General features: G+C 42.0%; 1 long non-coding RNA gene across 1 annotated transcript; it reads left to right on the top strand.

Moving 5' to 3' along the window:
- Positions 1 to 13,934: 13,934 nt before the first annotated feature.
- Positions 13,935 to 20,918, top strand: LOC139079865 (uncharacterized). The gene is made up of 3 exons (XR_011533856.1): positions 13,935 to 13,991; positions 15,301 to 15,376; positions 19,984 to 20,918. It is a non-coding gene; the product is annotated as an uncharacterized lncRNA (long non-coding RNA).
- Positions 20,919 to 72,089: the final 51,171 nt, after the last annotated feature.

The following is a 72,089-nucleotide window of genomic DNA, read 5'->3' on the forward strand; positions in this document are numbered from 1 at the left end:
TATCTTTAGCTTGTCAGGAGCAAGGATGATGGAGGAAACAGCAGAGAAAGGGAAAGCTAAAAACTGATTAGGGAGAGAGATTCCAATGGTATTTCTCCAGAAATTCTTGTCTGATATGCAAAAAGGGGCAATGTGGGAGGAATTGACATTGAGTGAAAGAACATACAAAGGTGGCATCTCCTAAAAGTGACTGAAGATTTCTGCCTTCCCTTAGATTGAGGCCATGAGTGCAAGAGGCATAAATGAAATCAAGAAATTAAGACACTACTGAAGAGCTTCCAGAAGGTCTGAAGTTATTGGCCATGACTGAGGCTAGGGCAAAGTCAGAGCCATAGATACATGTCACATGCCACCAAAACCAATGAGAAAGCTGGACTCAACAGCTGCCCCACTTCAGCAATCAGGGGGCAGGTGGAAGAGAGCCAAAAGAGTGGGAATCTAGCGGTTCAGGAAATTTCAGCCACTATGTTTCCATTTATGGGTTGTCCATTGTGTGTTATTTGCAGCTTCTTTTCTGATAACCTTGTGGTAAAGAGAGCTAAAGAGAGAGAGGCTTGGGCCATGCCTTCTACATCATTCAGATAGTCCCAGGGGTGCAGAGAGGGGCAAGCTTGCCAGCAAACTAGTCACCACGCTGGATTGTTAGCGCTTACCGTGGGCGGGCACTTAACTAAGGGCACACGTTGTCACCAGAGCTCCGGGATGGAGATGTTATCGTTGCTGCTTTACAGATGAGGAAACTGAGTCTCAAAGAGACATTTGGACTTAGCAAAGCTGAGTATGGACCCTGTTCTCTACAACTTCAGATACTGCCTGTAACTACAGAAATCTACTCCTCTCCAATCATTTGGGAGAGTTAAGGAAGGTACACACTCAACTCATTATATGGAAGGTTCTAGCATGGTATAAGAATGAATAGCTATTGGTTTGTTTGCTTCTTTTGCTTTACCTTGTGCTGCTTTGTGGAGGAGCTGCCTTTGGATGGGATATTGGGTGAGAGGAATCATTTCTGGGCCAAGCAGAGCCCCACTTCTGCTGCTTCTGACTTCTCTCAGAGAAGCATGGCTGGGGGACATTGTGAGCAGCAGTATCACATCTGCATGGAGGAGTATAAGGAAATCAGAGCCGGTCCAGCTCATTTATGCACTCCCTCTAGGAGCCCAGAGGTCTGGGTGCTTCCCACGGATGAGAGTTTTTCAGTAAGGGTGAGACGTGGCAGCATGAGGCAGGACTGGAGGGTCTTGGGTTTCAGACTGAGGGCTCTGCTCCCATGGCCTTGTGCCCTGGATGCAGTTAGGGCCACTCATTGTACAATGTTGGGGAAGGGCTGAAAGAAGCAAAGACCTCAGGAAGAGCAGCGCCATTGCAGTGGCTTTAGGATGCCAATTTTCAAAATATATTGGTTCCTGCTGCCTGCTCCCAACATTTTGAAATTCAGCAGAATCAACAATATTGGCAAGCCTCTGCTGCTGACTCCCTAGGAGGATATTTTGTTATCTTATCTACCCAGATGACTCAGAGACACACACGTCAAAGACGGGGGAGACTGTGGATGAGAAGGAATCTGGGGTGTTTCCCACTCTGAGGCTATGATTCTATGACACGTGTGTTGATGCAGCCCACTGCTTGGATTTTCTTATGTGAGCCCCCACCCCAAAATGCACCTTTGTTGCCACAGCCCTGGGACTGTAGATGATGCTTCTACCCCTGACCAAGTCCCCCTCATCCTGGGATTGTCCCTGTGGTCCTCAGCCTCCTCCACTTCTCTGTGCAATGCTCTAGGCCTCTGGTCACTGAAAGACACAAGACTTTACAGAACACATCCCTGTGTGCCTCTGGCTGTCTTGACCACTCCTGTTCCATCCTTCCTTCAGTTACTGCAGTTTGTGGAATACGGATTGCTACAGAAAACCCATTCCTGCTTTCTCTGGAGTTGACGGGCTTTAAGAAGCAAATTCTGGCAGGGCTAAGAGCCTACAAGGGTAACTAATAGATGACTACAAGCAAGCCAGTTAACAGATCTTATTAGAAAATTGTCTTTTTAGGACATCAGTGGCCCCACGCAGCCAAAGCCCACATGAAAGTCCAGCCAATGCCTGCAGACAACTCATGGCACAGCACAGAGTGAGAGGGCCACACTGGCACACCAGCACTGTCCACTGGGAATGGGCTGCGTGACCTCTATGTGTCTCCCAGCAAAAGTGAGCCACACCCATACTGTGAGAGTTGCTGAGCCCCATGTGAACAGCCCCTTGCAGACACCCCGCCCTTGGCTAGCAGTTCATTAACACTCATGAGCCTCCTGAAGCAGAGGAGTGATGAAGCTCTGAAGTTAAAGCATCAAGCCCCTGGGCTTCTGCGGGAATGCACAGTGGTTCCAACTCACCATGTTGAACGTTGGAACTAGCTCAGGGCATAAACCAACCTGTGTCATGTAGAGGCCTGCACCATCACCCTGTGCAGGGGGTAAATGCAGGATGGTAAGTGGAAGGAGAGGCATGGAAATTTAAGTTTAAATCTGAGGGAAACAGGGTCCCCAAGTGGCCCTCGGTTCTTGTGTCATGTATCTTACGTTCCCAGTGAGGTACTTGGGATGGGCCACCATGTTGAGGCAATGGCAGCATGGCAGTGGGCTGAGGAGCAGAAGATCTGCCTTGCCAGTAGGATCCAGGGGATTCCAAGAAAGATCATTTTGTCTTGTCCATGCTTGGGAACCCAGCTATGGGCTTTGTCAGCAGTAGACGTCAGTGATTAGTGTTAGCAGGGCATCCTGTGACCAGGTAGGATAAGGTCATCTCTGAGAAGTCAAGAAGACCCAGAGAAGAGGAGAAGAACCTGTATCTGGGTGTGAGGCCCTCATCCCACTGCCGCCACGAGGACCCATAGGCTATCCACTGTGTCCAGACACCGACTTAGAGAGAAAACCTTGGCTGGCTAGAGAGGATTGAGGGAAGTGCTAGAAGAAAAACATTGAAAGAATTAGCCTTTGACAAAAGAGCTGGCATTAATCCAAAGTAAGTGTATTTTTTAAATGAAAAACAGTGAGGTCTGTCTCATCAGGCAGTTGTTGTGGTCATCTTGAATTATATTGTCCAATTTAGCAGCCAATAGCTGCATGTGACAATTTAAATTTAAATATCATGAACTAAATAAAATACAAGATTCACTTCCTTGGTCGCACCAATCATATTTCAAGTGCTTAATAGCCACATGTAGCTAACGGCCACCATATTGGGCAGAGCAGATATGGACCACTTCTGTCATCACAGAAAGTTCTATTGGACAACACTGATCACAAATGGAAGTCCCAGGATTCTAGGCCTCTTCTCTGACTTATTCCCAACTGTGTCCATAGGCACCTAGAGAGAGCCCAGCACATAAACGAATATGATAAAGATTTTCCCTAATGTAGAGCTCTCCAAAATTTGATCCCAATCAAACTCTCCAGTCTTTGCGTCTCATTACTCGTTCATTCATTAACTGTACATTTATTGAGGGCCTTTGTTGTGTCCTGTGTTCTTCTAGATGCTGAGGACAAAAAACAAGACATGATCCCCATCCTTATAGAGCTCACTTTCTACCAGGAAAGATAATAAACAGGCAAACAAACAGATGCACCCAATGATTACAGCTGGTGAGAAATACTGTGAAGGAAATAAGCATGGCAGAAAGGGCAGGAAGCAGCTGATTGATGTAGAGTAGCCAGAGAAGATCTTTCTGAAGAGGTGGCATTCCAGCTGTGATCAGAAGCTCCCTGAATCTGTATCCCAGGAATCGGCCCCAAGGGTGGTAAGAAGAACACCCAACGAGTAGTTGTCGGATGGATAACTGAGAGGGAGCCAGGTATTCAAAGGGTCGGGGCAGGCTATGCTTGGCAAATTGAGTCTGAAACCCTTAATGGGGGCATGAGCTTAGTCAGTGCGAAGAGCAGAAGGAAGACCACAGAGGCTGGAAAAGAATCAGCAGGTGGGATAGACAGGTAAGCTGGGATTTTAAGAAGTCTGTAGGCCTCCTTTATACGGGTATGTGACGTGATCTAATTTATGTTTAAATAAGACCACTCGGGTTGCTCCACGGAGACCAGATCGGGGTGGGGAATAGGCAGCAAGAACTGTAGGGAATTCAAGAAAGCAGCATCCAGTCAGAAGCTGTGGTGATGCTGGTTGGGCCACCCTGGGAGCTGGCGCAGGGAGAGATGTGGACACACCTGCTGAGGGGCAGGCAGATTGGACTTGATATTCCCAAGGCTGTTCAGACTGTCCCCCCTGCTCCATGTCCCACTCCCACTCCCACCCTCCCTCCTCACATCAGGATGCTCTTCCCTTCTTTTTTTTGCTGTTGAAATTCCACCTATCCTTCAAGACCTCAGATTTGTCCTTTCCCTTGGTGAATGTACCCTTTATTGCTTGGAAACGTTGCAGCATTGATTACCTGTATCACTGGCGTATGTGGTGTTCAGCATACTCCGCTGTTTTCTGCATGTGATCTGCACTGCTTTGAAAACCACTGGATGACCTGGGTGCCTCTTAAACACCTTCCTGACCCGATTTCAGGGTTAGCACCTCATCCAGTATCTTAGACATGAGTCCTCAATAGTATCTTTTGAAGGAACAAATGATCAACTACATCGGTATTTGCTGATGTATGTCTTTCTCTTCGTTTAACATCTTATTTTCATTTGCATAACCCCACTCCTTTGATATCATTTCCTAACCAACTCTATGGAGGGAATACAAAACTATTCTTTTAAACATGGTATCTGTCCCTGGTGGGCTGCATTTGGCAGCAACAGTGGTCTGAAACCTCTAAAGGCTTAGTAAGAGCTGTGGGAAAGCAAAATGTGTTCAATTAACTCCTGTTACTCAAAGTAAATGGAGGTGCTTAAGCCAACAGTCATATATTCTCAATTGCTCCTATGACTAGACTCTGAATTCCTTAAACACAGTTCATTCATTTCAGCCCAGGCAGTACAGCATGTGCCTGGCGCACAGTAGGTTCTCTGGGCATATCGGTTGAATAATCACACCAGCTGTGAGCTTTCTGATGGTCCCCCTTGGCAGGGACCAGCCCCATGGTTTAGCCTGCTCTGTAGTTACGGAGCCACCGAGAGAGAGCCTCACCATCCTGTGAAGGCAGCACTACATTTTTATTGCCTATCCTGCTCCAGTTTAGATGTTAAAAGTATGCAGTAAGCGGATGCAAATGCAACGTAATGATAGATACGATCCACCATTTTCCATCTTACGTGTCGCCTGCCACCATTTACAGGCATATCCTTTTCTCTTTGCCACCTTCATCCATCCTTGCTGCGTCCTGTACCCTTCATTCAATTTCTCCAGGGTCCTGACAAAGGGCCTCTTTCCCTTGCTCATTTTTTTTTTGAGGAAGATTAGCCCTGAGCCAACATCTGCCACCAATCCTTCTCTTTTTGCTGAGGAAGACTGGCCCTGAACTAACATCCATGCCTATCTTCCCCTACTTTATAAGTGGGACACCTGCCATAGCATGGCTTGATGAGCAGTGCATAGGTCCGCACCTAGGATCGGAACCGGCAAACCCTGGGCCACCAAAGCGGAGCGCTAACTTAACTGCTGTGCCACTGGCTGGCCCCCTTCCCTCGCTCATTCAATTAGGCAAGATAAGGAAGCCATGGGCTATTCCTTTCCCTTCTTTCTTTTCTTGCTTAAACGGTTTTTTTAGAATGGATTTTATTTGCAAATATTAGCATCATGTCTATTTTTGCGTTAGCTTGCAATGTCTAAATTAATGGTATCATCCAGTCCATTGCTTCTTAATTTCAGAAGCAAAATCGTGAGGGTTTCTATGTAAGGAAGCTGGAGAGGAGGCTGCATGCGTGGAATGCACTTGGCCCAGGTCTTCCATGAGTATTCTGTCTGAATTCGCTGCCATCCTGAAAGAAGTGCTTCCCTCCTCCTCTGGTCCTCCTGGTGATGGGAGAGGAAGGGATTCCTCCTATTTTCTGCAGCTGTTTACTTAGGCAGCCATCAATAATTCAGGACATCAGCTCCTTCCTGAAAGCCCAGGTGAGGGCAAAGGGCCTAGCCCAGGCCAGCAGCTCATTTGCTCCATCCTGCAAGACTCAGCTGATATCCCGCAGGCTCCTGGCTGGCCAGACCACAGCTGTGCTTGGAGAGGAGAACAAGGTAAGCTTTGACTTTGGAGTTGAGATCTGGTTTTGTTTTCTCCCTTAGCTACTTCCCCAGCTCTCCTTAGTCTATGAGAATGCCAGAGGCCACATCTGGGGCGGAGACCCTTCTATCTCTTCTGAGTAGCAGCATGCTACCCACAGAAGGCTGGGATCCCAGCCTCAGACTCCAGCTTCTCACACCAGACCAGGTAAGGGGACTGGAAATTCGTTCTTTGATTTTACAAACATTTATACGAGACGCAGAAGAAAATGTGGCCGTGACTTAGAAAGGCTGAGTTACAGCCTGAGATAGACTTTATATGTGGATCTGGAAGGAGGGGAGACCTGCCCTCAACTTTAGGATGTGTATACGTTTCACAGCTGCACCAATCTATGTAAACAAGTATCTAAACCCTCTTCTTCCCAAAATATTCAAGGTGCTTTGTCTGTGGTGTTTTTCTTTGTTCTACAGCTGAGTCTGGCTTCTCCATGCAGTCCTCAAACATCTTTCCCTTATAGACGTGGCCATGTTCAATTTCTCTGAGACATTATTTGGGATTTCTAACTCAAATTTTGAGAAATGACTCTGATTCTCAGAATAAGGACAGGAACATTCATTCCATCTCTACCAACCTTCCCACGCCCCGTCTCCCACTGGCCCCATTCCCTAACTGCAATCAGGGCATTTAACCACCGTACCTGACTGAGAAGGGTCATCTCTAGTTTTTAAAGATCTCCAGAGGAGACTCTGGAACTTTCTTTGAAACCGTACTCTGCTATGCAATGATCCTCACTGGCAGAATAACCTCCTTATACCCCAAAATACTCTTACCACTGCTGAGGATTCTTTCTCTCTTTCATCTCCCCAAACAATCAATGATTGACCATTTGTCACCATTCTCCTAATATTAACACTCTTATTAACTTGAAGATGTTTTACAGTTGTATTTACAGTTTTGGCCTATGACTTTTCTCCTGCAGTTAAGTTGCTTAACTAATCTTTTCCTGCCTCCAGACTTTGTCCAGTCCAATTTATACTGCGATCTACTGCCAGTTTAATCTTCCCATGGCATGGCTCTGATCAAGCCACCCCAACCCCCACTCCCTCCATCACCGAAAGCAAATGACAGCTTCCCATTGACTGGTAAATTGAGTATAAAATTGTCTTGAGGCCTCTTAAAGGGGCCAAACTTGGCACTCATACCTTCTAAATGAGCTCCAGGCATTCTGTAAGCATCCTCCTTGATCTCTGACATCTCCATCATTTCTCCTTTAAGGTGCTACCCATTCACTGAGTGCCATAAGGATGTATAAATCAATTATACAAGGTCCCTAGCCTGCTTGCTCATGGTCAGTCTAGTTAGGAACACAGACACAAACACAGACATTTCAATACATATAATATGGTAAACCTGACAATTTAGGGGCTGCTATGGGGACATAGCATGGGGACCCATAACCTTCTCTGTGGAGATGAAGCTTAAATTGTGACTCGATGGGCTGGAAGGAGTTAGTCGTATGAAGAAGTTGGTGGAAGGGTATTCCAGGTAGAGGGGACCACATAAGCAAAGGAAACTAAAAGCAGTTTATTCGAGCAAGCAGCAGATAGCAGGGAAGAACCAAAATTAGCCCTTATTGAGAGCTTACTGCATAGCACAACTTTGTACTGTGCTCTTCGCTTGCCCTATCTTGTTCTACTCGGCTAATACCCTGTAAGGTGGATGCTGTTATCATCAAAGCTGTTCTACAGATGAAGGCACTGAGGCACAACGAAATGGGGTAAGGTAGCTGCACGCACGTAGACAGTAAGTTGAATGTGGAGTCCAAGTTTGAACCTGGGACCAAACTCTACATGGCTGTTGCTCTCCAGTTGAGATTACAGTCATAGAAAAGGCCAAGATGTCATCAAAGCTCCGTAGTTAGCAGGTTCCAGGTCTGGCTTTGCATCAGTTTCTTGTGCAACCGCCCCCCGCCAAGATGGGCCACATACACTTTCTGGGTCTTAGCTCTTCCTTTGTAGCAGTGGTTCTCAACCAAAGATGATTGTGCCACCCAGGGGACATTTGATAATTTTGGGTGTGACAGCTGGGGGAAGGGTGCTACTGGTTTCCTGTGAGTAGAGGCCGGGGGTGCTGCCCAGCAACCTACAATGCCCAGGAGAGCTCTCACAACAAACAAGGAGAACTGTGCGCTGTAGAGCTGCCATCATGACATGCAGCCCACATCACACACTATTCTGAGGGTTCCAGGAGCTCACGGAGGTGAAGCAACTGAGGCAAAGAACATTGGCTCAAACTGCAGAGTCCCCAAGGGACTCGATCCTCTAGCGTGGATCTTCTCCATGTTTGCTTCAATTATAGGATCTACTTCCTCCGTGAACTCCAGTTTTACTTGAGAGTAAAATCCTGCGTGGCCTCTGGGCCTGCTGGCAGCAATTCATCAGCTCCCGTTCTGCGGGGCTGTTTTCTCCTGGAGGTTGGACCTCTTTCCCCTGACTGCTTTGCATCTCGCCTGTTCCTGGCATTGCCTCTGACAGCTGGACTTATTGAGAGACCAGGCCCCAGAGGAAAATGCGAAGCACGGCCCCACCATGCTCCCTGGCTTGACCCGGACCCAGAGCAAGACAGACACTTCTCCGCGTCGCATCGGCCTTCCTTTGCCCGGTTATCTGTATTTTCTTTGAAAAATCATTTCCTCTACTTTACTCAGTTTTCCTTTAAGCCCAGTTGCCTGCTCAGTTCTCTGTCCTTTCTGTTTATTTCGACTTCTCATTTTTCCCATTGATCAGACGCCCTGGAAATATAGCAGGAACACTGTGTTCCTTGTAATATTTGGTTACACTTAATATTTCTCAGCAAAACGTTAACTTGGAACACCAAGCAGTAAAAATCCAGGCCTGCTCTGCTTACACTGGACATCAGCTTCAGCACAGGCTCCGATTCATGTCGGATCTATTCCATCCTTAAAGGGGAATCACGCCCAGGCTGCCGCGGGAAGGTGCCTCAGCCGGCGAGCCGCCAAGCACCCCACAGAAAGCAGTTTCCTCAAATAAGTGAGCAGCTATAACACACTTGGTGCCTGGCTGAATAAAGACATTACACCCAGTAAAAGTGCCAGATGAACATACTGTCAAATCCCAACACTCCTTAAACAGAACAGTTTTTCCAACCCGGCCTTTGCCATCAGCGCTGCTAATGCTATTTTCTCTGATGCCACGTTCTGATTGTGTGCATCAAACTGAGAACTAATGACACCCTGTGGGCAGTAGTTCTCATCTGCCTCTTTGGTGAGTCAATGAAAGCTAAATACCCTTTCTCCAGAACTCCACTGCCCACAGGACAGCCTAGTGCGAGCGTCCAGGAGCTCGTGTGGGTGAAACTCATTCCCCACAGCAGAGACCATGGGCGTACCCGGCAGAGTTCCCAAGGGGATCCAGTCCTCTCGGGTGAATCTTCTCCCTGTTGGCTGCAATGATAGGATCCACTTCCTCTGTCAACTGCACGTTTTCTTTAGAATAAAATCCTACAGGGTTTAACCCTCAGTTGGGCACCATCCATGGATGGCCATGGTTTCAAACTTAAGAACCAGTATCCGCCTTCCTGGTTTAGGAAATACCCTTAGGGAGTACTGCGAGTAAAGCACTGTTTAACTACATTCACAGAAAACAACAACACTTAAAATTCTTACTCAAACCAATCAACATTTTGCATCCTGAAATTTCTCTTTGGGTGCAAAGATATATTTTCTTGTGTGGTTGAAAGAAGCTAGGAAAATGAATAAAATGAAGAAAGAAATTGAGAACCACAAGCAAATAAAGAAATTGAAAACCAAGTTTTTCTAGGAGTGCCGTCCTCGTCTCTCACATAATAGAGTGTGGTTAATAAGCGGCCCATCAAGCCACTGGGCAAATACAGACACAACTCTGAACTAAAGTCTCAAATACATGAGGACATGACCACAGTACCCTGGAAGTACGAGGAAGAACCCACCAGGTTCTATCCCCCACAGAGTGGGCAGATCCTAATCTTGGTCATGCCCACTTCCCCTGAGTCAGAGAATACTCAGTTGCAAGTATCTGCATCACTATCCCTATCCCAGCCGTTTAAGGAGGGAGGATGCTTGATCTGCTGGACCAGCCACCAGACCTTTGCATGAGAAGTGCTGCAGAGCTCCCCAAGTTGTTTCTAGTGAGAAGGAAGATGTGCCTGGTGGGGGCACAGGTAGGTGAGAAGAACCGTTGAGGGAGTGGAGAGAGTAGAGCGTGGGCAACCTGCAGACGGAGTGAGCAGTAAGGGAGGCAGAGGTTAACAAGGCGTGAGGGTGAGAGAGAAGAACGTACAGCGTGCATGTCTAGGAAGTCTTCCTAGATGATATGGCTAGAATTCCCTCTTTCCCAAAGAAGCACAGAGTACATCGCCGCATCGCTGCTCAGTTCTCCTACAGTTGGATGTGTGTTTTCTCTCATACTCAAATGATCCCACATTTCTCCTCCTCCACACTTGGGGGGATCTTTTGGATGCAGACCCTGGTTGAGATGGACTATAAGAGTACATTTTATTCAGATTCCATAGATTGTTCTCTTTCTCTGGGATATTTTCCATGCCTTCTCCCAAAAGACAGAGTTCTCATCAACAATTAGGAACCAGAAAATAAAGGACAGGAAGATAGATGAGAATGGGAACCTTTCCTTAGGAAAAGTTCGAAACGCTTAAGAAAACCTTTCAATAATTAAAAAGAATTGCTTTCAGACTAAGTTATTTAGGGAGTGTGAGAATTAATCAGAAAAGCTTCAGAATAACCCAAGCAAATTATGGTTGATTTGAGTCAGAAACGAATTTATGCTACTGCCCAAAAGGCTAGCAGGTCATTATGGGATTAAGGGTTAAGTAACAGCCACCTTGGAAAAGCCTTTCTCAGGAAAGGTGGAGAGTTTATTTTTAATTAAACTTTCCCTTTACTTAGACCTCCAGAGGCCCTGTGTCATCAGTGGTGATTAAGACTAGAAATGAGAAAGACACAAGGTGGCCAGATAGTCCCAGAGCCAAAAGCTTTTGAACTATAGTCTTATCTGCAACTAAAGGATTTTATATTCTGCACTGTTTGGAGAATGTAAGTAAAATCCAAAATTTTATCCAGTGGTCCTAATCTCCTTCCACCCATATTATTTAGTGAAACAGGCTTTTCTGAAGAGAAGCAGCACAATGCAAATATTTGAATCTCTCTTCATTTTCCTCTCCCTCCAAGCAAGGCACAGAAGTCATGGTTTAAAGCAGAAGAGGGTGAAAGGTGAGTAATGGGGAAAGCTGGGCAGGGAGACACCAATGTATACCAAGCGAGGATTTCTAGACCCGGTGCAAAGGAAGGGCACTCCTTTTCCCAGCTTATCAGCCTCTCCATTTCACCATTGCAAGAGAGAGTTTTTCCTTACAGATGAGCCCATAACAGAAGGGAGAACCCATTCCAGCCTTACGACCCCTCACCTAAAAGTCAGCATTTCTGATCATCTCGGAGAAGAGCTGAACCCTTTTTGTTTAAATCTCATCCCATCTTTCAGCCCCTCCGTTCCTTGATTTCAAAGCCCTTCTGAAACGACGTGAGGTTGAAAGGATAGACTTCAATTATTCCATTTTGTGAAGGTTAAAAAGGTTCTTGTAAATGACTGATGCAAATCCTGGAAACTCGGTTAAAACAACTGGATACCAGATGGCAAAGGAAAGTGGTTTACTGTAAAGTGTTGCAGAGTAGGAGCTCATTTACAAGAAGCAATTACACAAACAGCCCTGAGTCTCCAAGATCCCCAAGAAGGATGGCTGGGGTGGAAGCACAATATCACTGGGACATGTGTGATCTCCACCCTCACACAAATGATGGTAACAGCACAATCGGCCACCTTACCTGTTGCTCGTCACCTTTCACCTTCCTTCTGATATGAAGTCTAGGCTGACTTGCCAACAAGCAAAGAGCGACACACCCTATTAAAACACTTCCAATTTCTCCATCACTCAGCTGCCTGAGGGAGTTTCCTAATGAGAGAAATTTAACAATATAAGGAAAGTATGCAGTTGTCATCATCAGTGGTTAAGCCTGGGCAACTTGGTTAGGTCAAGGGAACAGGGAGAAAAGTCCTTTGCAAACTAGGATGACTCTTCATCTTCAATCTCTCTTTAAATTGAAAGCGAGCAAATACAGTTGACTATTTATGTTCCTGGATAGGTATATTCTTGCGTGCCTGTCAACACAGTAAGCAAATGCACAAAAGCAGGTGAGAAAGCTATAGGTGGGACTTGCACACTGTGTTGGAGTTTCTCGCTCTGCGCTCCCAGCCGGTCTGAGCTGACCTGTCTGCCCTCCTCTACACAGACCCTCATGTGTCCATTTCAGTTCCCCTGAGCCCAGGTCTGTGTGCCGTAACCTCCCCAAGATCCATTCTCTGTCTTATCCCACTTTGGTCAGACTGGGCAGGCCTTCCCACATGGCAATTAACTTGACTGTAATCCGTGCTGGGGAGAGACCAGGGCCACCCCCCCCCGCCCCCCCCAGCAGGCAGTCTTGTTGCAAGTGAGAGCATATGTTTTCGTGGAGGCCTTCTGTAAACCCATACTCACCTCAGGTATTTCTCTCCATCAGAGCCTTCCTTTGGAGTAAATACAGCCAGACAAGAAGGTAGGTAGCACCTTGCTAGGGCAGAGAGAGAAATACTTTTGTGCAGGTGGACATTTCTCGGACCCTGAAATCAGAGTACCTATCCTCATGGCCGTACAAGATGCATGCCTGTGAGCTTTCATTCTGGAGAAAGCAAGATTAGAAACCAGCCCTCTGTGCTGGTACTCACACCCTACAAGCCCCCACAGACTCTGGCACCATAGAGGGGCCTTCCAGAGCCCTCAAGACACACTGAACTGGATGCGGCATGTCAGAGTCAGATGCAATAAGCCTGAAAAAAGCATCTGATCCCCAAATGTCCATCAGTTGATGAATGGATAAACAAAGCATGGGTGTATAAGTTTGCTGGAGCTGCCATAACAAAATTCCAGTCGGGGGGACTTAAATGACAGAAATTTATTCTCTCACACTTCTGGAGGCTGGAAGTCCAAGCTCAAGGTGTCGGCGGGGTTGGTTTCTTCTGAGCCCTCTCTCCTTGGCTTGCAGATGGTTGCCTTCTCAGTGTGTCCTCACATGCTGCTCTTTCCTCTGTACATGTCTATGTCCAAATTTCTCTTCTTATAAGGGCCCCAGTCATATTGAATTAGGGCCCACCCTAAAGACCTCATTTTAACTTAATGACCCCTTTAAAGATTTTATGGCCAAATACAATCCCATTCTGATGTTCTGAGGGTTAAGACTCCAACATGTGAATTTTTGGTCATAACAATATCCATGCACTGGAATATTATTTGGCAATAAAAAGGAATGAAATACTGACATATGCTACAACGTGGATGAACTTTGAAAACATTATGCCAAGCGAAAGAAGTCAGTCATAAAGGACCACATCCTGTATGATTCCATTTATATGAAATGTCCAGAATAGGCAAATCTCTAGAGACAGAAAATAGGTTGATGGTTGCTAGGGACTGGGGGGAGGGGAGAACGAAGAATGACTGCTAATGGTTATGGGATTTCTTTCTGAGATCATAACAAGTGTTCTGGAATTAGATAATTGTGACGGGTCCACAACTTTGAATATATACTAAAAACCACTGAACTGCATATGTTAAAAGGGTAAACTTACGCCATGTGAGTTATATCTCAATAAATCAAAAAACATGTGATGGTTCTGCTTCACAGGGTCGCTGCCCACTACACCCATTTGGGGGGCCACTGCAGTAGAACGCTGTGTCTGGTAAGTTTCACAGAAAACTTTCCAAAAGTTTTCATGGCAGACTCAGTGCTCAAATTAAAGTGGATTTAAATGAATATCTTTTTCCTGAGGATGAGCCACACCCTTGGATATTGCAAAGCCAGATCCAGATTCCTGCCCTGCATTTAGTGGGGGTTGAGGAGGGTGGAGGGACATTAGGGACCCCAGTCTGAAGCCAGTCACAACTGACGTAAGCTTCTGAACTTCATCTGAACTAAGATCCTCAGTCTAATTCCAAGTCGGTCACCACTTTTGTCACAGCCTGTGCAATCTTGTCACTCCTCTCAGTCCTCTTCCCTCTTCTCTGATCTCCAGTCTATGGAGATCTCCGGAGCTTGTGAACTCATTCTCTCCTGCCTTCATTTGCCCCTTCTCCCATGAGGCAACAGGCCAAGTGTCTACTCCATCTTCAAGTGCAGTCACTCCTAAGGATCTGCCTTCCTCCCTGCCTTGCCCGTGTCTCTCAGGCCTGGAAAGCTGCTCCTTCCCTCCTCAGACTGAGATCCATCCATTCATCCATTCTTTCACTCCAGCAGCATTTATTGATCACCTACTATGTGACAACCACTGTTCCAGAAGCTAGGGAGACAGTGGTGAGCAAGACATTCAAGGCAAAGGGTGAGGAATACACAAATAAACACACACCATTAGAGGCCCAAGACGGAGTTCCCCACCAGTCAGTCCTCAGTGAGCACTCAGTCCTGCCATCGCTCCCTCCTCTGCTCCCTTGTCCCCGCCTCCCTGTGTCTCAGCACCTGTCTACCATCCCTTCTCTGAGGTCACAAACAACTCTTCTTCCTACTTGTCAGATCATCCCCCATGCTGTGCACACAGTAGGTGCTAAAGAAATATTTGTTGTATAAATCTAAAAACATAGCCCAGACTTGATGCTTTGGAAGTCCACTTGTCCACATCATTTCATCTCTTGCAGTTGTCATCATGGTGTCTCTCTTTTAACTTGATAGTGTAACAAGTGTTTGGATGGGCCCCTCAGTGCTCAGAGCCTTCACGTCAACCTCATAGGCTCTCTGCTGTGAGTAAAAGATCTCCCCAAAGCCATGAAGACGTTAAAGACCACAACTGCATTGTACATTAATGTGCATTTGGTGGTGTATGAATATACTGAAATATTTTTAGAAACGTATTGATTTTCATGTATGTGTGTGCGTAGACGTAATACACACAGATACACACTCACATATCTGAGTCAAGTGATCATGGCCCCTGGGATAAACCTACCTGTATTAACCACCACAAATGACTAGATTACCTGTTTACGTGTTTGTTTCAGACTTGGTCCCTGGGTGTGGTTGCTGCATCTTGCTCATCTCCCCATGGCTAATGCTTAACACAAATCCTGGACTGTGGTAGGTACTCAGGGAGGGTCTACACCTCTATTAAATGAATTAGTGACGTTACCAGGTACCTCTCAAAGTTTATAATGTTTTAGGTGTGTGGGAATTCAGCTTTTGTGGGACTCATATCATTCCAAAGTGTGTAATTTCTTATTTATTTATCTTTAAATATATGAGGGATGAAAATAAGTTATCTGCTTAACAAATGGAAAAACTGAAACCTGCCTAGGAAGAACCTGCCTACAATGAGACAACTAAGCTCATAGCCTTGAACTTAAGCTTCAGCCTTCCCAGCATTAACACTATTACATTTTGAGCCAGATTATTCTCTGGTTGTTAGTATTGTCCTGTGAATTGTCAGTGATGCCAGTAACACCCCCACTCCCAGTTGTGACAGTAAAACCTGTCTCCAGACATTGCAAAAGTTTCCCTGAGGGGCAAAATTGTCCTTGGTTGAGAAGAGTTTTAGAGTTATATGGAGGAGCCTTCTTGGATATTATTTTTCTTTACCTATATAAAGTTGGTTTTCATTTAAAGAGCTCTAGTTTTAAATATCTTTGCAAAGCTCCTATTCAATCAAACAAAAACTCTAAGAATATAAACATCTAAATTGGCTACTTTCTATGTTCTAGTAACATTGCTCACACATCTTCACGGTCGACCATTTATCCATTAAGTAAGCATAAGAACACCTAAAATTCATTTTCAGATCAGAAGAACACCTACTGCCATCACATTGCTTTCTTTGTACACTTCATCTCTCTCAAACTCTCTCTTTCTCTGTCTCTCTCTCTTTCTCATAATCAAACACACACACACACAATTTCCTATCTAAAAGGTGAATAATTAGATTGCTTTCTTTTTCCCACTGTGGTAAAACTTCTGGGGCGTTGTCTTTCTCTGGCTCTCCTTCTTTCCAGGCACACAGAAATTCTGCTTTCCCACCACTTCCAGTTGGTTGGACCCATGTGGTTAATTCTGCTCATGGGTTACAAGCAGAGCGTTATGTCCTTCTGATTGCCCACTGTGGCTGCTATGAAAAGGCCTTGTGTTGACCTGGCTAGGCCCCAGGATCGAAGCAGTCTGCGCTGTCACGTTGCCACATGGAGGACAGTTGCCTTGAGGAGTTTTCCAAAGCCATGGGGGACTTTGCCTGAGTGAGAAACAAAACTTTAGGGTATTAAGCTACTGAGACTGTGGGCTTGTTTGTTACAGCAGCATAACCACACCCACGCTGATGACGCACTAGTGACAGACTGGTACCTCCACTAGGAGCAAGGTCCAAAGTTGCATCTGAGCTCGCTGGAAACTTTTCTACACACTGACAGGAGAGCAAGTCACAGACCACAGCATCAGTCTGCCCTACTGAGGAGGAAAAGAGAAGAAGACAGATTGATTATATTTCATATGTGATTTTGCTTACATGACAGGAACAAGCAGTTATTAAAAAAATTGCAATCACAGATAGTTTTAATAATCAAAATCTGTAGCGCTGAATAGTCAAAATATTCTCCCAGTATCGGAGGGAAACCTGATGAATTTAGGGGGCTTCTTGGAGTGGCTTCCCACCCCAAAGATGTTTTTGTATCTATACTTTGGGCCTCCAGCAGTTCACATTCAATATAAGCCACTGAACAATAGCTTCTTATATGGATGGAAGGCATGACCTTGGGCTGACAATTTATTTAGGTGCTAGCAAGGCCACGCTGTCCTGTGTCTTTTTAGGCCACTCTCTGTATTGATTCCGGTCAATAGCCCGTTTTAAGAAAAGCTTAGGCCAGATTTAAAAAAAAAGAAAATCTGCCTTCCTTTGAGTAAATATGGTAACCTGACAGCTCCAGTGGGTAAACAATACACTTTTTAAAAGCCTTTCCAAATAGGTCTTTATCTAGCAAGCTGCTTTTATAAGCTACCACTCTTCCTAATATCCACTTATTCCAAACTCCATAAAAAATGTCATAGCTTGAAAATGATAGACATCCTACTGGATCTGAGTTTGCTGGATTTTTTTTTTTTTTTTTTAAGAAGAAATGTCTTTCTTTCCCTTCGGTTAGGGAAAAAGTCTTTCTTGAAATATGATCCTCTCAGATAAATAATGGCAATAAAAGTAGACGGAAAGTGGGAAGGAACATGGTTTCTTGCTGCAGTGTGCAGCCCTTTCTAATTGGAAAATGCCAAAAGAGAGTTTTCCTTGGAGGCCGCCCATCTGACTTCAGACCAAACAAAACAGCGATTTGCTTGTGAGCATTGAAGTCTCTGTTTTCCTTGTTAAAGGAGAAGCTAAGAATGGAAGAAAAGTGCTAAGTTATAGAACTGTACGATAGTCATGATTTGAATGGGTATTTCATACATTATAGTGGAATATAGAAATTCCAGAACATGAGGAACAGAAAAGACCTTTGAGGTCATCTGGTCAACCCCAGGAGGCACCAGAGACTGACGATGAAGAGGGTTGATGAGGACCAGGAACGTTTTTTATTCTTGCTAGCATACTACTTCTGCTCACGTTGAAGTATTCCATTTTCCCACTTAAAAAGAAAGCTGCGTAGTTTAGCTGAGTTCTCCTGGAATTCTGTGGGGCATTTATTCACCTGTCACAGGACAGGCCTTTGCTTTGCTCATGGCTTTGAAAGCTAGAACTTTAGTAATCCAGGACCTCCTGGGTCCTGTGGTCCTGTTACCTAGTCGGTTGTCAAAAATGGATATTGTCAGTCTTTTTAAAGGTCTCCTCATTTCCTTAATGAAAAATAGTAAATCTTTAATATTTTCATAATTAGTATTAAAATCTTGTATAGTAGATAAAACAAATAGTGGGACTGGCCTATGATTTGATGACATAATCATTGCTTCTGCCTCCACCTTTCTCGTCTTCTCACTCCCACCCTCATTTTCTTGCTATTTGTGTCTTTTTAATTTACATTTTTATTCACATATAATATACATACAGATGAGTGTATGCATAATAAATATAGCTTGTTGCGGTTTTGAAAGAGAACCCACTCATGTTTCCACACTGAGCTCAAGAAAAGAACATGACCAGCCCCCCGAAAGCCCACTTGGGCAGCCACTTTCCCAATTTCTAACACCATAGACTGATTTTGTCTGCTTTGTATCTGAGAGCAATGGAATCTTCTAGTGTATAGCTTTTGTTTCTGGCTTCTTTCACTCAGACTTACGTCAGTGAGATTCATCTGTGGCAGCAAATTTTTCCTTTCCATTTTAAGATCCATCCCCACCCCCACCCCCCATCTGGGGTACATTTGCCTCCGTCTTTCCAGCTGGTTTTCTCCCCATTCTCTTCTGATTTGTGTGTTAGACTTCATTGCCATCTTCTGATTTCTTCCTGTTGTCAAGTTAGACATGTTGATGGGACTAGGGCAGCACCATGCTACACATGGGGTGTGCAGGCTGTTGCCTGTCTTCTAGGATCCACCCAGTGGACACAGCTGGCATTGACCACGAGTGCAGTGCAGGACAATACGGTCAAGAGTCCAGTCTAAAGTGCTTTCATGTGGGAGGTAGCAGCCACCTGTGATGGTAAATTTTATGTGTCCCCTTGGTTAGGCCATGGTGCCCAGATATTTGGTCAAACTTTATTCTAGGTGTATCTGTAAAGGTACTTTTAGATTAAATTAACATTTAAATCAGTAGGCTTTGAGTAAAGCACGTTTCCTTTCACAATGTGGGTGGGCCTCTTCCAATCAGTTGAAGTCCTTAACAGAAGAAAGACTGACCTCCTCCAAGCAAGAAGGAATTCTGCCAACAGATGGCCTTTGGACTTGACCTGCAGCTCTTCTCTGGGTCCCCAGCCTACTCTGCAGGTTTGAACTTGCCGGCCCACACAATCATGGGAGCCAAGTCTTGAAAATTAACCTCTTTCTCTCAATCTCTCTCTCTCTCTCCTGTTGGTTCCGTTTCCCCAAAGAACCCTAATTAATACACCACCTCTCCCCACTCCCAAACCCATGGAAAATGCTGCTAATTGTCCAAGAAATTTTTTTCAGCCGAGCCCTCAGAGTCTTCCTCAGCTTCTCCTCCAGATAACCATGACCAGCCAACGAGAATGAGGTTGTAAGCTATAGACTATAAGTCTTGCCATCCTTGCACTAGAGGAGTGGTTCTCCATGGGGGTGGTTTTGCTCCCAGGAGCCATTTGAGAGTGTTTGCAGACATTTTTGAGGTCACAAATGGGGGAGGGGGAGTGCTATTGGCGTCTAATGGTAGAAATCAGGGATGCTGCTAAACATCCTGCAATGCACAGGACAACCTCCCTCAGCAAAGAGTTACCCAGCCCCGTATGTTGACTGACCAACATTGAGAAACACTACTCTAGAGAGACATAATCTATGGTCTTGGAAGGTTTGAGTTCACCCAGGCTCAGCTGGGTGAACTGATAAAGGCAAATATCTTGGATAGGAAACACTTTACTTCTTATCACAGCAATTTTATACGGAATAGAGAGAGTTAATTCTTAATAAACCATCTGGGAGGTTATTTTAAAATTCTGAAGTAATGTGGCTGTGGCACACACTCTTATTTATTATTTTTTTGTAAGCACAATTATTTTTAGCCTGTCTTCTCTTAATTTCCTTTAAAACTGTCTCCTTTTCTTTCTACAGACTTGAAAACGGACACCTTCTTCCTAATATAATCCAGCCCACGAAATATTCCTCTGAGTCAGCAATCTCTTGACCGAGGGGAACATGCTACAGATCCTGGGAAAGAGAGTGAAGGAAATTAGCAAATGGCAGCTTCCTGCACTTTGCCACAAACAATAACAAAACCCGTCAAAGGAGCAGAATATGGCAGTCAATATGGATTTTCTCATTCCTGTCAATTAAAGGGCTTTCAAACACAGGAGATGCTCCCACTCTGTGCTCACTGTTGGTTTGGGTAGAAGGCCAGGGGGTCTCTCTAAAGATGTTAAGCATTTAACACATGGTGCAGGAGGCCCTGCCTGTGTGCTTGCTAGGAGAGGGCCTATCTCTCTCAAATGTGTAGGATCACTAGGAATTTGCACAAGAACTTTTGTCTGCTGTGTTTGCTAAGGCACAGCACAATACTGATGAGGCAGTAGATAATTTACGGGGTTTTTTAAAAAAACAAATTCTTCTGAGTAGAGTATAAGTTATAGTAGTTTAACGTGTCCATAATATAGAACACGCTGCATGTGTGGAGAAGAGGAGTAAGTTAGGGAAAATAGAAACTGCTTTATTAAGACGGAATTTCACTGTATTTTACAGCATAATACTAATTCCCAACAACCAGGATAGATTCTTTTCATAGTGAACAAAGTTCATAAGAAAACTATGTGAATATTCTCTGGAGACCCTAAAGACAGAGAGAAATTGAATAAAAATAAATCAGCTTGAAAATCCATGAATGTTTCTGCAGAGTATCAGGACATCAGCAGTTGGGAAACTAACGCATTCAAATTATTATTACTACTTTGTATTAGAGCAGCTATTTAATTGTCACCAATGAGAGGAAAGTGGTGTATTTTTCAGTTTGGCATTTTCAGAACTGTCAGTGATCAGATAAATAAATAAATATGCAAGCGAATTATTTTTATCTTTTCCTGTTTTAGCTAAGTAGCCGGTCAATGGTCTTTAATAGATTTTATTTCTAAAAGCCACACTTAAGAAAGGAAGGTCAACAGATGAAAAGGATCCAGCCTCTTGGGTTGGATTTCAAGACCTTGGTGGCAATATTCCAGATGTCCTTAAGCCTTGATGACCAGGACACCTAATAAACACAGTACCACCATAAGGCTCAGAGTTCTTAGCTCTGAATCACAACTGATTGCACATTGTCTGCGGAAAAATTTAAACCCTTATCCCTTTTTCCCAGCATATGCCTAACAACATTCCAAAACTGTGCAACTGTCTTGTGCTCCTAAACATCGCAATGATTGTTGGTGAAACAAAACGCAGCTAGGAAGGTAAGACTGAAGACACAGAACGATGTGTCTATATTCTGACTTATCCATGGACTCAGCTGACCTACAGACTAAGAAGCAGATAATCAAGAGGTGAGTGTCCAAAGGGCCTTAGTAGATACACAAGAGTTGTGCTAAAAACAAGGTAGGGATCTGGGGCCACAGCACTTGTAGCTGAGTATGGTTGACCACGCTGTGAGTCACCCAGTTAACTTCTGCTTTTTGTCATGCAATGCCGTGGCTTGAACTCAACTAGTCTCTCATCTTTTGAAGTGGGTCTGATGAGACTTGCTTGTTGGTAAATCAGCATAGGTTGGCCTGCTCCTGTTGTATGCCCATCTCTGAGAAGTCAAATTGAAAGCCATCAGATTTTGTTTTGTACAGCTGTGAGCTATTTTCCCAAATTGGCCAATATTGTTTCCCCATGTTGACCAAAGTCCTTGGGGTGGCCCATTGATAGCAGTGTCATTTGAAGTATGCAACCTCCATCTTTCAGACTGCTATAGCACTCCCTTGACACAGCCACTTTCTTTCAAGTCTACCCCAAATGCATCAAGTGAATTAACGCAGTGCCCAAGGCCTGACTCAGACTCCACGGGAAGTCAGATCTGGGTTCGGATTCTGCATCTGCCACCTAGCAACTACGTGCTCTTGCTTAAGTTACCTCATTCCCAATCTAGTTCCCTCATCTAGAGAAAGGGCACCACATCAGCTGATATTTATTGAGTGCCTACAATGTACCAGGTTCTGTTCCCACCATTTATTTGTCATAATAACAACCCTACAAGGCAGGTATCATTATCATGCCAATTCACAGATAGAAAACTGAGGCCCAGCAACCAGGTGGAAAGTGGCAGAGCAGGTGTTGGTGCCCACAGCCTGTGCTCTCACAAGTGTCTTACACTACCTGTCTAATTTCTGAACTGCCGCGCTTCTCACCAGGGAACTATTCTGACTCATTTCAGCATCCACGTTGCAGTGCTGCTCCGAGGAGGAAATGAGTCAGTACACACCGTGCACAGCAAAGGAATTCACACATGCACTGGTCCATCTGTTCAATGAATATTGATTGAAGGCCCCTTATGTGCCAGGCACTGTTCTAGGTGCTGGGTATACAAGATGACCAAGGTCCCTGCTGTCCTGGAGCCTGCAATCCAGAAAGGCAACAGCCCTCAGCCAAATCAGTATATCCTCAATAAAACGTCACTAGAACCATGAAGACAAATAAAGCAGGGGATAGAGAGCGACAGGGTTAGTGGGCGGTGGCGGGGAGGGTGGAGGGCAGTGGGGAAGATGCTTCAGATACAGATAAGGACTTTGTGAGGAAGTACCTTTCGAGCCAAGCCCAGACTGACTGGTAGAGAAAGCCATGTGAAGATCTGGGGCATATTATTACAGCTTTTATAATAAAATGAATTATGTGCTAATTTCTTAGCTTAACCAAAAAGAGTTCTTGTCACCAGTGCCCACCAAAGGCATCATTTCTTACCCTGTTCTTAACACTAACAATCAAAAAATAAAACTGAAAATGCAGGTGGAAAAGGCAAAAGTGATTCTGAAAGGCAGAGAGAGCCTGGTTCACACAAACTCTGAAGGTATCTTGAATGGAAAGAGAGCATTTCCATCTCCCAGGCTGTTGATAATTCACAAAGTCTCTCAAAGACAAAACCACAGTTGGCCACACTTTTGTTGGTTTCACTTAATTCTCTGACCCTGACTCTTTGTGTGGCTAAAAGCATATCATAATCGCAGTAAATTCTGCCTCTCTTCATTCCATTAAAGGGAACCCGGGCCATTTCAAACACCATCTTCCCATCCAAACTTCATTTTACAATGCTTTTCACTGAAGATTAGAGTTAATGCTTTTCTAAGAGGTTTGTCACAAAAGGGAGCTTAATTGGGGCTCATTGTCTCCATCCACACATTTGTTCGAAAGCTTTACTTTTAGAAAGTGTTTTTGTCATGAATGATTCATGTTCTATGGGTATAGATGATGAATTTGGAGAACTCGGGAAAGGAAAAGCTACCTTGGCTTCCTGGGGCTGTAACCACATCAGTCGTTGAGGTGGGTTAAATAGTGTCCCCCCAAAAGATATGTCCCTGACATCTGTACCTGTGAATGTGACCTTATTTGGAAATAGAGTGTTTGCAGGTGCAATTAAGGATCTCCATATGAGATCATCCTGGATTAGGAGGGGCTCTCATTTCAATGACAAATGTCCATCAAAGAGAAAAGAGAGAGATTCCAGAAACAGGGACACCGAGGGAAAGGGTATGTGAAGTCGGAGGCAGAGATGCAGACTTTCAGCCTCAAGCCGAGGAATGCCAACGGTGCCAGCAGCCACTAGAAGCTAAGAGAGAGACACGGAATGGATTCTCCCACAGAGCTCCCAGAAGGAACCAACACCAATGACACCTTGATTTTGGACTTCTGTCCTCCACGATAGCGAGAGAATAAATTTCTATTGCTTTATGCCAACAAGTTTGCGGCATCTTGTTATGCCAGGCTTAGGTATCTCATATGCTTGGTTTGAGTCTTTGATGTTGGATAGAAGACTAATCATTAAGAGTCATTTATTTCCTTGGAACAATGGAGGACATGACCCAATGGAGGTCAGAATATAGGTTTTACATAGACTTTACTGGGAAGGAAAGTGACTGTGGTGGCTTCTGTTTGTGTGTACCTGGTACCCCATCTGCTTCACTCCCCCTTCCGGACATAGACACTGGTCACAGTCAGGTGGGCCAACACAAACTGAGCCAATCATAGGCTCCATCCCTGTAGCCATACTGATTGGTAAAGGGGTGGGGGAGCCTGAACTAATTGGCTCCAATTGGAATTCTTCCTTGGAATTTTCTAATTGGAGTGGGAAGGAGAGTTTTTTCCAGTCACTTAAATAGACTTGATGTCTGTGAATCCAGAACTGCCTATATTCTCTTCCGGTAGCCAACCCCCAACAGAAAGCCGAGATCAGAAGCAAGATTCTATATTCGTAGTGGGGGCACTATTGGCATTTTGAAGGTGGAATTCCTCATGGCACGTACAAGTCTCTTGAGTTGCCAAACCATTAGCACCCCTGACCCTGCTGCTAAAATACTAATAAGGGCCCCCCAGTCATTGTGACAAACCAAAGCGTGCACACATATTTCCAATGTCCCCTAGGGGGAGCTGAATAGCCCCTGGCTGAGAGCACTGGCAGATGAGCCTCAGAGTTAAGATCTCCAGACTAAGATGGCCTGATTCATTCATGATCACAATAAAATACACTTGCTGATGGCAAAATTAGAACATTTGGAAGTCCGTTGGCTATGAGTTTATCTCTGTAATCCCATTTTTATCTTTATGTTTCAAACTGAGTGACCAACTCTGCTCTGATTGACCGTTGTTGTCTATGTGTTGCTCCATTCACTCATTTTTTGGATGAAGCTCCCAGCTAGAGACTCAGTCCATTGCCTTAGGAAGACTTGGAAGATTTCCGTCTTCATCTCTTTAGTTTTGATTTATAGCTTAATTCTCAGAGGGTAGTCTTACTTCTAATTTCTCAAGGATATTTCATTATTCTGGAGTGGAAGAAACACTGGGAGAAGGCAAGAGGTGAGGCTTAGAGTGGAGCCAAGAACCTGATCACAGAGTGCTTGAGACACACTCTTCCATGGGTTGGTCCTTACACCAGTGGCCATGAGCATCCAAGGAAAGATGTTCATCATGGGTCACATGACCGGGTTTATGTGGCCCTGAGGAGACAGGATTGGAGCCGATAAAGACCTGTCAGGGAGTAAGAGGCAGTTGTAGGGACCTATAAGAACTGACTGAGGACAGGACTAACACAGTGGCAGCAGGAACAAAGAGGAGAGAAAAGATCAAAGGGTGATAAAAAGATAGCACTGAAGACGTGAAGACCAACTGGATATAGAGAACGAAGCAGAGGAGAAGTCAAGGATGCCTCACTAAATTAGATTTTCAAGATTGTTTAAATTGGAATAGGGCCAAATTCTTTTGACGCTTTCAAGAGGTGGCCTCTAAATTTCTTGGGTGTGTTTAAAGAACACTATGAGATAATATCCCAGACAATAAAGGAGATTAAGCAATTCAGGAATGTGAAGTCTCCAATAATCAGACACTTTTGGATACCAGCTAAAAAGGGAGTGCATTCTGGAAGTTTGGGGTTCTATTGCACTCATTGTCTCCCCAGGAGCAAAATTCTTTTAGAAATTATTTAAAGCAAATCTCAATGTTCTTTCCTAAGGCAAAAGTTAAAAAAAAAAGGTCTATATAAGAAATACAAAAACTTTAAGCAGCTAAGAGCCTTCACTAACTATATTACAAATGTGCCTCCTTAAAGCTCAAAATGAGCAAAGCTACAGAAGGCAGGATGCTAATTCACTATGGATGGGATAATGGGCAGAGACATGGGATGGTGGGAAGGAAGATGAGCACCAATCAAGTGTGCTAGTGAAATGACTGAAGGAGAGACCTCTATTTTACGATGCATACACCGTAATGTGTGAAATGGGAAAAGGAGATTGCCAGGGAAGTGTCTGCTTCCTCTGCAAGAGAGTTTAGAAGAAAGAGAAGCACAGAAACCACAAAGCTTACCTTCTGCGTAAAAGTTGGTGCCGATGCCTCTGGAGTCTTAGAAGGGGGAAGCTAGAAAGAATAAATCTCAGTGTTCTCAAAGTTTCAAACTTTTCTGTATTTAACACATATCAAGGCTTTGAATTCGGGTTTCAAGGCAGGTGGTTCCTGATTTGGGGGATGGCGGGCATGGGAGAGGGAAAGTGCCTTCAAAGCACCACAAAGATGGATGGCAGCTAGACTTTTGGTGGTGAACACGATGCAGTCTTTACAGAAGTCGAAATACAATGATGTACACTTGAAATTTATAGACTTTTATAAACCAATGAGAACTCAATTAAAAAAAGTACTTAATAAAAAGTACCACAAAGAGATTTTTGGTTATGCAAAGGTAAAGAAAAGACCCAGCTAATACAGAAATGTTTGGAGGTCTAGCTCCAAAGAACTGAGAAAGAGATCCTTGAGGAGATAACTTGGGGCAGGGGAAGGGAGGCCCATGGAAGGCAGGGTCAGGCCGCTTCACTGGTGCAGCGCACCTGCCCCAGAGCACTGAGCTGGACTCAGCGCCGGCATGTTCCGCTTCGCCCTTCAGTATTAAAAAAATATTGCATAATTTTTCAAGATTTACAAATATTTTACAGAGAGATATAGATTTCAGGCTCCTTTTGAAAACTCTGAAAGTCTGGTAACTCCAGGCTCTCATTCCCAAAAGTCAACAATTGCAGGTGTGGAGGAGAAAAAGAGTCACCTTTCCAGGTGTCCTCAGTTCCACCTCCCCGTCACCTCCCTCTGGTCACATCCAGCCTGCTCCACCCGTAATCACAGGCCTGGTCTGGTTCACGTTTGGCCTTGGGATCCATGGGTTACAGAAAAGTTGACCAGCTATTGACCTAACTGAGAGACAGTTTCTGGGCAAAGGCAGGACTAAGAGTGGCCTCCACGTCTACAGGTGGAATGCTCTTGGGGAGGAGACCAATTTTTCCTGCACAGAATGGGCTCTAGTGTAGGATCCACCATGGATCCAGGATGCTGAGCATTGTAGCTTTGGAAGCTTCTGGAAGCAGTTTGCTAGAAATGAGGACTGTCAACTCACAATGGGCACCTTCAGTGGAAGCAGAGTGAGCCTTTCTAAGTGGTATCTTGGGGGTGCATGCAGGCACCTGGGAGCCAGAGGGAGAGACAAGCAGAGAAGACGACATACACAGGGACTACAGAAAATATTCTGTGTGCACTGGGAGTGAGGTGGGAGCTTGAAAACGATCATGGAGGTGGGAAGCTTATATTATTGAAATTTAGATATTAAAATAAAAGTGATGCCTGGATCTACAGATGACTATTAAAAGCTTTCTAAACGTCTATGTTTCTAGAAGTCTACTTTTAGGATTTTTACCCTAGAAAAAAATCATAGATGTATACAAAGATTTCCTTAAAATGATTATTATTTAACATAATTTATAATGACAAAGAATTGGCAACAATTTTTAGAATCTGCAACAGTTGGACATTGGTGAAATAAATTGTATTATCTGTACAATAAATTCCATGCAGTCATTAAAATTCTCTCCAGGGAGTTATCTAGGATATTTAAACGCATATTACAAAAATAATATGCACGGTATAATGCCATTTTTATTGAAAATATAAGTATATATGGGGAAAATATTCAGGTTATACATTATATTAGCTTCCTGTGACTGCTGTAACAAATGACCACAAACAGGGTGACTTGAAAGAACAGGAATTTATTCTCTCACAGTTCTGGAGGCTAGGAGTGCAACAGTTTCACTGGGCTAAAATCACAGTGTGGGCAGGGCTGAGCTCCCTTCACGGGGAGAGAAAGAGAGAGCGCCTTTCTTGCTCTTGGTGGCTGGCGGCATTCGTTGGCTTGCGGTCGCCTCACTCCAATTTCCGCATCTGTCTTCCCATCTCCTTCTCCTTTTCTGGGTGTTGAATCTCCCTCAGCCTCTCTCTTACAAGGACCCTTACGGTTGGCTTTAGGGCTCACATAGATAATCCAGGATAATCTCTCCAAGTCAAAATCACTAATTTAATCACATCTGTGCACTCTCTTTTTCCTTGTATGGTAACACTGACAGGTCCCAGGGGTCAGGACCTGACATCTTTGGGGAGACCGTTATTTCATCTGCTGTCCCTCCAAATATTAAAAGATATATTCTTTTCTTATGTTGTTTCCACTCTTTCTTAGAGTAAGCTTCTGATAACTCCAAGGGCAATTTATTTCTGTTAGATTCAAAGAAACAGAATATCTATGAATTCTGACTCTGTGTCTCTGTGTATGACCACGTGAGTATTTTTTCCTAGGAGCCAAAAAAAAAAACAAGACCAAAGTACCAACATACAATCAATCTGTCTTTGCCCTTTCGAATATTCAGAACTTTGTTCAATAGTCAAGACTTAAGAGATATGTTAAAAACTAGAAACATGCAATAACCTTGATTTGATCAAATATGAGGTTGGATAGTATAGAAAAATAATAAAATTTAGAAAAATTCAAGAAAAGGGAGAGAAGAAGATAGACTTAAGTAATTCAGATGAGCTCTGTGGGAAACATGATTCCACAGAGGCGTTAAATATGAATAGAGACCAAGATTTAATGAAACAGCGTGAACAAAGGCAGGGCTGTGAGGATTTAGAAGGACGTCTAGCAGATGGTTCTAACTGCACGAGAAGGGGGGTGAGTGTGGGGATGTGTATCATGTGAATGAAGAAATGACTATTTCATAGGCAGGAGTGGGCCCAAATTCTGAAGGGCCTTTATTATTAGGGAAAAGTCTGTTCCAAACAATAAAATATATCATTAAAAAGAGAAACTAAAATAAGCATCATTTTCCAATACTGAGAGAGGAGTGGTGAAGTAGGTAACGCAATGATTCCTTTCAAATGAAGAAGGTGGTTACATTTCCAAAGATGGAGAGAAGGCACTAGAATAGAGAAAGGTAAGAGAGGAAGGCCCCTCCTGCTTCCATATTTATGTGCTATTTTCTTAGTTAGATATAATGGGAGATGCACTCGTGTTTTAAACAGATGTCTTGTCTTCAAGAAGCTTATAGTTCAGTAAGAAAGATATGAATAAACAGTGTTGATGCAAAGCATTACGCAATCAGCGTTAGGGGAGGCACAACCAATGACTCTGGAATTGGCAGAGGTGGGGGAGTTTGCCCTTGAGGGGCAGGAGTCACAGAGCAGAGGGGGCTGTGTGGAGAAGGTAGAATGTGAATGATATGTTTCTGAAAAATTGGAAGGAATAGAGATGGAACAATGATCATGGTGATAGCTAACATTTATCTAGTTGTATGCCAGACACTGGGCTAAGATTTTTTTAATCAATTGTTAGGGAGGAAAATCTTTTCCTCTACCCTCTTGGGTTCAGTACCTAGGGGAATGTGAATTAAACTAAGAAAAAACAGATTGACAGGAGAAAGGGCACACAATTTCTATTAATGTTTATGTGCATGAGAGTTCACAGAAAAAGACTGAAACTGAAGTAAGCGGTTAGACCTGGGGGCTTTTATACCCTTTTAACAAAGGACAGAGGGCTTGGGCTTCACGGGATGATAAATTGTGGGGAAGCAAGTAGGAAATACATGGGGGAACCAATGGAAGATAAGGGCTATTTTAGTAAGGTCTGTTTATGCAAACTCATCTTAGTGTTGACTCCCTGTCTTTGATGATAAGAGTTGCTCTTTTCTCCCTAGCAGAGGTGGGGGGCACACTTCTCAAAGGGAGATTTATGCCTTACTTATAGGTGGAGATACTGAGCACAGGGAGGTTATGTTCTAACAGGCATGCCTGAGGGAGAGGGTGGTACCCATTTTGACTGGAGTGTGGAGCAAGTGGGGGATGTATTACCCAGGCAGGTTCAATATGAGAGACCGAGAATTCCTAAACAGACTGCCTTTATTTTCTCCGTTTTACAGAAGTCCTAGACAGCTCCATCATTCTGTAACTGCTTCTTTTTCCTCTCAAGTTGCAAATCATCCAAGGATCATTTTAATCAGTCAAGAAAGCGAATAGAGCAGGTGAGGAACAGCAAGAAACAAAAACTCGAGAGGATTATAATGATGAGAGGGAAGTGGGGAGAGTCCCTTCTGATGCTTTCATGTACTGTCCTCCCAAAGAAGCAAAAGAAATGGCATAAAGTTGTGCGAAAATAGAGCAGCAGCCTCATAGCCCAAGCTAAAGTTTCTTTTACTGCATGAACTGCAAGAAGCGCGATTCAATAGCCTAAGAAGGAAAGGAAGACAATGTGTGTGTGTAAAGAAAACACACACACGCACACACTCACTCCCCTAATTGCTGAGTATCACAGAACAGAAAAGGCATTAGGAAGAAAGCACAGACCGGCAGACAGCTCGTTAGACTGGAAATCTTGTTGATGTTCTCACTGACGACCAGTTGACCAGGGCAGGTCACAAAGCATCCACATTCAGGGACTTTGTCCCCCAAATGCTCCAGCTGATGTCACACAGTCCACAGCCAAAGCTGATGCTTGACAACATCAGTCCTGTCACCAGCACCTCCTGTCAGTCTTGCCTGAGGCATCGAGATAAGGTGGTTCCAGAGAAGCTGAAACCTGTCCCTGCTTTGGGAAAACCATGTGATGCCTTCACCGGACCCATTCCAGACAGGTTTATTATTCGAGCACCTAGAAGGCACTGTGCTAACTCTGGGAAGAGATAAGACTCTAGACATCATAGCTCTTGCCTTTGGAGAATGGTACTAGTTTTCTACTGCTCTGTAGCAAATTTCTACAGACTTAGCATCTTTAAACAATACCAACTCACATTTACCAGCTCACATGTCCGTACCTCGGAAGTTGTATGACTGGGTCCTCCACTCTGGGTCTTATGAGACTGAAATCAAGGCCTTGGCTGGCTGTGTTCTCATCTGTAGATGCTGAGAAAAAATCTGCTTCCACGCTCAATCAGGTTGTTGGCAGAATTCACTTCTCTGAAGTTGCAGGACTAAGATCCCCATTTCCTTTCTGGCTTCTAGTTAAGAGCCACACTCAGCACCTAGAAGCCACCCACATTCCTAGCATGCAGGCCCCTCCATTTCCAAAGCCAGCGATGAGGAATCTCCCTCATATTGAATCTCTCTCACTTGGATCTCTCTCACCAGGAGGAACCCAGTCTCTCTTAAAGGCTCCCCTGATTAGGGCAGGCCCACTACAGATAATTTGATCATTTCCCTTTCTTAAAGCCAACAGATTTTGGAACTTAATCGCTTCTGTGAAATCCCTTCACAGGGGCACCTATATTAGTGCCTGACTGTACACCAACAGACAGAAATCTCCAGGGTCATCTTAGAATTCTGCCTACTACAAGTATCTGAAAAATATTTATTGAATATTGAATGCAAGAGAAAACAAATGAAAAACATTCTGGCACTTCAGTGGGATTATCCATAAGTGGAAGACGGCCTATGTTATTTTACAATCTCATCCTACTTAGTGTTTCCTTGCTTACAAAGAGCCTACACTCACATTAATTATTTGTTTGCTGCTAACAGCAATTTTATAGGACATGCCCACAGGGCAAGGCTTATTATTCCTCTTCCCCAGAACTGTGTTCTTCTAATTCCTGGTCCAATGTTCCTTTCACTACAAGAAGTTAGTTTTCTTAAGACTGATCTCAGACAAACTCTTTGGTGATATTGAAACAATGTGGAGGAGAGAGACAGGAGAGTGTGGGACGCAGTAGAAGACCCACAAGCCAGGGCAGGTTGGGGGTGGGGTGTTGGCTTGTCTGCAGAAGCCGACTTTCTGAGTACAACCGGAAGTCCTTGCCCAGGACCCACTTCTGTGATCTGGCATGGGGTGGGAGACCTCAGCAGGGAATTCAAAATCAGATCCATCATACCATTGGTGGTTGGGCACATGGGCAGTTATCACTGATGAGGTTACTCCTTAGGTGACAACACCCCACTTATCTGCTGGGGGTGGCCGTTGTGTCCCCAATCATGTGTTGAGGAGTGGCAGTACCAAAGCAAGTAGCAGGTCATCTACCATTTTCCCATCACTCAAAGTCAATCCAAACACACAGTGGGAGAGGAGGAGGGCAGGTAAACGGAAGCCTTCCAGGGACCAAGCCTGAAGATTGATGTGGGAGGTTGGGGATAGATGACAGAATCTTGGCAAAGACCTCTCCCTTTTTATCACGATGGGTGAGGTTGAGGCTGTTGAGTCTGCTTCCATTGGGATTCTTCACCCAGGGGGGCCAGTAGAGCTCAGAGGTGGATTGTCAGTGGCTTCAGGAGAGAAATGAGGCAGAAACTGAGAGTAAAGGGTGTGCAAAATTCACCAGGGCTCTTCCGATGGGGCTGACTGCCCCGCAACCCTGGATCTTCATGCATTCTGGGCATTCTATTGAATTCTGAAAGATAAGCCCGTTATATCTTCATTTTAATAGGATAGAAAGAAGAGAACTAGACTGCATGGTGAGAAGAACCCCCCCCCCCCAACAGTCTATTCACCCGGGTTCCAGTCTGGGTATCTTTTCTACCAGCCAGTTACACGCTCTGTATCAGCCACTCAACCCGATGGGCCTCATTTTCCTAGTGTTTAATGCTGGTGGTTGAGCTCTGCGATTTACATAATCCCTCTGGCTGTAAATTCTGTGTCTTATGGAGAATTTTGGTTATCTGGACTATATTAAAGAGCCTCTCTTTGGGACTAATAAGAGTACACGGCAGCCTTTTTATATTCCTTCCTTTTTCTACAGTTACTGCCCAATCAGCGGTCTAAAATATTCAAATCTTAAGAAACAATTCACTGAATGTGTCTTTTTTTAGCACCAGCTGGAACAAACGTCCATACATCAGACGTTAATTGCCTGCATGTGGAGCAACAGTTCCATGAGCATGGAAGTAAGCTACAAAATGTTATTTTAATAGGATACTGTCCACCCAAACACACTTGATTTGAAACCTGGCACCAAACTTGCAATCTGGCTCATTCAAAAATCTTCTGCAGTCCCCCTGCATGATCTGACCCCTGTAAATGAGAATCACCCCCAAAAAGTTCATGAAATAATCAACGTGGGAAGACAAAATCTTAGGGTAGATCGTATAAACTGTGTTCTGTTTGAGGTGTCCAACTGATTATAGTTAAGTGTGAATCCTTTAGAAACGAATGCTTGCGATGAGATTTGCCCCGTCATTCCGGAAGAGCATTAGAGCTGATTCACAGAGCCAGTTTCCGGCAACACGAGCTTAATGAATGGCATTTTTCAGTTTAATCAGGCAGAAAATCTTGGAGTCATCCTTGACTCTTTTCTTCAACTCACCACAATCTTCTTGGCTCTCTCTTCAACGCATACCCAGAATCCAACCACCTCTCACCACCTTCTGCTACTTCAGTATTCTGAGCCAACAGTGTCTCTCCCAGATAACCCCATTAGCCGCCAAATACTGCAACTTGTCCCCAGCCCCCAGAAATCTTAACCCTCTTTACCCTAATTTGCCTTTTTTCACAGGACTTAGCACCTTTAATATAAAACATTTATTTATAACAAATGTTGTATCCTTTCTGTCTCCTTCTGCTAGAATGTAAGCTTCACGAGGGCAGGAATCCTTGTGTTTTCTGATGTATCCCAAACACTTACAATGTTGCCAGGTAAGTAAGAGCATTCAAATGAAATTTAATCTCATGCTCATGTGAGTTGAGAAGCAAATTGAGCAATAAATTTTAATCCAATATGATAAAGTGAAATGTCTTCATTTAGATACTGTTTTCTATGACCTTGTTCTAAATTATCTAGCAATTATCTGGGATGAGATCAGTCAAGAAAATAGAATTCTAGCTAATCTCGAGAATAGATTTGCACTGATTACATCAAGGAACCGTAGTTGCTAAACCCACATTTTTTTTGATAGTGTAGCTTTCCTACTACCAATGGAGAACTTTATAGAACACAATGATCCCTTACCTCCTCCCTATAAACTTTAATTTACATATAAAACCATTTTGAATAAAGCCTATACACTACTATGATTTAAGGCTACTTCATTGTATTTGTCCCAACTCCAAAAGAAACAGAAAACACACTCAAATTAGGACGAGCTGAGGATACAGTCGGATGGGCAGCTTGCGTTTCTCCATTGAGTCCCCAGGGAATGGCAGCTGGGAATGGAGCTTGACTTCACCTCACTACTCTCCCTCCCTGTCCTGCTGGGCTCCTTATTAGCTGAACCCAACTTGGACCGGAGAGCAAGAGGGTCTACTGAGGCAATCTTCAGAACCCCTCCTCCAAGAGCGTGGAGAGGCATGGAGAAGGAGGGAGAGGCAAGGGAAGCTAACCAGCTCACGGAAAAAGAGCCTCGATCAGCAGTGAAGAGATAAGAGCATCAACTCTGCCAGTGGCTTTCAGAATTCAGAATGTTTTACATCATAACATAGTGGACATATGCCTAAAGACGTAAGTGTTTTTTTTTTAAATTTCATATATACGTTTTCAATAAGGTGCTTCAGTACTTAAACTTACCATCTGCAAAAACAAAGAAAAACTCATTTTCTTCTATTCTATTCTGCTCTATTCCTTATGTTTCAGTGCTGGTTGAGATCCATTAAATTGATTTCACAACCTTCAGCTTGAAAGTCTCTGGCCGAGGCCAATCCCTCCATTTAAAAAGTAAGATCGCTAGGACCTTGCAAGAGGAAGAGGCTGGTCCAGATGTATAATATATGTGATTGTTTGGAATGATGTGGGCGTGAACACTTATTGAAAAAAAAAAAACACACAACTCATTTTATCTACCCAAGTGCTCTCCTCCAAACCACATGCAGATCAGCATGTTTCGAAAGAAGGTTTTTAGTAATGCAGGTGTCAGGTGACACCTCAGTTTAACTATGGGTAAAACAGCAGAGTCTTCCTTATGCTGACAAAGGGGGAAAATGTCAGAGAAGTGGGGGGTTGAGGTCACGTCCCATCACAAAAGGGGAGCTACTTGGGATCCAGCGCCGATTTCCTTAGGAGAGATTGCTGTGAACATGTGCACACCCTCCATCCCCAGGTAAAGCAAGATGTTCATGCTATCTCGTAAAGGACACATGCAGGACACTAGCAGGGTGGCCAATGACAGCTTCCTCATGCACCCTTGTGGAGAGCTCTGAGGCCAGCAACAGCCACAGCCTGGCATGTAAATGCTGCATGTCGCTGACAGTTGCACAGGAAGGCACTCTGTTCTGAAAGATTTCACCCTGGAGTAGCTTGCTTTGATGACTTTGAAAAGTAGCAGAACTTGTTCCCGCTTTGGCAGGAGTTTGTGCATTTCACTCGTTTCAAGTCAAGACTAATAGTCCTAATGATTTTGAAGAGCCCTAAATGACTCCTCTATGCCTGGCCTGGGTTGGCCAGGGTTCCTCTTACAACCCACAACATACACACACGTTCCACAGAAAAATAAATACTGCTGTAACCATGTTGGTGCCACGCCACTTAAAATGGCCATTTTCTTAAGTACTCATTTTAAAAACAACCTTGTTATTTCAGCATCAGCCTTAGAAAGCTGGCTTTTTGTATCTCTGGTGTTGTGCTTTTGCTACAGGGGAAAAAAATAGAACATTAACTCTTTCAATAGTTTCATAGCTGACGTATGTTTAAGAAAAAAATTAAGCCAGAAGAAAATGCACCACTCCCTGCTTTCTTGGTTCTGTACCCGAGTTTTCACAAACTGTCCTGCCCAGACTCCTGGACAGCTATCAGATGAAGAAGTCTGTCCTGGCCAGAAGACTCAAGGCCCTCTGCTTATGATGTCTGCCTTCTCCATCTCCCCCAAGATGGTGTTTCTTCCCCATGCTCCCAGAGTTTATGAGTCTCCTGCGTGCTAAGCACTATATGTTTGTATCCACGTGTATATGTGTGTGTGCACACCTGCACATGTGGGCATGTGCATGTGGGCTATGGGAGATGGGGAGAGGGCAAGATGAATAAAACACAGTCGATCCTCTAAGGAATTTATAATTCTGGTGCTGAGATGAGACAGAACAGATGAAAAATGGAATTACAATCCAAGAAAGTTATGATTGAATGGATTTCAGAGGACTGTCATGGCACCAGGCAATCCCATATGTCCCCATTCCAAATGCTAAGCCCTTCCACCTTCTGTTGACTTTTAGTCATTAATGTCAGGTCAACATGATAAATGCTTGCAACTTTGCTTCCTGATGGCCAAAGAAACAGCCACGGTTGTTAACAACAGCTGCTGTTTGCGCAGGGCCTGGCCTCTCTCCGTGTTGACCATGCCCAAGGTACACACCCTGATCCTTGACCCAAAGTATGCTTATTGCCACCCTTGGTCATCCAATGACACTTGGGAGGCAATTTAGATTTTCCCTGCAAGTCATTCTGTGAAAAATGTGATATTTCCTTTTTTAAAGAAATTTGAAATTTTTGCATTTTAGGATAGTTTTAGATTTACAGAAGAATTGGAATGATAGGATGGAGAGTTTCTGCATACTCCATACCCAGTTTCTCCCACTGTTAACATCTTATATTGCTATGTACATTTGTCACAACTAATGAAGCAATATTGATACATACTTTTGATATATATTATTGATGCATATAAATAAAGTCCATACTTTATTCAGACTTCTCTAGCATTTCCCTACTATCCTCTTTCCACTCCAGGACGACCACAATACACATGGTCATGATGTGTCCTTAGCAACTTTTGGTCATGATGGTTTCTCAAACTCTGCTTGTTTTTGATGACTTTGACAGCTTTTGGGAGTACTGGTCAGGTAGTTTGTAGGATGTCCCTGAGTGTGACTTTGTCTGGTCTTATTTCTCATTACTAGCTGGGTATCGTATTCACCTTTGGGGATGTAAATATGAATGTTGTATTGACACATGTATGCTCTATGAGGTTTGGGGGTTGAAAACCAGTAGATGCTCTACAGGGAACACGTTAATTGCATAAGACACATCCGTGCAAAGAGAGACTCATGAGAACTACACTGGACTCGTATGACAAATAGACTTCAGTTACCGTAGGTACATTTGAAAGTTCCCCTATTTCAGCACAACAAATAAATAGTTATAGTACCAGTTATGTTTATTGTTCAAGGTGGACAATCTGCTATAAAAAAACGACCCAAAATTTTCAGTGACTTATAAAAAACCCCAAATTATCTTTCTCATTCACACCATAGATAAACTCACGACTTCTGAGTAGGGCTGCACTTGATCTAGTGGTGACTTGCTACTCAGGTTTCTTTTCTCCTGAATCCACCATCCTTCTCCTGGGGCTTTGTAGCTCTCAGCCACATTACTTAGTGAACAAGAGAAGAGAGAAAGCATGGAGAATTAGGCGGGAGGTGTTAGGGGCCAGACTTAGAAGTGCCGTGCATTACTTCTGCCAACATTCCATTGGCCAGAACTCAGTCACATGACTCCATCCAATTGCAAAGGAGGCTGGGAACTGTGCTCTAGCTATTATAGTAAGAGGGTAAATAATCTGGAATTTGTGAACACACAACTCTCTGTCATCCTATAAATTTATATCACACAAAATTTCCAGAGGATAAAGAGGCTCTGATGACTTGGAAGATGCATGCTGGGGCCAGCCTCATGGCTGAGTGGTAAAGTTCAAGTGCTCTGCTTCGGCAGCACAGGGTTTCCCCGGTTCGGATCCTGGGCGTGGAACAAGCACCACTCATCAAGCCATGCTGAGGTGGTGTCCCACATGCCACAACCAGAGGGATCCACAACTAGAATATACAACTATGTACTGGGGGGCTTTGGGGAGAAGAAGGAAAAGAAAAAGATTGGCAACAGATGTTATCTCAGGGCCAACTTAAAAAAAAAAAAAAAAGATGCACGCTGCTCTTTTCCTATAGATATCCCTGTTTAGACTGTGCTGAGGATTTTTGGCTCCTGGTGTCTTCTGCATAGGGACTTCCATTATAACACTCATATTTCCTGAAATGCTGAAATCTGTTCTTTAAAGCAATTTAAAGGGAGAAGAGTGAAGAGGTGGAAACTGGGATAAATTATCACATCAAATAAATGTGCCTTGCATTAAATATGTATAAAATTACTAAACCAAAAGATTGAAATAAATAGCTTTCACTACCTGCATTTATAGAAACAGGGACCAAGCAAAGACACAGAAAAGGAAACTGAACCTGAAAGCATATCTCAATCCTAAGTTAAATTCCAATATATACCTTTCTAGAAAACAATGAACTGGGTCTTTCTTTCCCAAATAGGCCTACTCTCTCTTCCATTTTTTTAATGACCTTCCTCAGTCTGAGCTATAGTGTGTCTGGATGCTAATTGTCTAGTAGTCTAGACAGTGATGATATTATGACCAAGTTATGCACAGATAATCACTGTGTCACTGTTTCCAATGCTGCCTACACATATTGCTTCACTGAACACACTTGGCATGTGCAATTATTCTCTTGATATTTATTTTCACCATTGAAGTAGAGAATGCTTACTTCATCAAACCATCCAGTGAACCAAGCATTTTTTTTTAATAATTCAAATGAAATATGAGAGTCTTGAAACTGAAAGAAAAAATAATGTTAATGTCCTCATATCTTTCTGTATGCTGGGGCAATTAACACGATGATATTTTTCATGTTTCATTCATCAGGGATGGCTCTTGCACAGGTCTTTCAAATACTTTTACTACAAATCATCCCCACCCAGATAGGTTGGCTTACCAAAGCCAGTCTGATAAAGAAGATCCAGGAATTTCTGGAAATGTCTTTTATTTAACCAGAATTAGTCTTTATAATCTAGTTTCATGTGCCTACGTGGCCTGCCTGGACCAACGTACATATTGCAGTAAAACAGACAACTATTTGGCTCTTAAGCGTACTCAAAAAGAAAAAAATTGTTTTCAAAAACCACCATCTTAATGAAGAATAAGGGCCGTGATGTCATGACATCTCTTCAACCCACCTGAAGGAGGAAAACTTTGAAATCAATGCAGAAATGAAAAACAATATGGTTTGGGAAGTGGGAGGATGTTCCAGACACAGCGGATAACAAGGTTTATTTTTGGCATGGAAAGAGAAAATGATCAAAGGGACCTGGAAGAAGTTTGTTTGGCCAAGGAAAAGGCATAGACGAGGAGTAACAGGCAGACATACTGGCTTGGCAACGGGGTGGGTGTTGATACAGCATAACTCTGAGGACAGTGCAAAGGCTCTGGTGTGCTGGTGTGCTATTTCACATGCTACTTCCACCATTATAATCACTCCTGAAGTCAACGTATTACCATTAACTGAAAATACATGGTTGGATGGGGTAAAATGAAAGCTTCTCCTATTCCTGTGATATCAGCCTGCTTGCTCTCTCACTTAACATGGAAATAAAACACTCAACAGATGAATTTAAAATTTATCTGTGCATGTTCTGAGCTCAGGCATCTGTCAGGACAGGCAGGGTGGGTCCTGAGGGGAGGCCAGTGAAGTGGGGTGTAACGACAGCCAGGAGGCAAGAAGAAGTTTCTATAACCTACTGAAAGGGGCAGGTGCAGCTTACCCATAATAAGTTGGCTTTGCTTCATAATTCTGAGTAAAGCCAGCTCTTTGCAAATGTACTGGGTCGAATTGTGCACCCCCTGCACCCAATAAAAAGATATGTCCACTTAGAACCTGTGACTTATTTGGAAAAGAAAACTTTGCAGATGTCATTAAGTTAAGGATATCAAGATAGGATCATCATGGATTGAGGATGAAACAAACTCAATGACTGATATCTTTACAAGAGCATGGCAGGAGATTTGAGACCCAGAGACACACGGTCATGCGAAGAAGGAGGCAAAGATTGGAGTGGCGTATCCACAAGCAGAAGAGCAGCAAGGATTCTGGCAGCCACCAGAAGCTAGGAAGAGACGGGAATGAATTCTCCTTCAGAGCCTCCACAGGGAGCCAACCTTGCTGGCACCTTGATTTCAGACTTCTGGCTTCCAGAAGTGTGAGAAAATAAATCCCCATTGTTTGAAGCCACCGAGTTTATAGTAGTTTGTTACTGGAGCCCCAGGAACCTAACACACCAAACAAGAAACACTGGGTCATGCTCAGGTCCCTGTCCTGACACCAACCCATCCTCAAAGTATTTTTTTATTTGAATTTTGGTAAAATATATATAACATAAAATTTACATCTTAACCACTTCGAGGCATCCAGTTCAGCGGCATTAAGAGCCTTCCCTCTGTTATGCAACCATCACCACCATCCATCTCCAGAACTTTCTCATCTTCCAAAGCAGAAGCTCTCTACCCATTAAATAGTAACTCCCCAATTACCTTCTCCCCAAGTTCCTGGTAAACACCATTCTACTTTCTGTCTCTATGAATTTGACTGCTCTAGGTATCGCATATAAGTGGAATCAACAATATTTGTCCTTTTGTGCCTGGCTTCTTTCACTTAGCAAAATATCCTCAAGGTTCTTTCATGTCATAGCGTGTATCAGTCCTTCGTTCCTTGTAAAGGCTGAACTTTATATATGTCTATACACCACGTTTTGTTTATCCATTCCTCTGCTGCTGAACACTTGGGTTGCTTCCACCCTCAAAATATTTTACTTCTCCTTTGTCACAGCTCTTAAATTCCTTCATCTCTTCCTCCCTTCTAACTGGACTGATCCCTGAACCAGGCTCCCTCTTCCTCAGTAACGCCCTTTTCAGGACAGCTCTTGGTAGTGAGGACTCCAGGTTTCTGTAGAGAAATTTGAGTGGGATTCGAGACAGAATCCAATGGCTAGTGGAGGTGGTGGTGGAGGGGTAGTAAGCAGAGGCTAGGTGACTTTATTGATGCTGTATTTGCATAGCCAGCACAATGTTTTTGCTTATAAGTTACAGATCAACAGAAATAGCCAAGTCTGTAAAAAGGGGCTGCTGTTCACATTTTATATAAGAACAAGAAAGCACCAATGGTCCATACCGAGGAATATTATTACTGCCTTTCTTGAGGTGACTTGAGACATCTTACAGAGGCTTAAGCTGGGTGCTTCCCCTTGATGTTTATCCTAAGTTAATGATAACCATAAAATGTGTCATCCAATAAACTGGGATATTTTTGAGAGTGAAAGGGGAGATATGAGCAGTTACCCCAAAAACAACTGGCCCAACCTGAGGTTCATCTAGGCAAACGGATGTGTGTCCCCCTGCCAAGACTCACTTCCACACCATCCCCTCAAGCCCACTCCCTCTGCCCTGAGGACCCAGAGCATCATGGTTACTCTCATCCAGGGATCCACAGACAGGATATAGCTCCAAACATGTATTTTGAGTTATAAAATTCCAAGCCACCCAATAACACGGGATATACATTGTGCCCAAGCTAAGGATGTACAACGTGAAATTTACTCTGCTTACTCATTCTTCCTGTTTCCTTTCTTTTTTTTTCCTTAAAATGAGCGACAGCTAATGTAAGCCAACGAACCTCTGAAATACAAATATATTGTTCATTATATCACTTTGGAGAATCAAAAATTGTTTTCTTAGCCTACTGTATGTTCTCTTACTTGTGGCACTTTTATTTGGGGGTAAACTAGTTTTCCCTGGCCTGAAGAACAACCTCACACAAATAGCACAAGTATTCTGGGCTAGGAATAGCAAAAGCCTACCTCTGAAGGGGGAAAATTCTAGCTTCTATTTATTTATACTGCTTTTTTTCCCTCAACAATTGCTGTTCTCTGTAATTTAAACGTCTGCAAAAATAGCAGTTATGTAAACATTAATGCATAAAAAACTATCATTTCGATGTAGCCTGCAAATCCTGGAAGCTGAACATTAAGGAATCATGAGATTTTTTTCCTCTAAGCAAAAGGAGGGAGTTCGCAATCTTTTTAATCCCTAAAACGTACCTTTCAAAGCTTTTCAAGTTCAAATTGTTAAGCAGGCCTGAATTACCATTAGTATTGCATTTTAGTAAATGTTCATTTTCCTTCTGCCTCTGATCAGAGGCTCCTTTCTTTACCCATGGCAGACTTCTATGTTTTATTTCTATATTTGCTGATTTTCCACTGTTAAGCGTGGAGTCTTTATTTCTCTTTCACCTTGAATGTTCCTTTTCTAACCATGATATAATAAATATATGCATCCAAGCAAGGCTAGCTTTGAAAAAACTAATATTAAATAAATCCAATTACCTCATTGGCTTTCAAAAGTTTATTGATATATGCCCACAGTGGAGAAAAAAGTCTTTACATTCTGAGTAGAAATTCTTTCCCAGGGAAAGTTCAATGAAATTTTGATAAGACTGATGTAATCCTAGAAGTTGTTGGACAAACAGAAGAAAGAGTCAAATGGAGCAGAGGGTTGGGGGGAGGGTAGAGAAATGTACAAAAGCCAAAGCACAGGTAGGCTGTTCACCTGTGGGTATCAGGACCCCCGGCATGGAGCAAAGATCTCTCATTATGTCTGCTCAAATCTAGAATCAGTGATGGTCCATCAGCTACTTTCCAGAACATGTAAATCTGTGGGCTTATCTAGAGCTGCAAATTCTTAGGATGAGGTCCTCGAAAAACCCCAGAAGCCCCCAGCCCCCACTACCCAAGAATCACAATACATTTAAGAAACTTTTACCTTCTGGATGATGGACCCTCAAACCCACATGACTGAGCCCACGGTCTCTGGTACCAATAACAATTGCAGTCACCGCTCATTCAATCTACCTTCATTGAGTTCCTACCATGTGGAAGATGCCACGTTAGATAAAATCCTTTACCCAAAAGAGTGCATAATCTAATGGGAAGAAGACATGTCAACGATAACCACAGAGTCCAGCAAGAGAGGGGATAGTGAAACAACATGCAGAGCAAGGCATGGAAGGTTGGTTTTGTCCAGGGACATGAAGACAGATTTCTAGAAGGATATCCTTTGAGTTGGACCTTAGAAAATGAGTAAGGAGGCAGCTGGTACATAAGGCAAGTGAGGCAGAGGAATGAGGATGAACATTCCATACATCCTGATGGAAAACCCGGAGGTTTGATGCTTGGATACCTCGAAGGAGGGTAAATAAGCTTCTGTGACGAGACCTAAGGATGCAATGAGTGGGGGAAGGACAGTAGATTCCAGGAAAGGTAGAATGGAGCAAGATTGTAGCTTGAGGGGCTGGCCCCGTGGCCGAATGGTTAAGTTCGCGCGCTCCGCTGCAGGCGGCCCAGTGTTTCGTTGGTTCGAATCCTGGGCGCGGACATGGCACTGCTCATCAGACCACGCTGAGGCAGCGTCCCACATGCCACAACTAGAAGAACCCACAACGAAGAATATACAACTATGTACCGGGGGGCTTTGGGGAGAAAAAGGAAATAATAAAATCTTTAAAAAAAAAAAAAAAAAAGATTGTAGCTTGAAAAGAATTTCTTAAATAAATTAATGGATGAATGAATATTTTTTAAAAAAATTCTCTTCCATTTCAGAAATATTTAGAAAGCAACGTTTAATGGTATAAAAGAGAGAGCTCATTTTTCTGGTGGGTGCCATGAACTGAATGTCTGTTTCCCTCCCCAAATTCGTACATTGAAGCTCTAACTCCCAATGTGATGGCCTTTGGAGATGGGGTAGTGGGAGTAAGGAGGATAAAAATGCGGTTTTGGTGGACAAAGCTTATCTCGCAAGGGCAGTTCCATCCTGTGTCTCCTTCACTCCCGCACCTCGACCACAGCTCACTTCACTTCTGACGTCAGATGGACGGGTTGTCCCCGCATCAAGCTGGGACACCACCTGCGTGTCCTACAGTTCAGCTCAGTTCTGCCACTGACTACCTGGAGATAACAGTAGGTCCTGCAGGTTGAAGGCTCAGTCCTAAGAGACTGTTCCTCCTCCTACCTCAGATGCTAATCGCCACGTCCAGGTTGTCTGTCCTCTGTGCTTCTGACCTAGTCACTGAATACGAATCAGAGGATCCTGCTACCCCCTCCTCAGATTCAATTAATTTACCAAAGTGGCTCACAGAACTCAGGAAAACAGTTACTTACTAGATTACTGGTTTGTTACATAGGGTATTAAAGGATAGAAATGAACGGTCAGACGAAGAGATACATAGGGCGAAGTCCAGAAGGATCAAGAGTTCCTCTCCCAGTGGAGTCTGGGTACACCACCCTCCCAGCACGTGGATGTTCACCAACCAGGAAGCTCTCTGCACCTGTGACTCAGGGGTTTCTATAGAGGCTTTGTTACGCATGCGTGATTGATTAAATCATTGGCCAGTGATGATTGGACTCAATCTCCAGCCAGTCTCCCCTCCCTGGAAGTTGGGAGTGGGTAGGGGGAGGGGCTGAAAGTTCCAACTCTCTGATCACTTGATTGGGTCCTCTAGCAACCAGCTCCCATCAATAGGTTACCCAAGGGCTTTCCAAAAGTCACCCTATTAACATAAACCCAGGTATAGTTAAAGGGGGATTGTTATGATCAACAAAAGATGCTCTTTTCATCAACGTTGTTCTAATCACTTAGAAAATTCCAAAGGTTTTAGGAGCTCTGTGCCAGGAAAGAAGACAAAAACCAAATAGATATTTCTTATTATAAATCCCAATATCACACAGATAGTTTGACCTAATAGTAAATGGTGATGTTGCTGTAATTAGAATGTTAACGTATGAGTTTTATGTAATTTATCACATTTTATAATGTTAGAAAAATAAGCTATTAACTGAACACAGATTAGTCCTTAGAGTAGCTTTTTAGAATTTAATTGTTTTTTAAGACGGTGATAAACCAGAGGACTAGTAATAAAACTGATAATTAGGAAATTAACAGAATTTTATCTTTGGCTATAATTCAAGGGGTAATTCTTCATAAAAGAAAATTAAATGTTAGTTGAGATAAAGTGTTTAATTTGAAAGATTATTGCCTTGCAATTGATTTCTTTTTTAAGAGAAAGAAAACTGATTTTATTTGAAAAGCAAACAATTGTATTTTTATGTCAGTGGAAAAAATATTTGTTGTGTTAAATGACCACAGGATCATTAAGTTACATCCTTTGTGGAAGATGGGTCCCAAGCCAGGGTTTTAAATTCTATTTACTGTCTTCCTTTTAATAGGATATTTTGAGAATGTATTTTAATTTTCCCCACAAAAATATTATTCCATTCTCTAAATGAAATTTACTTTCTTCAATATACGGGGGAATAAGGTCTTGAGCCAATTGAATCTAATTCTGTCCCTAAGAAAAAATTCTAAATACACACACGCCCACATGCACACATACAGGCACATACATACAGGTGTGTACACACACACACACACACGATAACAACAAGGAACAGCATTTCTTTTTTTTTTTTCTTGAGGAAGATTAGCCCTGAGCTAACATCTGCTGCCAATCCTCCTCTTTTTGCTGAGGAAGACTGGCCCTGAGCTAACATCCGTGCCCATCTTCCTCCACTTTATATGTGGGACGCCTGCCACAGCATGGCTTGTCAAGTGGTGCCATGTCCACACCCGGGATCTGAACAAGTGAACCACAGGCCCCCTGCAGCCAAACATGCGAACTTGACCGCTGCGCCACTAGGCTGACCCCACGAATAGTGTTTCTTGATAGTTATTTTTTTGGACGCTAAAGAGAAAAACTCTCCTAAACCCTCTGAGTTTCTGATCAACAATAACAATGTTTGTAGAGCTTTCTTTAAGGATTCATTTTATTTTAATTTTTATTATTTAAGAAGTTATTTAGCTTTTAAATAGGTAATATATGCATGTGGAAAAATATAAAGGGCCCAAGAGGACACACCCTGCAAGCTGAGGCTCCCTCCAGCCTCGTCGAGTCAACCAGTCCCCTTCTCCAGATTTAACTACTGTGAAAGATTCCTGAGAGTCACCCAAGCGTGTTCCATAACAGCTTGACAGCTGTTACAGCACTGCCCAGTTGAAACAGAATCAACCCCCGTATGCAACTGGAAATTTTCTAGTAGCTACATTTAAAAAGTAGAAAGAAACTTCTAAAATTAATATTATTATTTTATTTTAATTTAGCCCAATATAGGCAAAATATTATTTCAACATGTACACACATACAGATGTTAGTGTTGTTTTTATTTCAATCTTTTTATTTCTCCTGCTAAGGAAATCTTTTTTCCTCCTAAGACTTTGAAATCCAATGTAGCATGTATACTCATAGCAAATCTCAATTTGGACCAGCAAGGTACATAGTGGTCACTATATTGAACAACACAGTTCTACAAAGTTCTATAAGGTATAAGAATTTTTTTTATTTTTCACTTTTTTGCTGAGGAAGATTAGCCCTGAGCTAACATCTGTGCCAACTTTCCTCTATTTTGTATTTGGATTGCTACCACAGCACGGCTTGATGAGTGGTTTTCGTCCATCCCTGGGATCCAAACCCGAAAATCTGGGCCGCCAAAGTGGAGTGTGCCAAACTTAATCACTATACCACAGGGCCAGCCCCCAGGAATTTTTTAAAAAGTAAGAAGAATTAAAATTTTTAAAAATGCCTTCATACATATGCATTGTTCTTCATCTTCTTACTGCTTTAAACATTGTTACAGAGTTATATACACGTAAGTATACACATTATAGAAAAATTAGAAAATATAAAAGATAAACATTTTAAATGATCTATAATCCTATTTTAGTGTGTTAATACAGGTACAAGAATGTTCTGAACCTCCAAGAATAAGTATACAAATATAAATAAGTTTTAATCAAAAACTTGTAGGTCTGAGGGGCCAGCCCGGTGGTGCAGTGGTTAAGTTTGCGTGCTCCACTTTGGCAGCCTGGGGTTCACCAGTTCATATCCAGGGCATGGACCTATGCACTGCTTGTCAAGCCATGCTGCGGCAGGCATCTCACATATAAAGTAAAAGAAGATTGGCACAGATGTTAGCTCAGCGCCAGTATTCCTCAGCAAAAAAAAAAGAGTAGGAATGGTGGCGGATGTTAACTCAGGGCTAATCTTCCTCAAAAAAACAAAACAAAAAAACCCCTCATAGGTCTGAGAATGCTGCCCAAGATATCATTTAATTAAAGTTCTCATTGCAAGGTAAGGGACTTCACTAACCAGTAGTAAATTGCACATTTTTTGTGTGAAATGTGAAATGTCTCTCTCTCCCTGTCTCTTCCTTTCCTTCTTTTTGTCTCTCTGTCCCTCTATCTGTCTCTGTCTCTCTCATTTCTTACCATTCAAATGGAAATGCAATGGCGTACATTGTTAACAACTGGGGTTTTTTTTGCTTTTTATTTATTTATTTACGTTTTTTGTTGGGGTTGGGGCCGTGCAGCACATTTCATTGAACAAATAACACGCATTGCCTTTGAAAACAAGGGTGAGCAGGCTTACTCTTTGCCTGGAGCCAATTTAGGGCTTCATACAGCTGTGTTTGGATATGTAAATATGGTACAGAAATTTGGAAAATTACCACGTGAAATTATTGTTTATCTTTTCTTCTCAGGGGAACAAAGTTTTGAATAAGCTTTTCATTGACGAATAAAAATCTCAGTGTCTAGTTAACTATGAAGTACACCTTATAAAATCATGCGATTTCGTGCGTGGAAAGATCACCAGGCCGGAAGTCAGGAACATTCCACGTCAGCCCTCCGCGTAGCCAGGGCGAACTTGCAGTTTGCCTGAGGAGCTCACTCAGCCTGCTGGGCCCCAGCTCCCTGCTCCACAGACTGGGAGGCGGGACTCGGAATGGAATTATACCTACCACAATCTTCCAATTCTTTTTGCCATGCATCAGGGCAATTTTAAAACTTTCCTTTCCAAACAACTATTTTTAATCTTACTTATAAGAAAATGTGCTTTTCCCCAAAGTACTACTCAATACAATTTTTCTAACATTTCCTTATGGTTTACAGCAGGGCTTGGCAAACTATGACTTCCAAGACCAACTGTTTTTATACGGCCCCTGAGCTAAGAATAGTTTTTATATGTTTAAAGCATTGGGAAAATAATCAGAAGAATACTTCGTAACATATGAACAGTTATACGAAATTCAAATTTCCTTGTCCATAAATAAAGTTTTATTAGAACACAACTGTACTCACGCATTGCTATTGACTGTGGTTCCTTTCATGCTACAATGGTCAAGATGAGTATTTGCGACAGAGGCCATAAGGGGCACAGAGCCTAAAATATTTATTATCTAACCCTATAAAGAAAAAGTTTGCTGCCCCTTGATTTATAGTGTTTGAAAACAAGTAGGAATTTGCAGAAAGAACAGGTAACGTTTATTAAAGCGTTGAGACTATGCCAGCCACTGTACTAAGTGATTTGGTTGACTTTTTTTAATACAACCGCCTCATGAAGTAACAGTAGTGTCAGCCCCAATTTTGGAGATGAGGAAATTCAAGCTGACCCAAATGGTGTCCCCTCAGGCGTGCCAAGCCACAGAAAAATGGCAGAAGCAAGATTTAATTCCAGGTCTCTCTGGTACAGCTCACCAACCTTCCTCCAGGTTTTGCTCAAAAGACACGGGTCCTTTCCGGCAATGCAGAAAGGGCCAGCTCGCGTTAGGGATTGCTGACAAGGTGACTGACGTCTTCAGGACTATGAAAAAGAACTTAGAATGACATATTCAACCAGAATCCACCCACCTACAGAATGTGAAACAATGCGAAAGCGGAAAGTTAAAGAAAGTTATACATTCAAAATAGCAAACCACGTGTGGCCACGTTGCAGAAGCAGAGTGGTCTTCTCAGTGGTTCGAAAGCAGCAACTGACGGGCCACTGTCCATTCACGACAAAATTGTCACCAGTACAGAGTAAAATAAAAAATAATAAAGACAACGTATTGAGTTTTTCATGGGACTGATTTGTTCAGCTTAAGGATATCCCTTATCACGAGATTATAGCCTCTCAAATTCTTGGCATAAAATAAATTCTCTCTTCTGAATAATCATGCTGCATCACAGGCTTTTTTCTTTAACTTACTTGACAAAAGAAAAAGCAGGCAACCTTATTTTGGTCCTTTAGTAATTTTTTTTATGTCCTGGTCTGTGGAATCTTGAAGTCTGGGAACCACTGCTTTTCCTGTCCTTTGAACCAGTAGTTCAACTTGTAGGAAATGATCCTCCAGAATAACACGTGATATAAGAAACAATCTATAAACAAAAATACTTGCTGCAGCATTATTTGTAAAAAGTAAAATTTCAAAATAAAATCATGAACTACTTAAAATATGGTACAGTCATACGAAAAGTAACATGTGGCCATTAAAGATCGCCTGTATGATTTATCTAATGATGTGAGAAATGCTCACAATATAATGTTAAAGGTGAAAAAAGAAACAAAACTCTGTATATATAAAATGTGGTAGCAACTCAATGAAATTAAGTATATAATCATAATATTTGAAAAACCAGGCCTAGATGTATTTACGGTTATGTATTTTTTTCAGATCAAGAATGTTTTCTTCAACTGTCTTCTTTTCTAATCAGTCTAGCCTTTTTAATAAATATCCATGATTCTATGTGAAATCGCTGTGTTTTGGCCCTTTGCCTGTCATTTTCTCTTCCATCCCTCTCATCCTTGCAGTCCTTTACTTCTGTGTTCCGGGAGAACTCGAAACGCTGTGTTCTGTAGTTAACCATGTGTAACGAAGCTTTTGATCCTACTTCACGTGTGCTTTCTTTCTAATCCCTCCTATTCCACCCAGGCATCTATTTACGTCATCCATCTCTGCACAGATTTCAGCTGCTATTTCAGAGACCATATATTTTTGCATCCTAATTGCCAAATTATTTTCTTCTGGTTATAGTGGTAAACAATGTTTAGAAGTTTTCCTCTGAATACATTCCTCAGAATGATGTTTCTTTCCTCTGGGCCTAGAGTAAGGTATGGTAGGCCATGTTTTATCCTGTGTATTCCTGACTGAAGAGAGATCTCAGCAGACCCTGGGTCTGCTGACCGGAGGAGGTGGCCCTCTCGCTTGCTCCTCTCACTGTCCACATGGGGGTGGTCAGCCCCTCTCAGATCCATAGCCAGAGGGATGGGTGACTTCAGACCCTTTCCCTGTGCTCAGCTATGTTCCCTTACTGTATATCTGTTGGACTGACGTGGGGTCTTCCCCTCACTGTTGGATCTCTACCACCATGAACCAATGAGGACAACAGACTCCCTGGGCTGCAAAGCCACCAGGCCTCTGAGTGTCCCTGTTTAACCTCCTTCACGCCATCCCCACTGTAGCAGGTTGAATTGCATCCACCAGGAACTCATATGTTGAAGTCCTAATCCCCAGTATCTTATAATGGGACCTTATTTGGATATAGGGTCATTACAGATATAATTAGTTAAAAATAAGATAAAGTCATTAGGATGCCTGTTATCAAAAAAACAAGAAATAGCAAGTGTTGGTGAAGATGTGGAACAAAGGGACCCCTTGTGCATTGTTGGTGGGAATGAAAATTGGTGCAGCTACTATGAAAAGCAGGATGGAAGTTCCCCCAAAAAATAAAAATAGAACTACCATATGATCCAGCTATTCAACTTCTGAGTATTTATCCAAAGAAAATGAAAACACTAGCTTGAAATGGTATCTGCACCCCCATGTTCATTGTCGTATTATTTACAATAGCCAAGATATGGAAACAGCCTAAATGTCAATTGAGAGATGTGTAGATAAAGAAAATGTGATATATAGGAGATGTGATATATATATATATAGTGAAATATTATTCAGTCATAAAAAAGAATGAAATCTTGCCATTTGCAACAACATGGATGGAGTGTGAGGGCCTTATGCTAAGTGAAATAAATCAGACAGGGAAAGATACATGCCATATGACCTCATTTATACTGTATGTGGAATCTGAAAAAAAAAGTCAAGCTCGTAGATACAGAGAACAGATTAGTGGTTGCCAGAGGAGGGCGGGAGGGGTAGGCAAAATGGGTGAAGGGGTGAAAAGGTGCAAACTCCCAGCTATAAAATAAATAAGTCATGAAGATAATATGTCCAGCATGGTGACTATAGTTAATAATACTGTACTGCATTTTTAAAGTTACTAAGAGAGCAAATCTTAGTTCTCATCACAAGAAAAGAACTTTGTAACTATTTGTGGCAATGGATGTTAACTAGACTTATTGTGGTGATCATTTTGCAATATATGCAAATATCAAGCATTGTGTCGTACACTTGAAACTAATATAATGTTATATGTCAACTATATCTCAACAAAAAAAATAAGATGAGGTGTCACCTTTCTGTCCATGTCTTTGCTTAATTTCCTGACGTTCTCGTTATTACATATTGTTGTCACAAATCACCTTGAAAATGAATGACCTAAAATTAAAATTTATTATTATTTCTCAAGACAAAAAAAGGATAAGGTTGTTAGGGTGGGCCCAAATCCATCATGACTTATAAAAAGGGGAAATCCGAACGAACACACACACGTACACATGCACACAGGGAGAACGCCACATGCAGGTGAAGGCAGAGACCAAGCCGATGTTTCTCCAAGCTAAGGAACACGAAAGACTGCCAGGAACCACCAGCAGCTGGGAGAGAGGGATGGCGCAGACGCCCCCTCGCAGCCCTCTCTGAGGAACCAGCCCTGCCTGGATCTTGCACTTCTGGCCTCCAGAATCTTGACACAATCCATTAATGTTGTTTAAGCAGCCCAGTCTGTGGTGCTTTGTCACAGCAGCCCTGGCACACTAGCCCCCTCACCTAAGCCCCTCCACCATCCTCTGTGGTCAGGGCTGGTTCCCCTGAGGACTCATCTTTCCCCAGCCCCATTGCAATCGACATATGCCGGAGCGACGTTAGAACTGCCTCGTGGTTCTCACACACGCTGGGCTGTTTCTCTACTCAGGCAGCCTCCTCTGCCTGGAAGCTGCCCCTGCTGTCTGTCTGACCCTCCACATTCAACCTACCTGGCCGTGCTAGTTCCCTCTTGACTTGGAGACAGCCCAGAAGTCCAGGGTCACCTCCTCCAGAAAGCCTTAGCTCAGTTAGATGTCTTTTCTCTTTTTTTTCCTTAAAGATTGGCCCTGAGCCAACATCTGTTGCCAATCTTCCTCTTTTTTTTCTTAACATCTGTTGTCAATCTCTTCTTCTTTTTTTTTTCCTCCCCAGAGCCCCAGTACGTAGTTGCATATGCTAGTTGTAGGTCATTCTAGTTCTTCCATGTGGGATGCTGCCACAGCATGGCTTCATGAGTGGTGTGTCAGCCCATGCCCAGATCCGAACCTGCAAACCTCGGGCCACCAAAGCAGAGTGCATGAACTTAACCACTTGGCCACAGGGCCGACCCCTAGATGTCTTTTCTGAAATGACCAACCATCCCTATTCAGTGTTAAAACAAGAAAGCCTTGGGCCATCTGAGACAAGTGGGTCACTCTATCTTTCTCAGCATTCCCATAATTCCCTGCATGTAGTTTTCTATAATTTTTTCTTCCTAAACTTGTGTTAGGATGATCTGGTTGATATTCGGATGATCCGATCTGATCGGATGCACACTAGACCACGGGCTCCCTCAAGACAGTGTTTTTTCACCCCTGTATCCCCAGCACTTCATACAGAAAAGGTGCTCGGTTAATGTTTTTAAATGAGTGAATGGCAAGAAAATTGCCAAATCATTTCAGGGTTGTCCTTGCATAAATGCAGCCACGCATTCGTGTCCTCAACATTCGTCAGTGGACTGCGATGTTCAAGCTCTGTTCTCCAGTTAGTAGCTTCTACATCCTTCTCAGCTAAGGAGCTGTGGGCCCCAAAATAACATGACTCTAGAAGTGTTCTGTGAAATACATACTTTAACAAATATTTTAACAAATACACCAAAAGTAAACTTTTGACCGCTCAGTACACAAAGTAGTTTTCCAACAGTCAAAAGTCGAAATTTATCAACTCCCTTGAAAACTGAAGTTCATCTGAATGTTGTTTGATTGTTGTTGCTTTTTTTAATTAAGTATAGCCTTCATAGCAGAACCCTCAGAATGCTCTAAACCCCCCCTTTTTAGTCAATGGTATTTAAATAGAAAAATGATTAATTTAAAGAATGTTTTCTTGAGAAATGATTACATAGCACCGTGGCATACCTCTGTGTTCAGTCAACAGTGACTATCTTTACAGTATACGATGGTAGTCCTCCAAAATAATTATTAATATCTATTAGTATTTTACTATATGATGTGAGCATTTTTTCTTATAAAAAATTCTGCAAAGAAGATTTTAGCCAAATATTTTTGTATATCCTTATTTATTCCTTTAGAATAAATCCTTCAAAGTGAGACTTTCAGGTCAAATAACGTTTTGAAATTACATTGATTTAAATATCCCATAGATTTTTCTAGTCTTTGAAGACAATAAAAATATTTACTGACACTAATGGTCCTCTCGTATGGAGTTGCCTGGATATTTTTCATTCTTTTCTAATTTTCTCAATTCAATTTGAAAAATTATTTCATTGCAGATCAAGAATCTTTTTGATGACAAAATATTTATTTTTACCTAAAAGAGGAGAAAGGTGAAGATGTTGCATCTTAAGTACAAAAATTCTCTCTATATTTATGTTGTTTGGCAGAAACATAGTTTGAAAATGTAGGGTGGAGACAAGTTGAATGAGTTAAAAGTACCAACGGTAGATTAGCTGCCTCACTGAAGAGACATTCCAAAATCTTGCAGCACAAGAAATACTTTGAAAGTCAGCCTTAAATTTAATCCCATAGGAGGGAGACTTGGCAAGCGAGTCAGCATCTTTCTTGTAACCCTAAGAAGTTCATAGATTCCAGTAAGCGCCCATGCATTTTGCAATCCAGATTCTACCCTGTGAATCTTTCTTCCTTTTGAGTTTATGAAATTTTCTAATTCTCCTAAAACATCCTACAAATCGTCTGTTACGTGTCTCTCCATCATAAAAGTGCCATTTCAGTTTATAGTCTCCAAAATCAATAGAGCGTCCCCTCTCAAGCAGAGGGGAGAAGGATCTGAAAGCACTTTATGAAATGTACCTAATAGTATGACAACAACATGCCACGTTATCACAGCTCGGACTAAGCTGAGACAGCCTGGTCAGTACTTGGCTATCTTTGAAACCAAATCACATTCTTCAGGAAGTGGTGTTGGTAACTCGATAAGCAGCAGCTGTTCCTGGGTCTTCGAAAAAAATGTTTCATCGTTTGACTAATGTTCAGTATCCAGCATTGTGCCCTAGTATAACTGGGGTCCTAAGAGGAAAACTATAGTTTTTGTAACGATTGGAAAAACCTCTGGGCAAATAACTACAGGAAAAAGAGTTTTGCTCTTAATCTGAGGATCTTACCTCAATTTCGATGTACTCTGTTCACTTCAATTTCTCTGTAATGTTAATTTGCACTTATTACCCAGAAATTCCATACACATAAAATGATTGCTCCGTTGCCTCCAATCTTAATAATGAGCGCTCCATCCCTGCACCATTTTAAAAGCTTTCTAAAGACCCTTTTAAAATGAAAGGTGATATCACTGAATGTAATGTTTATTTACAAGATATTGTGATCCCAGGCTTCCAGAATGCTCAGTATAAATAACAACCCAGCAGTATGCACTGCATTTAATAGGAATTTGATCCCATCAATTTTACATGATCCTACCAAGGAGGGTGTAGAATGCTAATGATGCTAATGAGAATTTGATGTTGACAGAAGATTCATTTATAAATAAACATGGCCAGAAAGATGATCAAATCAGACAAAGGTTTATCAATACCCATCCAACATTTGGTCTCAGTATAAGGATGACCAACTGCACTTTTGATAACAATGATAAATAACAATTATGATTCCCGTGTTGCACTTACATAGCATTTTTCATCAGTGGACCTAAAAAGGTATTAAATTATCTTCAGACTTTTTGACAGCCTGGGCTTGAAGTATCTACTTCCAAGGGCCATCTAAATCAACATCGCGTTCATCGCTGGGCTGAAATGGCCTTAGTCTGGCTTGTTCAATCATCTGCAGATGTCATACCATGTACACCCAGATGACCTGGACAGGAGGTCCTCTGGGGAGGAGAGAGGGTGGCATAGACCGGGTTGTGCATCTACTCTGATTCTCTCTTATGCCCTACTTCTCCCGAGGCATCTATGGAGCTGGAGGGTTTAGGACTTGCACAATCCCAACGCATTAGTTGAAACCTATGCACTTTATCCCTTAATTAAAATCACTAGGATTTTCTGCCTATTTTTAAGGAAAAACTCAGAACAGCAAACGTTTTTAATAAAATCTAGCTTTGGCTGTAGAGATACAAATGGAATGACAATTTATAAACTATTGTATGTTCTCATCAATTTTGGCAACTTAGAACAGTTATGGACCCTGTTATAGTATTGCAGAAATTTTAATCCATATCAGCATGCCATTAGTGCGCCTATTGCGCTAGCGTCTGACACAATGTCTAACAGTCTCCCCTGCACCAAGGATTGCAATATTTAGTAATAGATGAGGAAGCACCCAGAGAGCTGCCCAGGCCTGCTTCTCACCATTCTCCCTTAAGAGAGACAGATAACTTTGAACATGCTAATAGGACAGCTAGTAATATTCTGGTCAGAATGAAAATGAAGAAATGGCTGAGGAATGACTGAAGAAAATGGAGAAATAGGATGAAGAGGATTCAAAGGAGGCATAGCAGTTGCCTCAAGTGCGTAGAAGGCCATGATGCAGAAAAGGAGAGGCTCACTCAGCACATCCTGAGAAGGCAGAGCTAGAGCCAGGATGAGGACACCAGTTAGGGGATGTTCAGTGCCCAGCGACACAGAAAAAGTCAAGATGGAGTTGCCTGGGGAATGAGAAAGGAAGGAAGGTATGGGTGTGATGATTATGTGTTTGTTAATCCCATCAATGTTTACCAAGCACTTACTCTGCATAGGGCACTATGCAAGATGCTGGAGATACAATGGCGAGAAAAGATAGACAGGGCATCTGCCATCTTGGATCCGAGAGTCTAGGGGGTGAGGTGGCAGATAGAATTCCGGTCATCACACTCACCAATGGAGAACCACAGCTCCGGTACACCCTCTGGAAGAGATGGTGTGTGGACTCTAGGATTGACCTAGTCTGCAGTTCAGAGAAGCTTCCTTGAGAAAGAAACATTGGAGAAGAGATCAAAATAGGACAAGAAGTAAGCCAGGTTAAGGGTTGGCAGGGGTAGAAGGGGATTCCAGAGAACGGCTTGTCAGAGCAAGAAAAGGGAAGAACCAGGAAGTAGAAAAAGGCCAAGCAGGAGGACCTATTGGGACCTGTTTGGGAATTTCGCATTCATCTTAGGAACAATGGGAAGTCATTAAAGGTGTTTTCTCTTGGAGAGGTGAAGATGTGGTACATTCGTACTCTGAAGAAGTCACTTGCACTGTCGAATGGACAGTGGATTGGATGGGGACAGAATGAATCCAAGACGGCCGGAAGGGGCTGCCCTGGCAGGACATCAGGCATCGGCTTACTATTAGACCTAGAATTTTAACATCTTGAGTTGTCTGACTTTGGAGTTCGTGAGCTCTGCTTCATTCACTTACTAATTTAGTCAATATTCAATATGTTAAATGGCATCTTGCAAGTAGAAATTAGATTTCATGTTGTTATTAGCAATTCCCTAACTTTTCAGTGCCTCGAAAACCACTGCAGTTGTGGCCAACATTTCCTTTTGACTTCAGGAATATTATTCTGTATTCTTAGCTAAGTGAGGATAATATAATTGAACTCTGCAACAACTCAGTGTATCAATTATCAAAATAATCACCAGGGAAGATACTATTTATTTATTTATACCAATTATTGTCTTTAAATAGCTGCATGCCAGATTTCACGAAATCACAACATAAAGCTAACCTGAAAAATAGGCTGTTTGGAAAGCCTGCAAAACTTAGGCAGAACTTAAATTTTCTCACCTCCATATTTATATCATTTCTTATAATGACATATACCTAATACATTAATAAAACTAGGTCACTATAACATTCCCATAAAGTCACGTTAAAAAGAAATGTGTTAATAAAGGATTTCTGGACAGAATCCGAAGAATTGAGAAGGAGTTTCAATAATTCAAAGATATTTTCTATAAGTGTCCAGAAAACAGTGTCAATAATTTCCTAGGGCAAGTTGTTAAACTGCTGTGAATTAATTTTATTATTCCCTGTTAGTGACTTGTCTTTTTTTTCTACAGAATATATATATGTAAAGCTATTAGTATTTATCCTTTTTTTTACAGTGTTTTTTTGTGTGTGTGCGTGGTTTAACTCAGTCACTTACAACAAGCTAAACAAACCAAGGAGGACTTTTTGTTTTATAAACACGCATGTGTTTACATGTACATTAAGCCTTTGTTGGTGGTAGAGGGTAGGGAAAGATGGGAGGAAATTTTAAAGGAACGGGATGAATCCCACTGGAGTCAGGAGAAAGTGATGCAGACCTTTAAAGAAGAGGATGGTCGAACTGAGCAATTCTGCTTTTGGTGAGTTTCGCCATGGTGTAAGTCTCGTTTGACATTTGACATTTTGACAATCAAAAACAAAAACAAAAAAAGTAAGCCAACAACAGCAAAAACACATGTACACACTACTGGGATTATTTTGGTAAGGGTTAGAGCTGTCAGTTGAGCAATAGAGATCGAATACTTAAGAAAAGCAGACACAGAGCTTGGGCAAGGCTCCCACCTTCCTTCCACACCGTGGGAACGTACACCCAGACTAAAGCTGGGAGGCTGTGCAGTTGCAGGGGGATCTCAGGAAAGAAAAATACCTGCTTCCTCAGAGATCTGTGAATTGTACACTTACACTCATTCACTCAGTCATTCAGTCAACAAATATTTGCTGAGTATTTCCATTGTGCTAGGCATTGCTTCAAAGATTCCGCCATATCTCCGTGGGGTGACTGAAGCAAATGGCATTATGGCCATTTCACAGCTGTGGAAAGGGGACAAGGAAAGGTTGAGGGACTTGCCCTGTAAAGAAGCAATAAAGTCAAAACTGAAGGCCAGTCCCAGGTAGCTTATCCACTTCTGGTGTGGTTTAGTGTGCTTTACAGCAGTGGTTCCCAACCAGGGGTGACCCCCAGGGAACACTGGAACATATCCGGTGACATTTTTGATTGTCATGACTAGAGAAGAGAGGACAATGGCATCTAGTGGGTAAAGACAGGGGATTCTGCTAAGCATCTTACAACACACGGGATGGCCCCACCACAAAGAATGCTGGGGACCAAGATGTCCATAGTGCTGTAGTTCAGAAACCCTGGTTCAGAGGGAGTATCTGGAAAATTTCAATTGGTGATCCAGATTTTATTTTTGCCTATCTGGGTAATAGGAAAAATTAAGAAAAACAAAGGTGAATTTCTTCTAAGATGAACTTGACACAACTGTTGGACTCTCTCATGAATGAGTCTAAATCTAAGTTCTCTTTCTTAAAAAGAAGTGCTTCCTTTGAAGACAGCAATTTTTTTTTTAATTCCACAGTGTGGGTACCCACTGTCACAAGCAGTGGCAATTTCGTGAGTCAGTGATGGCCTCTCAGTATGCTATTACAGAATGTCCATAGTGGAAGACTTTTTTCTCACTGTCCTTTTAGTACATTCAATCCACTTGTGGTTTCCCAAATGAAATCGTAGCTCTCCTGCCATAAAAGTCACACATTTAATGAAGTGTGTTTATCGTATTAGTAAGAATCGGTAACTCAAGAATCATGTATTTGGAGCAAAATCAACATTCTCAGATTCAAGTAACCTCTCTCCCTTACTCAGTGGGGTGTTTGTGTGAGGAGTCAGCTGGAAATTCTGGCCGCTCTTATGAAGATGTAAAAAGATATGGGGAAAGATGACTGTGCATCTTTAGTTTCTGGAGGCTTATATCTTAACATCCGTAGGACGTAAACTGGGGCAAGACTTGACATCACTATTAGCTGAACCAGACCCAAGGAAAGATATATAGGTATAAAGACAAAATGGCTTACTTCTATAGATTTCCTTGCTGGGACAATATTGACTATGCTATTTACCTCACTGTTAAAGTCACAGTCACATCACTAAGTCATGATTATAAGCACTCACCAGGATGAGTACTTCTAAGTGCTATTGTGACAAAATTTTGAAAATAAGTTACAGGCATGGTTTTGCTCTTCAAATCTCTATCATCATTCAAATAAGGCTCAACTGAGACGTTTTAGATGCCTGTTAAAAAATCATGTCCAAGAACAATTGTCTTATCGATACTCATGATATCAAAGAAAAATGTATTTGAAAGTATCATTTCATTCAAAGCATTCAGTCTAGTTTTCTCTAAACAACAGAATGGAAAACCTTAGTCTTCAAGAATCTTATGAACTCATCTCAGCCTTTGCACCAACAAAATGGACTCTATTCTCTCTAGTGTCTAATTGGGTCTGACAAATGTATTTATTTGGGGCAAAGAATGAGTGTTTTTGAGTTTCTAACTTTGTTCTTCCACAGAGACATAGACATATCTATCTTTCCTTCCCAAAGCTGAGCAGTCATGTACAATGTACACAAATATTTCCAAGTGTTTTGCAGCACAATGACATCATTTTTTGAAACTACCAGTGGTGGCAAGGGTGAGCAAGACTTTATATAAAAGAATGTGCATGACAAAACAACGGAGAGAAAAAGAGTAGCAGAAGCCACTTTGTTTAAACTAAAATAGTTCATATTTTCGTAGTGTCAGTCATTCTGTCATGTGTAGATTGGGTTCAGAGTCAAACAAATGGAGCCTGGTCCACATGCTGAGAGCCTGGAAGGAGACGGCTAGCCCTGGGCTCATCCTACAGAGAGGCGGAAGTGTGTGTGTTGGGGGGTGTTGGCATCCACCGCGAACAGCTAAAATTCTGAGGAAGCTCAGGTCTGTCTCCAGGCCCTTTATAACTAAGAGTTGATTTAGACCCTAAAAGAAGATGATGTGATGGGATTACAGAAATAATATTGATATGAAATTTAATCCTTTAAGCATTCGGTGAACACCACAAGCATGTGTTGGGCACCTGCAAGCATGTGTTGAGCACCTGCAAGCATTTATCAAGCACTCAATCTCTTCCTGGTGCCGTTCTACGTACTAAGGATGCAGAGATGAAAATGCACAGCCCCTTGGTCCTCTCACAGGAGCTCACAGTGCACTGTGGAAACTGAATTATAAATAAGTAAATACAGGATGATGTGAGCCACAGCAGAGAGGCGTGTGCAGAAAGGAAGGAAGCACACACAAAGACCTGCAAACTCAACCTAGAAAAAGTGATGTCTAAAGTTCTCAAGAATGAAAAAGGGCACAATATTTGGATAGGGAGGGTGGTCAGAGAAAGCAAAGATAACACGGTAAAAGATACCCGAGTCAATTTCACAACAGTTTCTGGAGGACTCTCCAGGAAGAACATGGTGCAAGACATGGAACAAATGAAGGCAGGTGCTGCCTCCAGGGAACTTTCTATCTCCTGCTTCAAGAAGTGTACAAGTTTTTAATTCCTTGAGATTCATAGCACGTGAAATGTACACTAATTACCCTTACTTTCAATGTATTACCTTTAATCCTCTGCTATTCTTGCAGACGTGGTAACAGATTCTGCAAAATGTGGAAGAAATCTCCTAAAAATCATAATACAGTGATCCCAGTTCATAGATAGCCGAATGATATGCAGATGCGCAAGATGAAATTCAGTTAAGGAACACAGACATGGGAGAAAGCTCAATCTCACTAGTAATTAAAGGTATACATTTAAAATGTAGTAACATTCTGTGTATTCTATTACCATACATTTTACTAAGTGTTAATGTCTAATCCTGGGGAGACTCTGGTGCACCTGTATGCTCACAAGTGGCAATTGGACTGTGTGTCTCCAGACCTTTGTCCCCAAAAGAAAGAGGGGGGAAAGAATCGTCTATGCACAAAGATGTTCACTTCAGCATTATTTATATTAACAAAAATATGGCAGGGAACTGAATTTCCAAAATTAATGGGAGACTTAAATCATGTTTCATTCTTTAGATGGATTATAGCATTATAATTAACTCTAAAAGTGATAATTATGAAACCTATTCCCACATGAAAACGTTTTTAATATGGTGATTACTAAAATGGGTTAGAAATGGTATGTACACTATGGTTTCAACCACATAAAATATTTACGTATATAGATAAGAATCAGAAGGGGATATACAAAAATAACAACTGATGTTACATAAAGGGTTTTTGGTTAACTGTAATCCTTAGGCTTTCTGTTAATATTTTTTTTTAACAATGCCAATAAAATGGTAGAATTTGGATCATTTCATAAACCCCACATAGCACTTGAAAAAGCCAGTCTTGGGCACTTGTAGACCTCCAATTTAAGATGAAAAATATGCAAGCATATAAAATTAAGAAAAAAATTCTCATTTTTTGAAGGGGTGCAGATTTATTCCAAATTTATCCCGAGTACACCTGTGGGTTGTCATGACAGGGCCCCATCTTACTCATCAGCTTGAGCACAATGGCAGTACACCGTCATCTCAATCATCCATTTACCTCCTAACTCGAATTAGAAGCTCTTTGTTAGGGAGCTCAAAATGTCAAGAGGCAGACCCAGGCTGCCGATTGATTCTGTTAGATTAGAGCATTTCCACCAAAGCATTTGGCCTGTGAGATGTCTAAGTAGATTAATTGAAGTAGAAATGCATTATTTATTATTTAACACTTAGTGAAAGCAATCAGTGAGCTAGGTTTAATAATGATTTCTTTTAGACGCTCACCGATGAATAAGAATTAGGTAAACACAACCAAATCATTATTTGGGAGGTTTATCAAGTTTCAAAATCCGAATTCTTTTTGAAGAGACGATTAACATTATGATATTCCCTTTGAACATTAGAAAAGATGTTTTACATTAGAAAAGATGTTTTACGTTATGTACAGAAGCTCTAAGAATTAAGCCTGTTTAGACAAGGAATAGGAAAGGATTGTACATTGTCAACAGAGGCCTTTTCTAGTCAGGGCTATTCCTCTGATTCCTGTGGATAAATCTAGGGGACAGATGATAGGAATACATTAACTGACCTCAGAACTCCTGATGGTGACTGCTAATTATTTTCGAATTTCAGGAAGACTTCCCTTTCTATTACAGATGCCCAGATTGTTGGAAAGGTAAAATTTACAAAATGTGATCCATATCCAGGTAAGGGAAGCTGATCTTCTGTCTAGACAGCGTTGTCACCTCCTGGGTGCTTCCTGATCCTTCAGCTGACGCTCCCCTGGTACCTGTGTCCCATCATATTCCTGCAGTTACTTCCCCAGTCTAGCCTGGCCTAAGAGCTTTCTTTTTTCCATGGAGGCAGCCTTTGACTGGGGAACCACTAAGCTGTGGCTTCTGGCTTTGACAGATCGGGCGGAAGATGCAAAGGATTAACTGTCACTCCACACTTTACTTCCAAAGACGACCCCATCATGAGCTCATATCTTGATGAATTCTAACACTTCTAGTTTCATGAGTTGGGGATAAGTACTTAGCCTTTCTGGAGCCCAACTTCTTTTTTATAAATGACATATATCACAAAGATATTGTTGGGAACTCCAGTGGCTTATACATAATCAGTGCCCAGTGTATGTTGGGTACTCCATATCTCTCCTTTCCTTTTTTTAAACAATTTTATTGTGGTAGGAACACTAAGCTAAGCAAAATAAGTCAGAGGGAGAAAGTCAAATACCACATGATCTCACTCATAAACAGAAGACGAAAACAACAACAAACAAATGCATAGAGACAGAGATTGGATTGGTGGTTGCCAGAGGGGGTGGGGGGAGGGAGGAAGGCAAAAGGGGTGATTCGCACGTGTGTGTGGTAGTGGATGGTAATTAGTCTTTGGTTGGTGAACATAATGTAATCTACACAGAAATCAAAATATAATGATGTACACCTGAAAGCTATACAATGTTATAAACAAATGCTACCTTAATTTAAAAAAAAAGAACACTTAACATGAGATTTACTCCCTTAACAAATGTTTAAACACACATATAGTACAGTTAACTATAGGCACTATGTTATAGAGCAGATCTTTACAGATTGTTCATCTTGCTTAACTGAAACTTTACACCCATTGAACAGCAACTTCCCATTCCCCTCCCCCTAGCCCCTGGCAACCACCATTCTACTTTCTGCTTTTATGAGTTTCACTATTTTGGATGCCTCCTATAAATGGAATCAGACAATGTGTGTCCTTCTGTAACTGGCTTATTTCACTTAGCATAATGTCTTCAAGGTTCGTCTACGTTGTTGCATATGGTGGGATTTCCTTCCTTTTTAAGGCTAAATATTCCGTTGTATATATATACCACATTTTCTTTATCCATTCATCTGTCAATGGACATGTAGGTGTTTCCACATCTTGGCTACTGTTTGTGAATAATGCTGCAATCAACATGAGAGTGCATATATCTTTCTGAGATCCTGATTTCAATCTTTTGGATAAATACCCAGAAGTGGGATTTTTGAATGATATGGTAGTTCTATTTTTAATTTTTTCTTTACCCACCATGGACTTCTCCAACACTTGCTTCTACCTTCACATTTCTTTACACATAGCATAGGTTCCAGCACTTATCCATCCGCTCCCAATGCCACCCAATTTCTGTATTTTTCTGAAAATTTCCAAGTATTTTGTGAATAAGTATCTCTTTTCTTTGCTAACGGATGAAACTGAAATTACTACGTGACTGCCAGCAGTGATTTCTATGGTAGTAGCTGGACTCTGAAGGGCTAACATTGAACTTCAGAGTGGTGGCAAAAAGAAAGGATTATATAAGAGACCACATTTCATAAACAACAGATTTCCTAATAGACCAGAAAAACAAGAAAGTCGAGTGCGGAATTCCCATGCTTTCAGTGTTTATTTTATTGTTTTGTTTTTATAATTATTAAATAACAAATAGTATACTTTCATTTTATATACAGAGATTTGAATATTTAATTTTTGTCACAATTCATTCTTTAATGAAACCACAAGATTTAGCATGGTGTGACAAGTACATCTAAGTAAGAACATTGAAGGCAATGTCAGAGAAACATTTACTTATGATTACAATCAGTTGCTTAAACTATAGTTGAGTTCCAAAGATATTAAATTTAAAATGTAATTATACCATATGTGATATATCGAGCACAGATGAAATTCACTCACTAATTCTCAAAAGGTCTTCTTATGATGCTGTTTAATACATATGTTCTTAAAAGGGTCTACTTCTCTGCAATACACATTTTTAGTTCCTACTTCCTGAAATTTTTTATTCTTTTATTTTTATTTATTTATTTTTTGGTGAGGAAGATTGTCCTTGAGCTAACATCCATGCCAATCTTCCTCTATTTTTTGTATGCGGGACACCCCCACAGCACGGTTTGATGAGTGATGTGTAGGTCTGCACTCAGGATCCAAACTTGTAAACTCCAGGCTGCCAAAGCAGAGTGTGCAAACTTAACCACTACACTACAGCCCCTCCTGATATTTTTTAAATGAACTAAACATTTATCTTGGCATTATTTGCAAACTAGATAGAGTTCACTCAGATATACAACTCAGTGGAAAGAGAGAACACACACGTTTCTGCAGAACAAAGCTGGGAGAGTATGGACCTGGGAAAGCAGAATCCTGGGTCTGAGCCCAGTTGTCCTGTCCCTCTCCAGCTGGCTGTGTCACCTAACTGTTGGGACATGCCTCCGTTCCTCCTTTGAGACGCAGTGCACAGCCTGAATGATCTCCAAGCTTCCTCTAAGTCTTTCCCACACCCCTGATATTGCCTGTGAGATGGATGTTTGCAAGTACTGCTCTGAAAATTGATGTCAATAAAGAAAAATCTACAACCTTTGACAATGAATTTCTCAGGTTTCTATCCTGTACAAAATCATTTAGTTAGGTTCAGAAATAAAAGATTTGTAAAACATTTTGGGGTAGGCCGGTCTTGCTTCATAGGGTGAAACCATTTGAGAAGGATACTTGCTGTGGAACAGAAGGTTTGCCTAAGGACTTAAATGAAATTGAGAAGAACCTACACTCTAGTCACTGAGCTTCCTCTCATTGACAAGTATTGTCAATATTAAAAGGGGATCAATTTATGGGACTTTAGTTACGCATTTTTCCCATAGACTGCTAGAATCTATGCACTTAGGACTCCAAATGCCATATTCTCACTCACATCCACTGGGTACAAATTTGGACAGTCTCTGGAGCCAGGTCACCAAATACAGCTTTCAGAAGTCTTTTTCCCAGAAGAAAATGATGGCAGGGCACTGGAATAACTGGAGGCAGGCAAGGAAACAAAACAACAGCAAACGGCCAGAACATTTATGACTTTAAAGGCTGATAATTTCTATTATGTTTGTTATATTTAAGAAAACCCTAGAACTTCTTCCAAAAGACCACATTTACCTAAAATTTGATTTTTTTTTTTTTTTTTTTTTTGCTGTTATCAAATTGCCTTTTCTCTGCTCAAAGAATAAACGAGTGAAAACATAAGAAATTCTTTGGCAGTTGCAAGCAGTGCATGAGCAGTCAAATCTCTATGAAAACTTCTGAAAGTTGCAGCTGGTATATTAACAGTCAGCTTAATTAAAGGAACGTTAGGGGAGATGCTTGTCTAGTATTAGCAACTGAAATTATAAGGCAGAGGCTTGATTCCTAGAGACTCCTAGACGTTGCTCTCAGAAGAGCGCCTTTCACAGCAGCCATTATTTCTTACTGGATGTCTTGCACCAAAGGAAGAATGAGAGGGGAAACAAGACGGAGCACAGGGATGAGAAAGGATGATAGCGAGTTAATTGCAGTGGGCAAGAAAGAACTCACCATAAAGACAGAGGACCAGGGCAATGCACAGCAGCCACATTGCCCTTGACCCTATTTATTCTCTATTACCAAGGGCCCAAGCACGGAGTGGAGTCAAGCAAATGACCAAGATCTTACACACACATTTCCCTTCCCTTGGGGGCCAGTCACCAGCCCATCAGCACACAGTGTGACCTCTCCTTTAGGACAGGGTTGGCTGTTTGACTGGTACTGCCGGTCCTGGTCATTTTCCTTGAGATTCTCAGTCCTCACAAAGAGGCACAGGGGATCTGCTGAGTCTTTTCACTTGAGCATCAGTCTTTGGATGAAAAACTCTTCCTCAAAGAAAAGCCAATTCATGACCATTTTTGCACCCAGAGTAACCCAAGCTACGACCAGCACATTCACATTCACTGTGTCATTCCATTCCAGGTTGCAAACTATCTGGTATCGGAGTCTTTTCTTATAGTAGCCCTGGAGGTACGACAGGCTGGATTATGCCCTTCTGGAAGGAACCAAGAGGGCAGAAGCTATTGATTAGAAAAGAGAGATCTTTCAATAATTTAATAAGCCATGCTTTTAGTAAAAAAAAAAAAAGGAGGGAAAAGTTTTGGGTTGAATGCTCATTTCTTCAATTTAACATAGGCCAATTTTTTTTAAAACTTACTAAACATCCACAACAAAATGTAGAAATGAAATTATAAGCATTCTTAAAGGGCTGGAAGACTAGATAGGACCTGACTACAAAGACCAACAGAAATGGGGAAAAGTTCAACTGAAAGCTAGATTACTTTTAATATGCAAAAATCAAGGATGGTTAACCCCCAGCAATTGCAAAGTAACTAGCAAACTGTTTCCCATTTCCTTTAAGAGATACATCTATTGATTCATCCCCTATATTTAATCACATAGGCTACATGTGAAGGCTTCTAGACATTCTACCTATATAACTTTAATCTCAAAGCCTTGGAGGTACGTCGTGTTATCAAGAGCTACCAGATCTAACAAATAAAAATGCAGAATGCTCAGTTAAACTTGAATTTCAAAAAACAATGAATAATTTTCTTAGTGTATGTCCCGTGCAGCATTTGAGGCACAGGTATACAAAAACAACATTTGCCATTTACCTAAAATATACAGATGATTAATTTGGAGGCTACAATCTGGGTTAAAGCCTTTTCAGGCATTGCTTGGTGGCACCCAGAGTTACATAACTGGATTAACCCAAGCTTCACAGGAGCATCGAGAAATTTCCCAGGTGGCTTGTATGTTTAGGCATCCTTCTCCTTCCTTGTCTTCCTAACTCCCAAAGTTATGCTGAACTGGGGGCTTGGAGAGACGCCACCTGATTTGCTCAAGACCTGTGCTAAACTGCCTCACACTCTTGGAATGAAGTCTGACAGATTGGTCTGGGTTGAATACGTCTAGAGTCAGGCTACCATTAACAATGCCTTGGGTTGAAAATAAAACTGGGAGCACAAAATCACAGCAGAACCAAGATGTGGCTTAACAGCTTGAAACTTGGAAGAACCTTGGTGTAGACAAAATCAAACCGCAGACCCCTACTCTAAGTCCCTCCAGCTTCTCAAGAAAGATGTATTTTTTGGAAGTTTAACTAATATCCATGTTGCATTTACTGTGCTAGGTGTGGTTCTGTATCTATTATTCTTTTAAGCCCTATAAAACCCCATGATGTAGATCCTATTATTATTCCACTATCATGGGGAGGAAACTGAGGCATGGAGGGGTTAAATATCATCCCAAGGCCACCCAGCTAGTAAGCGGTGATGCTGGGATTGACACCCAGGTAGGCTGGCCCCAGAACCATGAAGCAGTGCCACCTCAAATTCTACCTGTTGCAGAATTTTTGGAAATGGATCAAGAACTCTCTGCACATGTGAGAAAGCCTGTGATATATTCATCATTTCCAAAACTATTTTACAAACTCCATCTCTGTTGGATCTTAGGGCAACTGGAATGTGATAGAAAGGGCAAGTATTAAGCATTATTATCGTCATTTTTACAGATGATGAGATTAAGGGTAGAGAGATGGGTCATCACTGACCCGACATTAGTAAATTAAATAAATACTACGTATCCTGATCTAAGCCCAATTCTCTTTCCACTCTACTTATGCTCAAAATGGAAATTAAAGTGGAGCCTTGAAAATCATGAGAACAATTATTTTGATCTTATTTACAATCTAGATTTTGGAATGCAGGCGTGGCTTCAGGTCTGGGATTACAAGGAGGCAGAAGCAGGGCCACTGCTTGGGGAAACAGGACACAAGGAAAGAGAAACCATCACTCTGACTTTGCTCAGTGGATTGAGGGTGGCTTGGAGGCTATGCCAGAACAGGAGGAAATCCTTAATTTGGAAACTGTGATACCAAGTGCAACAACAAACAGAGAGCTAATACCGTGCTTCTGACAACTGGAGGACGTTTACCACTAAAGCTCTGCTCATTCTTAAGGTGCTTATCATGATTGAAAAGGTGATTATAGTTAATGTACCAAAGTTTAGAATACTGGCTACCTCATTTCCCAAAAGTTAGTTTTCTAAGCACCAAGTTTTATTGCTGGGAAATTGCTATGGCCTGGTATTAAGTACCAAGATGATGATGGGTTTAGATCTAAAACAAAAATTAGAGAGCTTTTAAGTAGAAAAAGACTTTGGTATTTACAATGTATATTTTAGAGAAACAGCAGTGGTGAATGACTTTTCAGACAGAAAGTAGAAATAGGCTGTGAAAATAGATACCTTTGTTTAACTCAAAGTGACTCACTGTCTGCAGAACTCTCCCGAAAGGGAATGTGGGCGGCCAGGCCCAGCCACTGCTGTGATCCTCAGAGATGTCGGAGCAGGCAACACGCCTGCTAATGAGACCTCAGAAGTGTCTGATCATCTCCTCTAATTGCACTAAATAATTGGAGAAATGCATGGCCTGGCCTCTCCTTCCCAAAGACGGCCAATTCAAATATGCAAATCTAAAATTATTTGAATACTGCTCTAATTGGAGTCTGGGCTACCCATTATTTGCTGAAGAACAAAACAATATGACTAAAAAAACACTGACTATCAAATCCTTCATTTTAAGCTTCACTGAACTCCCCGAATTACCCAAAGGCAGTCCTGACAGGGACCACTTTACAAGGCAGTTGATGACCTCTAATTAAGACACAAGGAACTTCGAGTTATGTTAATATTAGAAATTGAAATTGGTTTGACCTACGCAATTCCGTACAATACCACCAAGTAAAACAGATCCCGGCACCTTCTAGTTGACAAAATGTCCAAGAGCCCAATAAATATCTTGCAGAGATCCAAGCTCCAGCCCCATCCCCACTGAGTGGATTACGTAGAATGGCAAGTCTAAAATGCCATACCTGATGACATGGTTTTCTAGAGAAATTTTATCCAACAAAGGGTGTTGGACAGGCATTCCTAGCTCTTTTTCCCGGGGCTTGGGGTCCACAGTGCATGCTTTTGTCCAGCCTCTCTTCACTACAGTGGCCTCTCTCAGCCCTCTTCATTCACCCTCTCAACATACTCTTCTCTTTTGAAATGAGTCTCGTCCTTTCTCCCTACCCTAGTCTCCATCCTTCGCCATGCTCCAAGATACCTTTCCATTCTCTGACCTTCCTACAAGTGATGTTCAGTGTTTTGTGACCTGTTTCTACACCCACTTCAGTAGTGGTCAGTTTCAGTTTACCATAACTTTCTCGCTGAAGTTACAAAACCCTGCCTTCTCTTTTAATGTCTGTGGATTCCATCTCTTCTGCCTATGTCTTGTCTTCCCCATCCTCAGAAAAAACGTAAAACTCTAAACTTTCTTCAATCATACTTTTGTTCTCTTTCTCTCCTCTTCTCATCCCTGCCAATTTTTTAAAAGTATAGTTAACACCCTTGGCCCTTATGTCCTCATCACTCAAAGGTTCCTTGACCTTTCCAGTATTTTCTTCAGCTAGAGATAAGTTTTCTGCAGAAATGAAGTATTAAGGAACTCCTGCTTTAGAATTAGATACCAAGGGTTGGAACCCCAATTCTTTCAAGGGCCGATGCTGTTGAGTCTTTTTAACCTATCTATGTAATTTCTTTTTCATCATCTTAAAATAGGGTTATTTTAAATACCAATGTCTTATTGGTATTTATTATAACAACACAATGAGTTATCGTAACAATGAAGTGACTTAAGTGCTTAGTACTGTAGTGGTCTTATCCTGAGTGATCAGTTGTGCTAGATGTTGTGTGTTTTTATTATTGTTGTCATGTCAAGGGGCCAAATACAATAACCTTTTTCGATTATCATCTTCTTTAACTTCTGTGTACCATCTGTTCCTAAACCGTTTAAATTGTTTCAATGTTCTCTTTTCTTCTCTTCCATGATGGAATGCTCATCTGATTCTGCTCTTATCTCTGATAGTTTCTCTTCTGTCTTCTGTGGATCCAATTCCTCCCCCATCAGGATGTAGATGGTCTTTAGGAGTCTGTTGTCAGCTCTCTTACACTCTTCTCCCTTGTGATTTCCTCATGATCTGGACTCACATTATCCCTGTCTTCTTCATGGGTCACTCTCGAATATGGAGAGGCAGTGTCAGCCTCTCCTATAAACTATCGGCTGAACAGATCCTGATACACCAACGTATCCCACAAGCACATTAAATCTCACACATTAAAAACCAAGTGTCACTTCTCTCCCATTCCCATAAAGCCTCTTCCACTCTCCCTTAAATCTGTGAAAACCATTACCAATTCACAGGCCCCAGGGCTGTGAAACTGAGAGCCATCTCCAGCTCCTCATTTACTCTCAAAGTTAATTTCATCTCACAGAGAGATACAGAGAATTGTTACCCTGAATCCAAGCAGATAGTTGGAATAAGAAGAAAGGAAATCTTGGAAGAAAATGTTGTTTTAGAGGTTGTAATGGCCACAAAAGAATTAAGGAAAACAAAAGTTTCACTTGGCACCTACCATGTTCCAAGACTATACTAAGTGGTTTTTTTTTTTAACATAACAAAGGAAAGGTATTATTTCAAGAAGGAAGAGAATCTTATAAAAATGAGGTTCTAATGATAAATGGGAAATATCCTTGATGAGAAAAATTGAGGAAGAATGTCTACAATGATGAGAAGGACTGTCTAGTGGGTCATCCCGTGAGCTGGAGCTCCTCCAAGACATTGACAGCAGAAGGAAAGAGGGACTCATAACCAGTAATACCTACTTGTAATGAGGTTATTGGAAATTCTGACATCCAGGAGACTAAGTCTTTAAATTCCCAAGGAAAGAAAGGAAGGGGTGGATTTAAGTGTTGTATTGCAGTGAGAAAGAGGTCAATGTATGTATGTCACAGATAATGGGAAGAAATTGGAACTATCTCAGTTCCTATTTGCATCCATCTCTTCTGTTCAGAATCTGCTTTGGCCTAGAAAGATTTTGTACTTTGATAAAACCAGTGCCTGAGCAAGTGATGAAGAGTGTTGACATTCGCTGAGTACTTCCTGTGTGCCATATTCATTCTCATTTTGTCCTCACAGCCACTCTATGAATTAGAAAGTTAGGTTTACAGATGCAGGAACCGATGCTCTATAGGATGTTCACAGCACTTGGCTAATAAATGGCTGAGCCAAGATTTGTTCACTGTGAACTCTGATAGCTAAGTTAACTGCTATGTTACGCCACTTCTGAAGTCTGTTATCCTTACAAACCCAACTCCAGGACTGGGATATTTGGCATGCACGACCGCTGAATCATTATCAATCTCTAAGGAACTATGCAGAATAGGGGGAAAAAGAAAGCTGAGACTTATTAAGGATACACGTTTCAATTTTCAAAAAGAGGAACAAAGTCAATTCTGCAAAATAATGATGTGGTTCATACTGGGAGTGGCACAGTTTCTTCAAAAGCAGAGTAAGTCAGAAGAACTGCCTTTTCATTTTTTCTGCCCTAAGTTTACAAGGTAGGGAATCAAGAAACTTCTGCAGAAGCACTGCATTTCAGATTGGTGAGGAACTTCAGGGCTTGCTGGGCAATATTTAAGTTCACATGTAACATCCTCATCAAGGTGTCACTTTGCCTTTCCTTGGGCATCCCTAGTGTATGGAACTCATTGATTCTCATAATAATTCTCATAACAATGATGAAGAGTTAATTCTATTTTGGAAAGCTTGCATGAATCAGAAGTATTTTCTTATATTGGGCTGAAATTTAGTGTCATGAAGTCTTCTACCACTTGGTTCTGCTTCAGACACTTGGAGGAAAGCAAGACAAACCTGGTCCTCCTTTCCATCATGAGAGGGGTTCATATTTGAACACAGACATGAGGCTCCTCACTCACACTCCCTTTCCCTGTTTCTTCAATCAATCTTCCTTGAAGAGGAGTTTGGGTCTTTACATCAACACTTTCCGCCTTGTTCCACAGCACCAGACCCACTTAGGGAGCTTCTTAATATTTTTAAAGTGCAAAATTATCTCATCATTCAGACAAGACTACAAAACGTTATTTTCTACC

Source organism: Equus przewalskii, chromosome 27 (assembly GCF_037783145.1).
Source record: "Equus przewalskii isolate Varuska chromosome 27, EquPr2, whole genome shotgun sequence".
In the NCBI taxonomy this organism is placed as follows: Eukaryota; Metazoa; Chordata; class Mammalia; order Perissodactyla; family Equidae; genus Equus; species Equus przewalskii.